General features: G+C 52.2%; 5 protein-coding genes across 7 annotated transcripts; 3 read left to right on the top strand and 2 right to left on the bottom strand.

Moving 5' to 3' along the window:
• Window positions 1-14711: 14711 nt before the first annotated feature.
• On the top strand, window positions 14712-18394 carry BAX (BCL2 associated X, apoptosis regulator). The gene is made up of 6 exons (XM_059151377.1): window positions 14712-14835; window positions 15411-15462; window positions 15553-15699; window positions 16099-16234; window positions 17717-17821; window positions 18213-18394. The coding sequence occupies exons 1-6, from the start codon at window positions 14802-14804 to the stop codon at window positions 18315-18317; spliced, it is 579 nt and encodes a 192-aa protein (XP_059007360.1). The 5' UTR covers window positions 14712-14801; the 3' UTR covers window positions 18318-18394.
• Window positions 18395-21138: 2744 nt separating this feature from the next.
• On the top strand, window positions 21139-22589 carry FTL (ferritin light chain). The gene is made up of 4 exons (XM_059151378.1): window positions 21139-21474; window positions 21626-21772; window positions 22045-22170; window positions 22282-22589. Exons 1-4 carry the CDS (start codon window positions 21373-21375, stop codon window positions 22432-22434), a joined length of 528 nt encoding a protein of 175 aa, XP_059007361.1. The 5' UTR covers window positions 21139-21372; the 3' UTR covers window positions 22435-22589.
• Window positions 22590-24163: 1574 nt separating this feature from the next.
• Window positions 24164-39852, bottom strand: GYS1 (glycogen synthase 1). Of its 2 annotated transcripts, none has more exons than XM_059151358.1 (16): window positions 39513-39852; window positions 37894-37980; window positions 35682-35873; window positions 34556-34741; window positions 34193-34337; window positions 33212-33329; window positions 32799-32919; window positions 32411-32517; window positions 31003-31062; window positions 30832-30910; window positions 28837-28950; window positions 28435-28561; window positions 26558-26653; window positions 26262-26425; window positions 25825-25905; window positions 24164-25667 (listed from the first exon to the last, which is right to left on the bottom strand). In XM_059151358.1, the coding sequence occupies exons 1-16, from the start codon at window positions 39570-39572 to the stop codon at window positions 25344-25346; spliced, it is 2061 nt and encodes a 686-aa protein (XP_059007341.1). In that variant the 5' UTR covers window positions 39573-39852; the 3' UTR covers window positions 24164-25343. The 2 variants fall into 2 exon arrangements, with proteins under 2 accessions (XP_059007341.1, XP_059007340.1); XM_059151357.1 differs by having other exon boundaries at window positions 37894-38075; window positions 39513-39851.
• Window positions 39853-40056: 204 nt separating this feature from the next.
• RUVBL2 (RuvB like AAA ATPase 2) lies at window positions 40057-55664 on the top strand. Of its 2 annotated transcripts, none has more exons than XM_059152714.1 (15): window positions 40057-40429; window positions 42997-43051; window positions 44322-44377; window positions 44664-44805; window positions 46228-46357; window positions 46516-46582; window positions 50611-50717; window positions 50813-50906; window positions 51294-51417; window positions 51762-51856; window positions 51959-52077; window positions 54283-54402; window positions 54826-54955; window positions 55304-55418; window positions 55544-55664. In XM_059152714.1, exons 1-15 carry the CDS (start codon window positions 40418-40420, stop codon window positions 55567-55569), a joined length of 1392 nt encoding a protein of 463 aa, XP_059008697.1. In that variant the 5' UTR covers window positions 40057-40417; the 3' UTR covers window positions 55570-55664. The 2 variants fall into 2 exon arrangements, with proteins under 2 accessions (XP_059008697.1, XP_059008698.1); XM_059152715.1 differs by having other exon boundaries at window positions 42975-43051.
• A 507-nt stretch (window positions 55665-56171) lies between these two features.
• On the bottom strand, window positions 56172-57363 carry LHB (luteinizing hormone subunit beta). The gene is made up of 3 exons (XM_059152745.1): window positions 57229-57363; window positions 56733-56900; window positions 56172-56492 (listed from the first exon to the last, which is right to left on the bottom strand). The coding sequence occupies exons 1-3, from the start codon at window positions 57241-57243 to the stop codon at window positions 56250-56252; spliced, it is 426 nt and encodes a 141-aa protein (XP_059008728.1). The 5' UTR covers window positions 57244-57363; the 3' UTR covers window positions 56172-56249.
• Window positions 57364-57639: the final 276 nt, after the last annotated feature.

Here is a 57639-nt window from a genome sequence, read left to right as displayed (position 1 = left end):
TAGTCAGGCCTTCTCCTGATTGGATGGTCTCACCCACAGGAAGGAACTTTTAGTTTGCTTTACTAAGTCACCAATGTAAATGTTATGTCACCCAAAATACCCTCACAGAAACACCCCAAAAATATAAGGCCATATTTCTGGATATTCTGTGGCCCAGCCAAGCAGATAGAAAGTTAAACACACACTCCCTGACCTTGGAACTTCCCTCCTTATGTTCATATCACATGGGATGGCATCTTCTTGGACTTCCCATGAGAGGTCAATAAGCTTCATTGATGTTTAAGTCACTGTCACATTAGCTTTTCCTAAAGCTGAATTAGTGGGCTGCCTTGCATTTTCCTGAGATCTCTCCTGTCCCACTCACTTCCCCTCTCACTGGAGTTCCTCTTGTTCCTCTTCCCTTGAAACTGAATGTGCTCATGACTCAGCCATAGTCACTGCAACATGGCAGAAAGTCAACCCCCACGACTTGTGCAGTTGTCAGGAAAGGCCATGCAACGTCTTCCTTGCAAGCTGAAATACTCTTGAAACCTTCAGCCATAATGCCCGAAGCCCAGCCATCCTGAAGCCACCAAGCCACGACAAAGCCCGAACTAACCCACACAGAAACCATGCGGAAAGCCTGGAGACTCCGTGAGGAAGGAGATTCTCAGCCAGTGGGTTCCAGCTGCCACAGACTCTACTGTTCCAGCCCCACTGCTGTCTGACTAAAAACACTGAGTGGCCCCAAGCTGGAACTGCCCAGCTAAGCCTTTCCTGATTCCATCACCCACGGGCCTATGAAAAATAATAAGATGATTCCTGTGGTCTGAAGCTGCGAATCTCTGGGATGATTTGTTATGCAGCAGTAGCTGACTGGAACACCTGATACCACAGCTTTTAGAACATGAGAGATGGATTCATTTTCAGTACGTTGAAGCAAAACAGAACCCCCAGATCCTACCTAGTAGTCCCCACCCTGCAAAATTTCCTAGGTCAGCCACCAGGGCCCACTGCTCCTGAATAACTTTGCACCCACAACATAAAGGGCTCCTCATCTCCCGGTGCTGGTTTCTATGGTGGATTTCAGTGACCTCTACTTCCTGGTCTTCATGTCCTTGTGTCTCCCCCTCCTGTGGGTGTGCTGGATCTAGTGATTTGCTAAAGGCCCGGGGGGTTGGGATGTCCCTTCTGAGACTAAGTGATAGTAGCGGACGTCAGCCCTCCTTACACTCCTGTTTGCTCACTGTGATGCCGTGTTGTGAAGAGGTCCCACGACAAGGAAATAAGGATAGCCTGTGGCCAGCAGCCAGCAAGGAATGGAGGCCTCAACCCAACCTATCTCCAGGAACTGAGTCTTCCCAATAACCATGCAAGCATGGTTGGAAATGGGGGTGCCTGGGTGGCTTAATTGGTTGGGCATCTGCCTTTGGCTCGGATCATGATCCTGAGACTCTGGAATTGAGCCCCACATTAGGCTCCCTGCTCAGAGAGGAGTCTGCTTCTGCTTCTCCCTCTCCCACTCCCCTTGCTCATATTCTCTCTCTCTCTTAAATAAGTCCATACAATCTTTAAAAAAAAAAAAAATGGTTGGAAATGGATCCTTCCCCAGCTGAAACTTTGGATGAGACCAGAACCCCAGCTGACCCCTTTTTGATAGCCTTGGGAGAGAATGTGAAGCAGGGACCCCAGGGAAGCCACACCCAGATTCCACCTATCATTTACATCTTGTAATATAAGTCTATAACTTTAAAATATCTGTACATTATATTTTTCTTTGTTAGAAAAGTCTTAAAATACCAGTTTCTCTCCTCTTTGGATGTACTGTAAGTAGCAGATCCTATTAGCTTCATTGTCCTTTTTTTTGTTTTATTAATTTACTTGAGAAAGAACAGGGGTGGGAGAGGCAGAAGGAGAGGGAGAAACAGACACCCCGCTGAGCAGGGAGCCCCCACCCAGGGCTCAATCCCAGGACCCCAGAATAATGACCCAAGCCAAAGGCAGATATTTAAACCACTGAACCACCCAGGCGCCCCACCTTCATTGTCTTGTAATAACGTGTAAGAGAGGGGCACCTGGGTGGCTCAGTCAGTTAAGCAACTAACTCTTAGTTTCAACTCAGGTCATGATATCAGGGTTCTGGGATGGAGCCCTGTGTTGGATTCCCTGCTCAGTGGGGCATCTGCTGGAAGATTCTCCCTCTCCCTCCCTCTGCCTATGCTATTTCTCTCTCCCCCCTCTCTGAAATAAATAAATAAATAAATATTTTTTTAAAAACATGTAAGAGATTTTTCATTACCAGGGAGCCATGGGAGGGCTGCGAGCAGGGGAAGGCCATGGTCAGCTCTGGGTATATAGTAAGACCCTTCTAAGTCCGTGTGGGGGGATGCACTAGAGGGGAGGGACTGGAGGCTGGGAGGACATGGAAGAGGCTGGGACCTATGAGTGGGGCTGAGTAAGAAAGCTCTTGTCCGAATGACACAGCTGTCAAGCTGAACACCTGAGAGCATCCAGGAGAACTCCTGTGCAACTCTAGAAAGTTCAGCTCCTGGGGCGCCTGGGTGGCTCAGTGGGTTAAGCTGCTGCCTTCGGCTCGGGTCGTGATCCCAGGGTCCTGGGATCGAGTCCCACATCGGGCTCTCTGCTGGGCAGGGAGCCTGCTTCTTCCTCTCTCTCTTTCAGCCTGCCTCTCCATCTACTTGTGATTTCTCTCTGTCAAATAAATAAATAAAATCTTAAAAAAAAAAAAAAAAAAAGTTCAGCTCCTTCTCTGGGCCTCAGTGTCCTCATCTGTAAATAGGCCTTTGTTGTCCGGGATGACTAAGTCAGCTATCGCTGTGAAATGAATCACTCCCAAACGTTCAGGCTTAAAACAGCAATAAATATTATCTCACACCGTTCCTGGAGGTTGGAAATCCACACGTGCCTTAGCTGGGTGCTTCAGGTTCAGGGCCTCAATCAGGACACTGGTAAGGGGAGAGAAGGGAACAGAAGAACACTGGCTGAGTGCAAAGCACAAGCCAACACCCTGTAACCCCGCCACCCCTCCCACCCTCCACTCCCCCCCACCCCCTACTTCTCCACCCCTTACAATCCCACCTCACCCTCACCTCTACCCCCTCCCACACCCCCTTCCCGCCCCGCCCTAGGACAAGTGTGACACTCTTCCAGGAATCTCCCAACTATCTGAATGTTAACACCTTGTTAGATGGGAAAAACAACCTGAACTTGACAATGGCAAGGGCTCAGGTATCTTGTAGATCCTCTTTAGCATATGAAAGTTCTTTTGAAAACTCCTTTTTTCCTACTTCCCCCTCCCAACTTGTAGTTTTATAACGGGCCACCCCTCGTGACTCTAGTGGAGTACTTTCTCCCCAGGGGTGTTCTCCGCTTGCTGGTGATCTTTTTGCACCAAAGATGTCTCAAGAACTCTTTTTGGGGGACGCCTGGGTGGCTCAGTTGGTTAAGCAGCTGCCTTCGGCTCAGGTCATGATCCCAGCGTCCTGGGATCGAGTCCCACATCGGCCTCCTTGCTCAGCAGGGAGCCTGCTTCTCCCTCTGCCTCTGCCCGCCATTCTGTCTGCCTGTGCTCACTCTCTCTCCCTCTCTCTCTCTGATAAATAAAAAATCTAAAAAAAAAAAAAAAAAAAAAAAAAAAAAGAACTCTTTTTGGGCCATTGGCTTCCAGCCCTAACCCTAAGGTATTTCTAACAACATCCAGCAACCATGAAGGGACTTCGAGCTTCAGTGCAAACTTGGTGAGTACTTTCTCTCCTCTTCCTTCAATCTCATTTCAGGGGTCTTTCAGGGAGTACGGTCTTACTGGAACGTTTCCCTGCCAGTTGCTCAGGTCGCTGTCCTCTAGCCTGTGGCTTCTGTACGGGGAGGAGAAAGTCTGCCTTTTGGCTGGAAGTTAGTCCCCTGGCCGGGATGGTAATAAGACCCAGCAACTTGATGCCCTCTCTTCATTCCTGTCCTTAATACAAAGTCGTCTGTCCTGGGCATGGGACAGCCACCTGAGTCATCAGGACAGCTGCCAGTGTTAAGACTCCCACGTGAGGTTTCCTCCCGACTGATCTAATGCGATCCCTTCCATGTCCCTGGTCCAGCGGCTTCTGGCGGAGCGATGGTCACTGGAATCCTGCCAAAACCAGTATCCGATGGAATTAAAACCCAACCAGGGACCATTTCCTAGGGAAGTTGGCTGAAAGGACAGCGTATGTTGCACTGTCGCTTAGACCATGGTGGATGTCCGTCTTTACTGTTCTCCGTCAATGTTCTCAACTAACTACTTAAAACTACTAAATTGGGTCATTTCCCCTTGTAAAACGTTTCTAGTATTTTCCATGGGTTAAAATGGCAGGGCAGTACGCAGCCTCCAGGGACACACGATAGCAGTGCACGGGTGTTTATGTCCCTTCACCAGGCACCCATCAGCAGCCTGGGTTACCGGCATCCCTCCTATGGGCCTTTTAGGGCGGAATGCCTTCATGGGAAAGCCAGATTGCGATTAATAGTGATGTCTTGTTTGAGGGATGCCTCAGGTCGCTTTTGACACACGGGAACTTCTGACGTAACCCTGCGTGGGACACTATCTAGGAGGGGGGTGGGGGGAATGTGGTAATGGACATTCTTTATTTTTCTGGAAGCATGGTCTCTGTAGGCTTCCCAAGAACTTTCCCTTGGGGAGTCTTTAACGCACTGGAAACAATTTGGATTGCAAAACTAAGGAAAGGACAGGGCTCCCGTAACACCCCATGGTCTCAGTGGGATCTGTCAGAGAGATCTCTTTTGTAGGAAATAGGGCAGAACGGGTGGGCTAGTAAACTCCCTCCTGACATATCGGGTGGTAATTATCCAACCTCTTCCGAATAAACCCAGGCTGCTGGAGGGAGAGTGGGAGAGGGAGAAGCAGGCTCCCGGCTGAGCAAGGAGCCTGATGTGGGGCTCAATGTGGGGCTTGATCCCAGGACCCCGGAATCATGACCCGAGCTGAAGGAAGATGCTTAACTGAGCCACCCGGGCGTCCCCGGGTTGCTGGAGGGAAACGCAGACCCTCTCTAGCAAAGGGGACCCTGACTCTCCTCCTCTCTGTTCCTCCTAACAGATGTGGGGGCTTCTCCCTCACTCATTCCCTGGTTAATGGTGATAACAGGAGCCAGGTATGTTTAGTCTCCCTCAGGACGGGGACTTCAAGGAATATTCCCAGGCAGCTTCTGAAACTCCCTTCGTTTTGGGAAATTCCCTGTGTTCTCTGGCCGGACATGGACTGCCTGTTCCCCACTTGTTGGCAGCGAAACATGGCATCTGCTTCTCTGTTGGAGCTGAGGAGCTCTAGGACGGGAACGCTTCTCTCTCTGCCTTCTGCCAGCACTTTGCCTCTTCTCCCCCTGTTTCTGTACCACCTTGGGTGTGGCCTGTAAACCTGGGTTCACGACCATCCTCCATGCTTCCAGAACTGTTGGCTCCTCCTCTTACCCTCACTGTCCAGGAGTGAGAAGAGCACTTCCTGGACTTAACATGGCCTAGTCCAGATTTCCCCACCCACGTCTCAGCTAAAAACTGACAACAGGGAGGATAATTCAATATTTAAACTAAGTTAAGTTGGTTGTTTTAATTAAGATAGCAATGTCTCGGGTCACCTGGGTGGCTCAGTGGGTTAAGCCTCTGCCTTTGGCTCAGGTCATGATCCCAGGGTCCTGGGATCGAGCCGGAATCAGGCTCTCTGCTCAGCGGGGAGCATGCCCCCCACCCCCCTGCCTGCCTCTCTGCCCGCTTGTGATCTCTGTCAAATAAATACATAAAATCTTAAAAAAAAAAAAAAAAAGACGACGTCTCAGGTTACCACCAGTAAACGTGAAACTCTTATACTCTGTCAAGGTTTACTGAAGGTCAGAGTGTTATCTCTGTTGCCAGTTGTTAGTAAAACGATGACTTGAAATGATGAATTGTCTGTCTCATCATAGTTTTCATGATTAATTGCTACAATATATTTCAAAGGCTTTGGTATCCTGAAACTTGAAAGTTTTGCTTGGATGATAAATGGGATGAAACTCTTTGGACATCTGGGTCTTTTCCAAATCAGATAAAGTGCTAAATCATTGATACCTGGACATAGGTTTTGTGCTTTTGACTTCTTACGGCAAAGAAACTGAGGATGTTTAAATCTGTTGGTAAACATGTTTTGTGCTTAATTTTGCCATCCAAAGAACACTGTTTTAACAGGTCACAACTGGTTACTACTTGGTCATCATTGGGGACTACCGTGTTTGTAAGAGTGCAAAATTCTGCTAAGTGTGATTAAGACTTATGGAAATAAGGGAAAAAACTCTAGAAAAGTAGAAGATATGTAAGAAAGATTTAAGGAATGGGAATGCATTTTTGTTGATGGTAAAAGAAGGTACTTTTGTCCTAAACGAGATTGGTTGTTTGGAAATAAATGACGTTGGACAAAATTTGATTGCAAAGGAAAGTTGTAGGACATTTAGGAAAGGAAAACTCCAGAATAGAATTTTAGGTGTGGTCAGGACAAAGATTGAAATGAATGGATTTTAAAAGTACACTGGTATAACACTGAAAAGTCTGCTTTCTCTTGGTTCAAATAGTTTTTTCTCCAATTGTTGGTCCGCTCTTGATTAAGAAAATGTAAATAGTTGTTTCCTTTTTGCCAGCCCAGAAAAACACAGTTTCTGTGTTTTTCCTTTATCAGATCTTTAACATCCTGAATCCCATTTAGGCATGTGCTTTTAAAGTTTCTGAGGGTTTTGTTTAAAGATTTTATTTATTTCAGGCAGAGAGAAAGAAAGAGAGGGCAAGGGAGAGGGGTAGAGAAACAGGCTCTCCACTGGGCAGGGGCCAATCCCAGGACTCTGGGATCACGACCCGCGCCAAGGCAGACGCTCAACCGACTGAACCTCCCAGGTGTCCCACAAAGTTCTAAGGTTTCAGCAAACTTCCCCAAGATTTAAATCATGAACAGTCTTGTTGACTGATGAGGCTTATTTGTGTGATATGTTACCTTCTCGTTCTGGTTATTGAGTGTTAAGTGTCAGAATAACTTGAGTTTCCTTGTCAGTCATATCATAGTGAACTCTGATATCAGAATCATTAACACTGTCCGTTTGGGGGATTTTTTGGTTTTGTTTCATCATTTGTAATTGTTCTTACTATCTTGCAAAATGAGTTCATCTTCAAGGAGGTTCATATAAAAGACTTACAAGACAATACAAGCATTCCGTATCTTTAAGATCAGAACTGAAATGAGTAAGAATTTCCAGAACTAACCAAAAGCTGCATTCGAACTGAACAAAAATCAGTGACATTAGACTAAATGAACTAAAAAGATTACAATTCTTGTGGCTCTTGTCTGAAACATTGCTGGTTTTCTAATGTTCACTCTTCCAGATTAAGAATTCTTTTTCTTAAGATAACTGTGACTCATAAAAACGTGTTAAAGTATTCATTTGTAAACAGATCTCTACCTGTACCCTCTAAGATTCAAAAGGTCTCAGTAAGTATTCTTTCCTCCATGGCAGTCATATTCATTTCTTAAGTTCCGTAAGAATCTGTTCTCCTTGTAAGAGGACACTATTGGAAACAATTGGTTATTTTACCAAGACTTTGGCTGGAATGTCATATTTGAGAAGGACGTCCATAGACTCCGAAAGGACCAGACAGCTTAAGGTGGAGCCGTAAAGCCCCTTGGAAACATTGGCCTGGTACTTTGCTTACATAGTTCCCAGCAGCCCGAATGTCCCTTCCTGGCAGGTACAGGACCCTCAAGACACCTTAGGGACCTCGTGAAGAGGAATTCATCCAAATCTACAGATAACTGCCAACATGCCTGGTGGTAAGCTCTTGGCTTGGCTTCTAGGCCTGGAGAGGCTACTAAAAGTTCAACCTAGAGATTCCTTTTAAAAAATTCTGACAGGGGCGCCTGGGTGGCTCAGTGGTTAAGCCTCTGTCTTTGGCTCAGGTCATGATCCCAGCGTCCTGGGATCGAGCCCCACATCGGGCTCTCTGTTTGGTGGGGAGCCTGCTTCCCTCTCTCTGTCTGCCTACCTCTCTGCCTACTTGTAATATCTCTCTGTCAAATAAATAAATAAAATTTAAAAAAAATTTCCAGCAAATCAGATGCTAAAAGAGCTATATGATCACTCACTGTTCTTGCTGAGTGTATGTAAATAATTAGGCCAAGTTTGCTAAAATTGGACTCGTTTTGTAAACAAATCAGTCCTAATTCGGCTATCTCTGGAAATGAAGGTTATTTTAGAGAAAGGAATTATGTTTATCTTTTTTTTTTTTTAAGATTTATTTATTTATTTATTTGACAGAGAGAGATCACAAGTAGACAGAGAGGCAGGCAGAGAGAGAGAGAGAGAGAGAGAGAAGCAGGCTCCCTGCTGAGCAGAGAGCCCAATGCGGGACTCGATCCCAAGACCCCGAGACCATGACCTGAGCCGAAGGCAGCGGCTTAACCCACTGAGCCACCCAGGTGCCCAGGAATTATGTTTAAATAACCCACTTTGTGGATGTTAAATTCTAGACCTTGACTGTCTTCAAATGTTTGTCATTTGCCTAAGCTAGACAGCTTGAGGGAAACTTCAGAGAAAAGCACAATAGCTCGTTTATAATCTTCCTGCTTTTTATTCTGTGGGGATAATAACAGCCCCTCATGGGCACACGATTACTTAAACAACTGGAGAATGGAATAGATTTCCCACCAATTGTACAACTCAGCTATCACTTTGGCCAGTTCCCCATGGCTGGGATGACAATAATCCTTTCCTAAAAGCCAGAGCATGCCCCACTCCAGGGTTAACTGTGGACTTACTGGAGATAACGGATGACCTCACTTTCTTTATGATCGGATTGCATAATGTGCTTGGGAATGTCCTTATTTCTTAGTTAAGTCTTCCCCCACTTGCCAGTGATTCCTTGTAATTAGGATATTAACACTTGACCCCAAAGAGGTCTTCTTAATTGTTTCATCCCTCACAGTCCTATTTATCCCAGAAGCCACCTCTCTTGCAAGAGTTGCAAGCAAAGGCGTTAGCAAAGTACATACAAAAGAGCCTCAAAGCTCACTATTGGACAGTCCCTGACTGTAATGACTTCACATCAGGCCCAGAGTGTCTTTGAAACCAAAGGCCACCAACGGATGATGGAGGCAGATTTATGCATTTTTTTAAGGTTTTACTTATTTGATACAGAGAGAGAGATCACAAGCAGGCAGATGGGGGGGGGGGAGCAGGCTCCATGCCAAGCAGAGAGCCCGATGCGGGGCTCAATCCCAGGACTCTGAGATCATGACCTGAGCCAAAGGCAGAGGCTTTAACCCACTGATCCACCCAGGCACCCCCAGACTTATGCTTTATATAGATCCCTCTGAAATAATCCTTGACCCGTCAGACTTTAAACCCAGCTACCCATGGTTGGACCTGACCATCGTCCAGCTACCCATGCTTGGACCTGACCATCGTCCTTCTGTAGAGCATAACTGTTAAGAGGTTATTCATCTTGCTGATGCTAGTCAGCCAGATTTTAAAGATGCCCACATTGAAAAGACAGATGACCCTTGGTTTACTGATGTCAGTAGTTTATGGAAAAGAGACTAAGAAAAACTGCGTATGTGTGCTGCCCACTTTATGGTTTTAGGGTATGTGTGGTGCTTTGCAATTGCCAAAGCCTTAAAAATTAATATTGATACTGACTCTAGATGTGCTTTCCTAGTCCTACATGTCTGTGGAGCAGTTTGGAAGAAAGGGGGGTTATTATCAAGCTGTAACTCCCCAGTCAAATAGGGGCTGGAAATATTACTCTTCTTAAGGCTGGTACACACCTGCCTAAGGAGATAGCTGTAATTCACTGCAAAGGACATCAAAGGATATGACCTTGGGGCGCCTGGGTGGCTCAGTAGGTTAAGCCTCTGCCTTTGGTTCAGGTCATGATCTCAGGGTCCTATGATCGAGTCCCGCATTGGGCTCTCTGCTTGGCAGGGAGCCCGATTCCTCCTCTCTCTCTCTCTCTCTCTGCCTGCCTCTCTGCCTACTTGTGATCTCTGTCAAAAAAATAAAATGTTTAAAAAAAAAAAAGGATATGACCTTAGGAACCAGTAGAAAGGAATACAGGGTTTTACACCAGGCCATTGATATGGATAAAAGGCCTTAGAGGTGACAGAAACTTTGCAAAGAAAAACTGTCCCTATATTTGGACTCCCTTCATCCGTACAAAGTAACAGCAGACTGCCTTTTATTATACATTCAAAAGATGGCTCTCCAAAACTCAACAGTCCTAGATGTCTTGGCTGTAGTTACAGAAACCCAGAACTACAGGACTGTCTTCTAACAGGACCCAGTGGCTCTGTAGCCCTAACTTGTGTCCATAGCTTTCCCCAAGCTAGACAGGCCACTGTACTCTGGGTTTTGCCTGGATGCACAGATGCATTATTAAAACCATCACCAACCCAGCCAGCCTTGCAAATATAAAACAATGGTGGACACGGTTTGTATTACGTTAGTATAGTATCCGAGCGGCCATCTTTGTTCCCTCTTTGAGACCTGAAGATGTTGCTTGGTTCATGGAAGTTCTTAAGTACATAGGAAAGGCCCTGAACGATCCCCACGATAGCATCTGTTTGCTACACGCTGAGATGACACAAATGCGTAAAGCTAGTTCTGCAAAATAGAATGGCATTAGATGTTTCAACTGTTACACAAGGTGAAACTTGGGCTAGCATAAAATGGGGGCGCCTGGGTGGCTCTCATTGGGTTATAGCCTCCGCCTTCGGCTCAGGTTGTGATGCCAGAGTCCTGGGATCAAGGTGCTTCCTCCTCTCTCTCTGCCTGCCTTTCTGCCTACTTGTGATCTCTGCCTGTCAAATAAATAAAATCTTAAAAAAAAAAAATGCTGTGTATTCAGTCCAGATAACCACAAAATACTTCTGGGTTTCTCCCTGATGTAAATACTAAAATTGGCACTTTAAATAATCCCTCTCTTTCCTTTAATGGTTGATTAAATACCTGGACTGGGAAGGATTTTTGTCAACTACCAAAGAACTCTTATTTGAGCATCTTTTTTTATTTTTTAAAGATTTTTATTTATTTATTTGACAGAGATTACAAGTAGGCAGAGAGGCAGGCAGGGGTGTGGGGGTAAGCAGTCCTCCTGCTGAGCAGAGAGCCTGATGTGGGGCTAATCCCAGGACCCTGGGACCATGACCTGAGGCAGAGGCTTTAATCCACTAAGCCACCCAGGTGCCCCTTAGTTGAGCATCTTTTTCTTTTTGTTTCGCTAACCACGTTTTGCGATTTTCTCCCATGTCTTTCCACTGGGTATTGACTGCTTTGCTGCCATAACTTCACGTCAACGGATGAGCCTTTCCACTCGGGAAGATTCCTTGAGCAGTTTCCCCTGGACTCAGCTGCCTCTGCCTTTTGCAGCTCCTCTGTACATTCCCCAGCTAACCAGTATTGATGCATAGGGAGGGACTTCTCTAGGCCCCTATTCAGCAGGAAGAAATTACAGAAGATGAGACCTTCCACCTTCAACAAACTTAAAGGTTGAAGGATCAAAATTTTCAGGGGGGAGATAATGAGGGAACAGAAGGCTGGCTGAAGACAAAGCAGAAGTTCACACCACGTGATCTCATCCTGCTACTGGGTGGGCCCCGGGTGACACTCTTCAGGAATCTCCCAACTATCTATCTTCTTCCTTTTTAAATTTTTATTTATTTATTTATTTAAAAATATTTTTATTTATTTATTTGGCAGAGATCACAAGCAGCAGAGAGAGAGGCAGAGAGAGAGAAGAAAGCAGGCTCCCTGCTGAGCAGAGAGCCCGATGCAGGGCTCCATTCCAAGACCCTGGGATCATGACCTGAGCCGAAGGCAGAGGTTTTAACCCACTGAGCCACCCAGGTGCCCCATCTTCTTCTTCTTCTTTTTTAAAATTAACATATAATGTGTTATTGCCCCGGGGTACAGGTCTGCAAATCATCAGGCTTACACATTTCACAGCACTCACCATATCCCATACCCTTCCGAGTGTCCATAACCCCACCACCCTCTCCCTACCTCCCTCCCCCCAGCAACCCTCAGTTTGTTTTGTGAGATTGAGTCTCTTACAGTTTGTCTTTCTCCTGATCCCATCTTATTTTTTCCTTCCTTACCCCCCCACAGCCACCTGCCTGCCTCTCAAATTCCTCCTACCAGAGAGATTATATGATAATTGTCTTTCTGTGATTGACTAATTTTGCTCAGCACAATACCCTCTAGTTCCATCTGCATTGTTGCAAAGGGCAAGATTTCATTTCTTCTGATGGCTGCATAGTATTCCATTGTATATATATACCACACCTTCTTTATCCATTCATCTGTGGATGGACATGTAGGTTCTTTCCATAATTTGGCTCTTGTGGACATTGCTGCTATGAACATTCAGGTGCATGTGTCCCTTTGGATCACTATATTTTTATCTTTAGGGTAAATACTGAGTAGTGTGATTGCTGGGTCGGAGGGTAGCTCTATTTTCAGCTTTTTGAGGAAACTCCATGCTGTTTTCCAGAGTGGCTGCACCAGCTTGCATTCCCACCAACACTGTAGGAGGGTTCCCCTTTGTCCGCATCCTCCCCAACATCTGTCGTTTGCTGACTGGTTAATTTTAACCATTCTGACTGCTGTGAGGTGGTATCTCAGTGTGAGTTTGATTTGTATTTCCAAGATGCCAAGAGATGTAGGAATCTCCCAACTATCTTAACGTTAATGCCTTGCTAGAGGGGAAACACAACCTCGACTTGACAGTGGCAAGGCCTCAGTATCTTGTAGGTCCTCTTTAGCATATGAAAGTTCTTTTGAAACCTTCATTTTTCCTTACCCCCCCCCCCAACTTGTAGGAGCCCCTATCAGGCTCCCTGCTCGACAGGAAGCCTGATTCTCAAACTAACACTCCCCCTGCTTGTGTTCCCTCTCTGTCAGGTAAAATCTTTAAAAAATAATAATAATAAATTGAGTGATCTGAGAGAGAGCACGACAGAAGTTGCAGTAACTTTTATGACCTAACTTTGGAAGTCACACTCTGTTATTTCCACAGTATCATACTGATCACGTTGCTCAGCCCTATTCAGTGTGGGAGGGGACCGAATCGGACGTGAATGCCTGGGGAGTAAAATCATCAGGAGCTTTCTTGGAGGTGGGTTTCAAGGTTCCAGTGTCTGGAAAGCATCTTCATTGTTACTTCAGAACTAAGAAGTTTTCTCCCCACTACTCAATGGCTGTACTGTTCAGTGGTCTGTAGCTACTTTAAAAGCCCTCTCTAGGGGCGCCTGGGTGGCTCAGTGGGTTAAGCCACTGCCTTCGGCTCAGGTCATGATCTCAGGGTCCTGGGATCGAGTCCCACATCGGGCTTTCTGCTCGGCAGGGAGCCTGTTTCCTCCTCCTCTCTCTCTCTGCCTGCCTTTCTACCTACTTGTGATTTCTCTCTGTCAAATAAATAAATAAAATCTTAAAAAAAAAAAAATAAAAGCCCTCTCTAGTTAAGGAAAAGGAAAGGCTAATTTACTGGGCTGGAATAATAGGCACAGATAACATTAGCTTCAAATAGGAAACACTGTTTCCTCCAAGTATATGCTGTCTTTCAGGAGACTTTGTTCCCTAAAATCATAAAGTATTGAAATTTTTATCAGTAAAAATGAAACATCCCACTTTTCCCTGTAGTCATTTGAAAACAAAGTAGCAGCCTAGATTTCCAGTCTAGGTGCAGAGCTTCACATAAAGGGTTTCTGGACCCAGTACTCCACATCTGGATTGACCTTGTAGTTTCCAGGGGATAGAAGACTTTGGTTCCATTTCACAGTCTGTGCCTGATGTTGACCCTGCCTTAAGCCCATCATTTAGTTGTCACCTAAGTTCTACCCTTCTGGCAGGTCCTATAGTAACTCTACCATTTCCTTTGTCAAGATGCTCCATGGTTTCTCTCTGTGTGATCTCTATCATCACAGTGGGTCAGTAAACTTGACTTTGTCAGGCTGTGTTCTGGTGGTGGTGGTAGGCTGATGTATTAGGATTCTTACGATCTTACTGCTACGGCTCCCACCCACCTTAGGACCTAGATACCTTCCCTTATATGCTCCAACGTTCATTATCTGACTCCAGTCTATTTTCTAATCTTTTTATTCTTTGTCAAAGGAGATACAGTTTCCATGTGGTAAAGTGCACATTTCGTATGTGCAGCTCCATGAATTTTTCAGCATGTTTACCCAAGTAATCATCACCTAGATCAAGATAAAGCTCATTTCAGGTCCCCCCAGGTGCCTGACTTGGGTCCTTCCCCTTTCATACCTTTCCAGTCCCTCTGCATAGATTAGTTTTGCCACTTTTTGAACCTCACATTCCTTTTGTTTTCACAAAAACAACTCAAAATCATCTGAAACGTCCTGCTTCAGAGGATGATAACTTTGGCCTTCCGTGTTCCTTCTGTTCTGGCGAGAGCTCAGATCCCACCTGAAACTTCCAAAAATACTGCACAGAGGAATGAATGAAAGTTCACAGCTGCCTAGGAACAGGCAGCCGGTAGAAGAGCGCCACCGGCAGTTCCTACAGGGAAGTGCGGATTTCACGGTCACGTGATCGGGGCCAGAGGTTCCCCCAGCAGGTGAGGCCGGTGTGTTCACGTGATCGGACGGGCCTGCGGGGCGACAGCGCGTGGCCGCCATTTTGCGGGGCGATCACGTGAAGAGGCACGCTCAGCGGGGCGGTCACGTGACCAGGGGCGTGCTGCGGCCGCCCGGGCGGACCCGGCGAGAGGCGGCGGCGGGAGCGGCGGTGATGGACGGGTCCGGGGAGCAACCCAGAGGCGGGGGTGAGGCAGGAGGCAGACGGGCGGGAGGAGGGCAAGCCCCCTCGCTGGCTGGCCCCACGATCCCTCCTGCCGGTCTGGGGCCGTGCGATCTCCAAGCACTCCGGGGCAGAAACTCCCGGATCGGGCGCTGCCAGCTTCCAACCCCCTCCCTTCCCGGGGGTTCCCGGCTCTCTGGCCTCTGTGCCCCGATTCCTTCCTGCCTGGTGCTCTCGGACTCCCGAGAAGCTGGAGACCCCAAAATCCAAGCCCCTGGGGCAGGCCCGGGCTTGTCGCCGGCACCACTTCCTGGTGGGAGGGGCGGGTTTCTCCTCTGCCCCTTCAGGCCAGGGGTCTGGATGCATGAAGCGTTCCCTCAGCCGCCTCCACCGGAAGAACGTAGGATACAGGCCTAGGCTCCCTGCCTTTTTCTCCATCAGGGACTCAGTTGTCCGGGCCCCTAAGTACTGTATCTACTAGGAACCCAGAAGTGCAGGACCTCCTAGTGTTGTCCTCCCTCAGAGATCATGAGCTACCCTAGTCCCTGGATCCCCTAGAATCCAACAGTCCAGGCACCTCTTCCCTCCTTTCTCCTCTAGGGCCCACCAGCTCTGAGCAGATCATGAAGACAGGGGCCCTTTTGCTTCAGGGGTGAGTTTGAGGTGTGATTATTGCTGAGCGGATTTGAGGAGTGATGCCCCATTCTGATTTTGCACCCCCCAAACTCCATTCCCACTCTAGTTTCATCCAAGATCGAGCAGGGCGAATGGGGGGAGAGACACCCGAGCTGGCCCTTGAGCAGGCGCCACAGGATGCATCCACCAAGAAGCTGAGCGAGTGTCTCAAGCGCATCGGAGATGAACTGGACAGTAACATGGAGTTACAGAGGTGTGGCCCCGGGGGCCCCAGGAGTCCAGCCACTGGTCCTCTTCTCCCTCAGAACCCTGGAGTCCTGGCTCTCAGGCCCCCCTTCTCCTAGGAGTCTGGAGTTCAGACCGGCAGCCTCCTATTCTCTTAGACCCAGGGGTCCAGGTCCCCTCCCCACACCTTCTAGCACCCTGGACACTCAGCCATTCCCTCCTTCAGAATATTGAAACCCTCCCTCAGTCATTTTCCCCACAGTCCTAAGTGTCTGTCTCATTCCTTTCCCCCATGTTGGCCCCTTCTTTTTCACATTAGCTTGGCTTGAGCCTCAGTGTCTTTGTCTTTGGTACAAGGTGGATGTCAGGGTCTCTACACTATGCCTGATCTTTTCTCCCCAGCTCTGGCTTTCCTTCTTCCCTGCAGGATGATCGCAGCTGTGGACACAGACTCCCCCCGCGAGGTCTTTTTCCGAGTGGCAGCTGAAATGTTTTCTGATGGCAACTTCAACTGGGGTCGGGTCGTTGCCCTCTTCTACTTTGCCAGCAAACTGGTGCTCAAGGTGGGCGGCTGCAGGGCATGAGCCCCGGGAAGCTCCGCTCAGACCTGGGAGGACCTGGGGGTTCTGAGGGCAACAAGCCCTGGGAAGCCCGTTTACCAGAGGGAATGGAGAGAGCTAAGGGCTGGTTGTTTGCACCTTCATTTATTCATGGAGCAAACATTTCTTGGGCCTACTATGTGCCTGACCTGTACTCGGCACCCGAGATGCAGTGCCAAACAGAACAGGCTAGGTCCCTGCTCTCTTGGAGCTCACATTGTCCAATGGGGCCAAAAGAAGTAAGCGAGGATGATGTAATGCAAAGTGGTTGGAACATTCTAAGAGCGAGTGACATTAAAACCAAAGTTGTGGTGATCTAAGAAGATCAGGGGCGGGGGAGGCATCCTGGGGCCACAGCAAGTGCAAAGGTCGTGTGAGGCAGGCCAAGGGGCTGATGCATTGAGGGAAGACTTGAAGGGGTCTTGTGAGGGCCCCCATAGTCGATGTTAAATATGTTAACTTTGCTGTAAGCAAAAGGGGAGTGACTGGCTGGTTTTGAAACAGGAGAGTGAGGTGACCTGATTTGTAAATTTCAAGGATTGTTCTAGCAAGCAAAATGGTAATTGTACAATCTCAGCTGCAGGCATATGGCTGTTCACTGTGAAATCCTTTTAACTTCAAGATATATCGGGAGTGGAAGCCCAACAATTTTGGGGGGCTGTTTTGGGTAGAAGAGAGTATGAGGTAAAAACTGGAAAGCTGTGAGGGGGGTACCTGTAGTAATTCTGGTTGATGACTGACTGACCTGGCATCCACTGGTAGCAGTGGAGGTGGGGAGTAGATTTCTTAATGTGTTTGCCAGATTCAGCTGGTAGGGCTTGAATGTTGGAGGTGAGGGAGAGAGCGTTCAAAATGTTGATGGAGCTAAGGTATTGGGGACAATAGGGAGGAAGCAGCCAGATACATAAAGGGTGGGAAGGGGAAAGTTCAGGGAGATGGAAAGTCATTGGCAGGTATGTCTGGTCCTACCTAGTTTGAAGGTCAGGAAAGCTCTCTCTAGAGAAGTGACATTAGACCTAACATGAGAGCTTTGAGGGAGGAGTAAAAATTTGCTTGGTTGAAGCCTATTTAGATAGAAGAATCAGCATGTGCAAAGGTCCTGAGGCAGGGAAGAGTTGGTGGGAACGAAGATCCGGGAGAAGGTAAATGACACACAGAAAAGAAGTGGAAAATTGGAATGCAGTCAGGTCAGAGCCTTCATACAGGGCCATGTGGGCTGAGAGAGGCCTTTTGGTCTTTACTGCCTGGGAAGCCACGGAAGGTATGTGAACAGGCAACTGATAACAAGATCCAGTTGACAATTCAGGAGGCTCATTCTGAGTAGGAGTGGAAGTAGACTGCAGCAGGGTACGAGGGGAGGCAGAGGTGAGAAAGGAGGCTTGGGGCCATTGTCCCCAGACAGTGGGGACAAGGCTCAGTCCCTAAGGCCCACCCTACTTCCTGTAGGCCCTGTGTACCAAGGTGCCCGAGCTGATCAGGACCATCATGGGCTGGACACTGGACTTCCTTCGAGAGCGACTGCTGGGCTGGATCCAGGACCAGGGTGGTTGGGTGAGGCCCCCTAACCCCCTCCCCCACTCCTCAGGTCTTCCCAAGCCCACTAGTGTTGCTCTCTCTGACTCTGGGTCATCAAACGGGGTCTGTAATGCCTTTCCTCACAGGTCTGAACAACTCCTCTAATTTGTCTGGTATCCACTGACCTGTTGGTGATCCCTGACCTCCCTATGACCTCTGACCTCTCAGTGACCTCTGACCCCACCAGTACCTTCTGTCCTTCCTGGTGCCTCCGCTTCCTATGGCTTCCCTCTAGTTTTTTGATGATCCTTTGACCCCATTATCCATTCATCTTAGGGTTTTGCCCCCCCCACTCATGCCCTATGACCACCTCCCTCCCTGATTCCTATGTGCTGGCTGCTGAAGTGACTGATGTCCCTGTCCACAGGACGGCCTCCTCTCCTACTTTGGGACACCCACGTGGCAGACAGTGACCATCTTTGTGGCTGGAGTGCTCACTGCATCACTCACCATCTGGAAAAAGATGGGCTGAGGCCACCAGCTGCCTTGGACTGTGTCTTTTCTGCATAAATTATGGCATTTTTCCGGGAGGGGTGGGATTGGGGGTCATGGGCATTTTTCTTACTTTTGTAATTATTGGGGTGGGGGGCACGGGGAGGAGTGGTCTTGGGGGGGCAATAAACCTCTTTCAGACCACACTTCGGAGTCTGAATCACTGAGCCCACTTGCTGGCTGTCTAAGGAGACCTGTGTGCTGACAAACCTTCTTTGAAGGAGCCTGGTGCCCTCTGGGTTAGTGATGAGTTAGTCTCAGCTCTGCCTCCAGCAGCTTGGGGTCCTGAGGGAATTGAAGATCACTTGTGTGGAAGCCTGAGGTATTGTGCTGGAGGCAGCAGTGGGCAAGGCCAAGCCAGGCAGTGGAGCCTGAGGCTTTAGGAAAAGAGAAGAGGCCCTGGAGAACTAGGGCATGGAAGCTTCTGCCATATGGATGGGAGGAAGTTGCGCTTAACTGAGGTGGAGAATTGGGGCGGGGGTGGGGGGGGTCGGTGGAGAGACCTTGGGAGGAGGACTTACTGGACCAGGAGAGGGCTCTAGAGCCCTGTGGAGAAGCTAACTGGTTGGAATGCTGGAATCAGGTTCTGAGAGAGAGGACAAGGCCTGCACCTGTGCTGTGTGCTCCAAGGGGACAGGCTGGCCCAGTACCTGGGTGGGGCCCTCCAGGAGAGCTGGCCCTCATGAAGACACCGGAAAGCTGCCTTGCAGATTAGACACGGAAAAAGATACCAGAGATAAAGATCACTTGGTCATAGGGTCTGTTGTACCTTCTGCGTGGGTCTCTTCTCCAATCTCTCGGTCTTCCCTCTGTCTCTCTGGGCCTCTTGTTTTCCCCCCTCCAATGATCTACCCCTCACCCCACCCTCAAGATCTCAGTCCTTCAGATCATCTTTGTCTCCCCACTTCCTCTCCCTCCACCAGTGAGCACTTCTGAAGCCAGCTCACGGCAGGTGGGGGCCTGCTGGAGGCTAAAGGTCTTTAGGCTGAGGTATGAAATTTGGTGAATGAGTAACTCAGGCCCCATTGTGACTGTGTGCCTGGGGCAACTGCCCCTCCCCCAGAGACTGCCCAGAGACACCAGGTCAGGGGAGAGCTGTAGGATGAGACAGCTATGAGGGGAGACTGAGTCAACTGCCCATAAAGAGGGGACACTATGACCACAGGCAGGAGCCCAGGAAAAACATCAAGGCAGCTAAAAAGACTGTAAGATTCGGAGACCAAGCACACTCGCCTCTTGGGAGAGTGGGCCAGACCTGGTTCCCAGCCAGGCCTAGTTCTCAGGGTCCCAGCCGCTTTGCAGTCTGCCGCGGACATGAGGTCAGTCAGTGGCCCCACCCCGCCTCTGCCCGAGACCCTTCCCGCTGAGTTCAGCATGACTCAGCACTGCTGCTTCCCTGGCCACTGGCCCAGGCACCCCTTGACGACCCCAGATAACAGCCTGGTCCAGCATCCCCTAGGTCAGGAAACACCCCCTCTGCCTGGGCTGTTTGGGGTCCCCCCCACCACCTGCAAAGCAGGCCTCAGGGGCTTCAGCTCCCCTGCCCAACCTGCTGGCTACCCCTTAGGGCACTGAAAACAGGGTCAAGTTCCTGTCTGTCCCCTTTCCCCCCTCTAGGATATGGGGAGTTTCTTGAGGGCAGGGTCCTGGTTTGAGCCAGCTTTGCTTCCAAGACACCAGCCCGCAACTGATAGACTTAAAAAAATGTACACTGGTTAGAGACCCATCCCATCCACAGGTCCCTAGACCTTGTTTCCCCAGGACCCAGGGCTTCTCTTTGAGACCTTCGAGAAGCATGTGTTAAGGCAAGACAGAGACTGCTTCAGAGCCAAAGAGAATTCCAAGTCTCGCTGCCCTCAGAATAGTGTCCAGGAAAAGTAGCAAAGTAGCCTCAGAGAGACCGTAAAGCTTGAGTGTCATTTCACCCTACATGTGGCAGCTTCCAGAAAAACAACATGCCCCTGAAATAGCCCCAGGGTATTCCAAATGCCCCAATCTTTCAAAGGCTCCAAAGACCTACCACTTAGAAAAGCCGCTAGAAGGCTTCCAGAAATATCCCTGTCCCCTATGGGGGGGGGGGGCACAGGAGGACCCCCATGGCTCTAGAACTGTTCCTTTTAATCTTGAAGATCACTTCATGAGTCTAAAGACACACACCACCACCACCCCTCTCCCAGGGGAAGATTCCAGAAAATAAGGACTTCATCGTGAACTTGAGTGCTACAGAAATTCCCAATCTTTGAGTGAACCCCAGGGCTCCAGGTCCCCCCTTTCAATCGATCTATCAGATCCCAAAGATTGCAGAAATACCTCACCGCACTGCCTTCCAAACTTCTTAATGATCCAGGGACCCCTTATCTTCCAGAGCAAACCCCAGTCATCTGGAGGTCTCCGCACCTCTGAGAAACTTACAGGGCGCCAGAAAGGTCCATGCACTAAGAGACAACCCAGAATCCAACCTACTTTCCTGAGATACCCCCAAAACCCCAAAGTCATAATTTTCCAGGGCTCCCAGTGTCCCCACTAACCTTTCACCTACCAGGGAGATCCCCACAATTCCCTGAGGTCCCAGAATCAGCCCCAGGACCCTTGAACCCCGCAACCCACCCCCACCTCCGCTTCCCCATTTCACAACAGCCTCGCGCTACTGGCGCGTGACTTCCCCACTTCTGGGCGGGGGGCCTGGGATTGCTATCAGCTCAGATTGGTCAATAGGGGTCCCAAGCTCCGCCTCCCAGCACCGCGGATTGGCCGATCGCTTTCCCTGAACGCCCCACCTCCCAGGGCCCGCGCGCTATAAAAGAAGCCGCCTTGGCCACAGCCTCTCGCAGTGCGCCCGGCGGTCCTGCGGATCTGTCTCTTGCTTCAACAGTGTTTGGACGGAACAGACCCAGGGACGCCCCTGCAACCAGCCAACGACCACCCTCCAACCTCTTTTCCAGTCGCACCTTTGGGAGCCATCTTCTTGGCCGCCCGCTGCCTCCGGGACCAGCCCACAGCCAATTTCGGGCTTACCTCCTGATCTTCAATCAACCATGAGCTCCCAGATTCGTCAGAATTATTCCACCGAGGTGGAGGCCGCCGTCAACCGTCTGGTCAACATGCATCTGCGGGCCTCCTACACCTACCTCTCTCTGGTGAGGGTCCCTAGGACGCCCCCAGTCCAAGTTTCCCCCAAGTGCGCACGCGCTGGCTGCCTTTGTCCCGTAGGGTAGTCGGAGGGTGGAGTCCGGGCTTCTGGCCGGCCTTTCTTCCCGCTAACCACTTTTCGCGCCTCCCTTCCCGCAGGGCTTCTATTTCGACCGTGACGATGTGGCTCTGGAAGGTGTGGGGCACTTCTTCCGCGAGTTGGCTGAGGAGAAGCGCGAGGGTGCCGAGCGTCTCTTGAAGATGCAAAACCAGCGCGGCGGCCGCGCCCTCTTCCAGGACGTCCAGGTAAATAGTGTGTGGGCAGCGGACTACATGTCCCAGTAGCCCTTGCGCGCGCCGAGCGCCTTGATTGTAGCGCTGTAGGCCCCGCGCGGGCATCTGGACGATTGTGTTCACTCTTGTGCGGCGCAAAATGGAGGCTCGCGCCCTTCCCCGAAGACACTGCAACGGGGTCTCCTGAGACGGGTGGTTGTAGGAGCCTGGAGGTGATAGATGCAAGCTCTTAGACGTTTTAGCGGACGATGTAGCTAGTCCTGAGCGCTCTGCCCTCTCTACAGAAGCCGTCCCAAGATGAGTGGGGGAAAACCCTGGACGCCATGGAAGCTGCCCTGGTTCTGGAGAAGAGCCTGAACCAGGCTCTTCTGGATCTGCACGCCCTGGGTTCTGCCCGCACAGACCCCCATGTAAGTATCCCCTTCAGCCGCATTTAATTGGGCACATTTCCCTTTGAGCCGGGTTTCCCCATCTGTCACACTGTCGATGGGTAAGTGGCAATGTGGTCTCCTGTCGCTCAGCTCTGTGACTTCCTGGAGAACCACTTCCTGGACGAGGAGGTGAAGCTCATCAAGAAGATGGGCGACCACCTGACGAACCTCCGCAGGCTGGCCGGCCCCCAGGCTGGGCTGGGCGAGTATCTCTTCGAGAGGCTCACCCTCAAGCACGACTAGGAGCTCCGGAGACCAGCAGCATCCTTTGAGGGGGCCTCGCTGACATCCGTGCCTCACCCTCTCCCTGCAGCCAGAGGCAGCTTTGTAACCACCCTGGAGCCCTCTCCCAAGCCCTGGACCAAATGGAAACAATAAAGCTTTTTGCAGCAGTTGGCGCTTTGGGTTGTGTTGGTGTTGCGTTTGTGTGTATGGTGTGGGAACTGAGGCGGGGGATTCACTTCCACAAGGCTTACAGCTGGACTGCCCTGGCGGGGAGACAGGTATTGGCCCCGCAGACGATCTCTGGGGTTCTCTAAACCTTTAGTCTTAATTTAGGAGTGGGGTGGGGTGGAGTAGCAGATTCCCTGCTGGGCCAGGCTGTTCAGCTGCCCCCTTGCAAGGCGGAGACGAAACTCCCAAGGAGAGTCCAGTAGGACCTAGCTTGGTGGCTGGAAGCAGGCACTGTTAGAAATAACAAACTGTAACCAGAAATGGGCTCTGATGAGTAACTTTGTAAAGCAAGAGCGTGTGATAAGAGACGCTGAGCTAGGGGTTTGGGACGCAGCACAGAAACAGGATGTGAAACTTGGGAACTAGGTTCTCCAAATGGGAACTGAAGGGTTAGCAGGCAGCTGCTGGGCCCAGACTATGAAACTGAACTCTGACCCCCTGCACCCTCTGGTTTTGGTCAAAGAATCTAGGAGGAAGTGGTTCCTGGACACCCAGGAACTTTGGTGGCCACTCAGGGTTCTGGAGGGGAGGTGTGTCCATCACCAACAGTTAACGGGGATGGTCACACATGCAAATCCAGTTTTCTATTCCTCTGAAACATTACTGGTTCGGGGGGACGCACTCTAGACTAGAACTGAAAAGAAGAGGCGCCTGGGTGGCTCAGTTAAGCATCTACCTTCAGCTCAGCTCATGGTCCCAGGTTCCTGAGCTCGAGCCTTGCATCAGGCTGACTGCTTCTCCCTCTCCCCCTGCTTGTGTTCCCTCTCTTGCTGTGTCTCTGTCAAAATCTTTAAAAAAAAAAAAAAAAAGGTTCCCTGGAAAATAGCTATTCAGGACACACAGTAGGGCTAAAGTCCAGAGGCCAGTGTCCTCGAAACATGTTCTAAGCTAGTGTTGTCCAATAGAACTTTTTGCAATGATGAAAATATTCCCGGGGCTCAGCCAGTTAAGCTTCTGCCCACTGCTCAGGCCATGGTCCCAGGGTCCTGGGGTCCAGTCCCCGCTGCTGGCTTCCCGCTCAACAGGGAGTCTGCTTCACCCTCTGCCCCTCCCCCTCATGCGCTTTCTCAAATAACATCTTAAGAAAATAAATATTCTGTATTTGCGCTGTTAGTTGTGTACCTATAAGCTTCATGTGGCTACAAGTGGCTATTGGTCGTTTGCTTATATCTAGAGCTACTGAGGAATCTGGTTCATTTAAATTTAAATAGCCTCACCCAGCTGTGGCTTAAGGTTTTGTTTTGTTTTCAGGTGACAAAGCCCCTTTCTGCCAAAGAGGCCGAGCCCACTCTTTTGCCTGCTTGCAAGTCCCAACTAAACAGGGGTGCGCCTTCCCTTGAAACAAAACTAGAATCGAGAACAGCAATCCAAGTCGCTCGGAGACATCAGGCTATCAGGGACTCCAGGGTAGGCAGAGGAGAGGGGGAAGAATACAGGAGGTAAAGAAGTAGAGAAGCCAAGGGGAGTGAGGGGCCAGGAGCAAGGCCCAGCAAGCCCTCACAGTGGACCAATCCTGAGATTCTTAAATATAGATGTATTTTTCATCTCTGGACACACATCAATCACACCCCTTTCTCCCTTCCCCCTCCCAACTGCAAACTGAGTGGATCAGACACAGCACAGCACACACAGAGGGGCCCCTCCCTTTCACCAAAGCTGGGGGCAGGGCAGTTTAAGGATGGAAGAGCCTCGAGGTAAATATGAAAAGTTCTAGAACCTAGTGGGTTCAGTTCTAGACCAGGGGAAAGGGACCAGGAAGCGGCACAGTGGTAAGGTTCTGGATTCAGTAGCCAAGACCTAGAACCCAGTGGTTTCGTGGTGGGCCTAGGGCTTGGGGCTTGTGGCAGGGGAAGACAGTCAGGTCCAAGACAGTCAGGTCCTCTGCAGGGGGAGTCCCTGGAGGGAACAGGAATCTCAACATAGGGAGGAGAGATCAGACTCAGGGAACCAAAGGACGTTCTGGTTCAGAAATGGCCAGAAAAGCATCTAGACCAAGACTGCATATTCTCCAACAGGAATGAGAAGCCAAGTGGTTCTGCACCACCACCACCACCACCACCCCCCATTGGCCAAAGGAGGGAGAAAGAGAACACCAGGGGTGGAAGGGCCCTCCAGGCAGAGCCAAACACCCCAGGAAGGGCCAGATCAGAGTAAACAGGGGAGAGCCCTGGTCTGGAGCCTGAGTCCTGGAGTTGAAATGGAGGACGTTCTGCGTTCAGTTAAGTCCCTGAAAGTGCCCCAGCTTTGGACTTGATTGTCCCATTAGCAGGGAAACCACAAGGTTTCCAGAGCCTGCTGGCCCTCAGGCCAGGTCTGAGCATGGCATAGCCTGTGGGCTATAAAAAGGGCTCTAGGAGCCCCCGCCTGGAAGGCAACAGACCAGGTTTCCTAGAACCTCCTGCACCACTGCAGGGAAATGGCAGGTTCCTGGCCCCTGGCCCCCAGGCCAGGTCCGAAGGATTCCAGGGCACAAAGTATGCATTCTGGAACCCAGGAAAGGCACGGCGTTGTGGATTCTGGAGTGTTGGGGATTCCAAGAGCAGAGCTAGAAGGGCTGGAGTGTATGGCGGAGGGGGCAGGGCTGTGGACCCCCAAGAGGATTAGGGATCTGGAGTGGGGTCTAGGAACAGCGCCATTCTGGCCTCGTCCACCCTCTAGACAAGGGCTGCAGGATGGACCGAGAATGTGGGGCACGGGACTTAGTTGCGCTCCTCGCCCAGGGAGCTGGCAGGGCTGAGGGGCTCGCTGGGAGTGCTGAGCGAGCTGGAGGGCGCTGTGTCCACGGAGCTGCGCTTGCTCCCACTGGTGGAAGAGGCGCAGGAGGCGCGGCGCGGCCAATCAGGGGCGCGGATGTTGCGCCGGTCCTTGGCTGCCTCCTCGTCCTCGTCGTAGCGCTCCCCGTCTACATCCGGCAGCCCGTCCCGGGGCTCGTCCTCGTCCTCACTCTGGTGCGGGCTCGAGTGTCGCGACAGTGAGGGCGATGGTGGCACCGAGGCCGGCCGTGGGTAGCGGTAGCCCTGAGCCTGCGTTCCGGGGTGTGTGGGCACAAACTCGAGAGTGAGCAGAGGCCCCTACGGTCGTCCCCTCACCCCCCGGCCCCCGCCTGGCCCTTCCCACTCCAGACGCGCCCCTACCCCAGCCCTCTAGCTCCAAGCCCATCAGAGATCAGAGTCCACTCACCGCATCAGCCTCGTGGGGCTCATAGGTGAAATGCTCTGGAAAGGCCTTGGCCAGCGCCATGTGGCGTGCAGACATATAGTACTTGGGGAAAAGAACGGGACCGGGTGTCAGGGGACGGGAGTCAGACCCCGCCCCCCGGCAGAGGTAGAAGGGGGCGGACCCCAACCACGCTCCTTATGCTGATGAGCACACCCCGGCGCCTTCCAGACGGCCCCTGCGCCAATCATCCATCTTTCTGGCTCCACTCCCTAAATAGATAGTTACCTCTTTCGCCACACTGCGGTCTACCTGCAAAAGCTGGTTAATTTCTTAAAGGGACCGCGGCTGTTTACAAGTGGAAAGCTGCTGTCTTCCGCACCAGCCTTGGAGGCTGAGGAATCAGACCCCGGGCCAGAAACGGCCGATTTACCAGCAGAGGACATGGGAGGGAGTCCTACCCGGCCTAGGTATTTCCAGTCCAGAAGGTCTGAGAGGCGCTCCGTGCGGTTTCGCTGGATGATGCGCTGCCGCCGGCTCTGCTGGCAGAAGCTGTAGAGGAAGGAGGTGAGCTGCGAGCAGGAATCATCCAGACTGCGGAACCGCCGGTCCAGAATGTAGATGCCTGTGGAGGCCAGGACAGGGGCTCAGAAATCAGACTAAGGAAACTTTCATTCTTCCAGGGACTCTCCGGCGCCAGGACGCCGCCGCCTCCTCCCCCGGGGACCCAGGAGCCCACCCCTTCCTGGGCACCGACCGTAAGCTGAGGGGTCTGCAATGTGTTCCTCCATGAAGCAGCCGAAGCCGGAGAGGTTGGTGGAGATACTGGGGATGCCCATAACCGTGCACTCAGCTGCAGGAAGGCGTGAGAAGGGCGGGCCACTTAGCTTTTGCCTTTGCAGCTTCTTACATCGCAATAAAGCCCCAACAGCGCCCTCTACTGACACCTTGAGCAAATCACTGAGCCTACAAAACCAGGCTGTCCATTAGACTCTCATAGTGTCTCAAAGGGGAAGCTAGGAGGCTAGGAAAAGGAAATTCACTTCTCCCAAGGCTTCAGGATGACGAAGAGTCTAGAGTCAGGCAATAGGATGCTGAACTATTAAGTACGGACTCTGTGCCAATGTCTACCATTTTACTTAATCCACACAACCTGGAAGATAGTTTCTCTTCCCAGAGTATGCTGGTTAATCATACCTTTGGTCTGTTTTTTTTTTTTTTTCTTAAGATTTTATTTATTTATTTGACAGACAGAGATCATAAGCAGGCAGAGAGGCGGACAGAGAGAGAGGAAGGGAAGCAGGCTCCCTGCCGAGCAGAGTCCAAGGCCAGGCTAGATCCCAGGACCCTGGGATTATGACCTGAGCCGAAGGCAGAGCTTTAACCCACTGAGCCACCCAAGTGCCCCTGGTCTGTTTTGTATTTTTTTTGTTTAAAATTTATATATTTACTTAGGGGGCTGCAGTGGTGAGGGATAGTGGAAGAGGGAGAAAGAGTCCCACACAGACTGTGCACTAGGTGCAAAGCCTGGTGCCAGGCTTGATCTCACGACCCTGCGATCAGGGCTGGAGATGAAACCAAGTCGGTCACGTACCCGACTCAGCCATCCAGGTGCCCCAGCTTCAGTCTATTTTGATAGAAGGTAAGAGAAGGGCTCTCACTACTGCCTCGTTTGATACCCTAAATAAGCCTGAGAAATGCTTCAAGCAGTTTGTTATAATTCAAATATAAGTGTTCCTAAAAACCCACATAACCTGCAAACACAGGCTCCAGAGGTAACAGGGCTTATGGGGAAAAACAGGGTTGGGGCCAAGCACACAAAACCTCAGCATCACTGAAACCACGACAGAAATAAAGCTAGTAAAATCATCATCCTAATTCTCATGCAAGCATGGTTTGAGAGATTTGTTAAATTACTCATAAATTAAGAAATACTACAGCAAATGTGATTATTTCCTTAGCTTGAAAAACATAAAGGTAGCTTGATTGAAAAGTTACGAGGCAGGGTTGAGTTTGGGGCTACACCAGAATGTCCAGAAGTGAGGGAGAACTGCAAATAAGGTCTAAGTTCAAGACCGTGTCTCTAGGGGTTCCTGGGTGGCTCAGGGTGTTAAAGCTTCTGCTTTCAGCTCAGGTCATGATCCCAGGGTCCTGGGATTGAGCCCCGCATCGGGCTCTCTGCTTGGTGGGGAGCCTGCTTCCCCCACCCCCCCGCCTGCCTCTCTGCCTACTTGTGATCTCTGTCTGTCAAATAAATAAATAAATAATCTTAAAAAAACAAAAAAACAAAAAAAACACCATGTCTCTAAACGGAGCCAACCCCTACCTCAAAGTGGAAGGTGAAGCGGACCGGCCCTGGAGTCAGGGCCTCTTCCTCTCTCAGGGAGAGCCCTGACCACATTCCATGGGTGAACTATGCATTCAGCTGTTGCTTTCTGGGGGGCCAAACATCAGCCAATGTGAGGAAATCATGTGTGACCTCTAATTACATATCACATGAGCTACCGTGTCCCCAAAACACATTCTGTAGCTTAAGAGACTGTTACCATTGTCCCTGTTTTGCACAGAATGGGGCAAGTACCTCCATCATTCATGCCTGATCAGACCAGAAGCCCACCACCATGCCGCACTCACCCGGCGTGTAGCCCCAAGGCTCATAGTAGGAGGGGAAGACCCCAAGATGGCAGCCACGGACAAATTCCTCATAATCGACGGGGAGCAGGGGGCTCGTGGAGGAGAGGAACTCTGGGTGGAAAATCACCTACCAGCGAGAAAAGAAGAGCTCAGCCCAAACGCCTTATTTGGCTGCTTCCTGGGATGCTGGAGTGGCCCGGAGAGTGAAAAACTTGTCTAAAGTCACACAAGTCAGTGGGATGACAAAGCTCTGAATCTAAGTGTGTCTGCTTAAAGAGCTAAGGTCCTTTCTAAATACAGCAATCCTTGGACAAACTAGGGGAAAGGGGGAATGGGAGGCCCAGGCTCCCCTCCCCCCGCCCCACCCCACCATGCTTAACCCACCCTGACCGTTGCCCTTACCTTGACCCTGTCGGCACTACTATTGAAGAGCCCGATTCGGCGGATGGTGGTCAGGATAGGGTCCGAGGAGTCGTCCAGCATGTTGTGGGTGCACACGGGGGGGAAAGACTGCCGCTGCAGGGGCCACAAGTGGGATGGGGGTCAGAGAAGGGACGGGGGCTCCCGAGTTCCCTACGAGCCATGCTGACCCTGGGGAGACCACAGTTCCCGCCAGGCTGTGAGAACCACAAGGCCAAGGAATGAGGAGTCGTAGATTTCCTATCTGGCCCTATCTGCAAAGGTCTGCTTTTCCCTTTAATCACCATGGGCTGGAAATAAACTAAAACTACCAGCTGCCTTTGGGGCGAAGTCAGCGTTCACACACCTCACGGACTCTGGGAGTTGTAGTTACTCTGTCCTGCACTGTCATCAAAAGAAACCCAAAGAAACCCAAACTCCCAAGACTTTGCCAATATGGTAGCAAGCTCCAGGGGCTGCTGAAAGTTGCAGGGGTTTTTTGTTTTGGTTTTGTTTGTTTTGAGAGAGAGAAAGAGGGAGAGAGTGTGTGTCTCAAGCAGGCTCCATGCCCACCACAGAGCCGGACGCAGGGCTCGATCTCACAACCCTGAGATCATGACCTGAGCTGGAATCAAGACACCCGCAACTGACTGAGGCATCCAGGCACCTTTTGTTGTAGTTTTGTTGTGAAAATCTGGCTCACTTTCTCTCCAAGTTCTCTTTACTCTCTATCCTGTACTTCCCTCCATCCCCACTCCCAACCGAGGCCCAGAAAAACCACAATTCCAGAGTCACTGGGAGAGGCCAGAGCGAGGAACTTCCATGGGGTGCTGGGACAGATAGTTATGGGTCTCTCTTCCATCTCATGAAAAGTTCTACTCACCTTCAGTTGTCGTCCAGGGGCTGCAAGAAACTACGACTCCCAGCAGCCCCATGGCATATACATCCTCAGGGAGGCCAACTGCCTTAGGACTATTGGAAACTGTAGTCTGGCCAAAAGCACATGACACCGTATTTTGGCTTACCTAGGTTTTCATTCCCCAGAAAATGGTTCACCAACCCTGAGCGCAGGTACCAAAGATTCTTGACTCCAGAGAAGAAAAGAACTCTACCTCCCCAAAGCCTCTGGGGCTAGGGAAGACTCCATGAAGAAGGGGCTGCTGGGAGTTGTAGTTCTCATTCCTGGTACCTTCTACTACTGTTTCACATTTGCCTAATTGCATTAAGCTCAGGAATCTAAAGAAGAAAGAACTCCCAGGCACTTCTGGGGACAAAGACACAGCCAGTGGGATGAGAAAAGCAGGGGGTGCTGAGAGCTTTCAGTGTTCTCCCAGTAATGACAAGCATTTTAGCGGACTATCGGGCTCTAATGGGTATGCCACTGGAGTCCCCAAGACCCGGGGACGGCAGGAACTTGTAGTTCTCCTTCTGTGGCTGGGTTGGCTTATCCTTTGACCCCAGGGACTCAAAGAAAGTAAAACTCAAAAAAAGAAAGCAAAACAAAATACAAAACCAAAACAAACAAACAAACAAACAAAAAAAACAAAACAACCCCCCCCCCCAAAAAAAAAGGAGAGAGAGAGAAAGAAAGAAAGGAAAGAAGGATGGAAAGAAGGAAGAGGGGCATCTGGGTGGCTCAGTGGGTTAAACCTCTGCCTTCGGCTCAGGTCATGATCTCAGGGTCCTGGGATCAAGCCCCACATCAGGCTCGCTGTTCGGCAGGGAGCCTGCTTCCCCCTCTCTCTCTGCCCGCCTCTCTGCCTACTTGTGATCTCTCTCTCTGTCAAGTAAATAAATAAAATAAAATAAAATAAAATAAATAAATAAAAAGAAAGAAAGAAAACTTCAAATCCCAGAACTGTAGCAGAGTAAGCCCCGGGAAAACAGGCTGCCCTCAGTAAACTGAAGCCCTACCAGTTAGCTCCCACCTTCAATGGACTTGAGAATGGATTCCCCCAACAGGGCTGCCAGCTCTGGGTTGAGGGGTCCCAACCGTACCTGCGTGGCAAAGATGGCTCTCTTCATCATGGTGAAGTCCTCCTTGTCCAGCATCTTGTTCATGTCTGGGAGGCTCCCCCTGCAAGGTGAGCAGCGCATGCATCTGGGAATCAGGGCTAAGGAGGGCAGTTGAGAGCCCAGAGGATGCAGGGCTGGGGGTGGGGCACTCACACCAGCAAGGATTCGTAAAGCTTCCTTCCAAACTTCTCTTTCACGGTGTTGGCCGTATCCCTGGAAGGAGCAAAGCCACAGCGTCACATGCACACACATCAGCTGCTGTATGTTGTTAGGTCCCTGGGGCAGCTGCAAAACCGAGGTCTGAGCAGAGAGGCCCTGGGGATTCTGAGCTGGAGGATGTGGGGCTGGGAAACGGGCCCTGGATGGCTTGAATCCCTTGTGCCTTGCATCAGCTGTGTGGCCAGGGACAGGTGGCCTTCCCTCTCTGACTTTAGTGACTCAGATGGGGATAAAAATAGAACCAACCTCATAGGTTTGCAGTGAAAACTTGATGAACTCATGACAAAAAGTGCACAGTGCCTGGCACATGGTGAGCCTTCCAGAAATGTCAGCTATTTTTAGGACTTGCACTAGTCCAGGCAGTGGTAATGCTAAGCCCCATTTTTATAAAGTGGGAAAATTATGTTCTGAGAGAGGAAACCTGAGGTACACAAGGGAAGCTAGCAATTAGTGACACCTTACAGCCTCATCGACATTCCTCAGCTCCTAATCCTCTCATAGCTCAGGCCTCATTTCCTACCCTATCTCCCTATAGCACACTGCTCCAGCGCCACTGGTCTCCTTGTGGTTTCTCAAATACACCACAGGGCCTTTGCATCTGCTGTTCCTCTGCCTGAAATGCTATTCCCCAAACACACGCAGGACTCCCTCCCTCATTTCCTATTGGTCTCTACCCAATGGCACTTTGTCAGTGTGGCCTGTCCTGACAACTCCGTGTGCTGTCTCATATTCCAGTCCTGCTTTATTTTCTTGCCAGAGTACTTTTTTTTTACTCCCACTTTTCTTTTTGAAAGATTTTAAGTTATCTCTATACCTCAAATGGGGTTTGAACTCACAACCCCAAGATCGAGTCACATGCTCTAGTGACTGAGCCAGCCAGGTACCCCAGAGCACTTTCTATCAAACTTTCTAGAATGTGAGCTTGGTGGCGAGGACAGTCATTTGTATCTTTCATATTCTTCTCTTTCTCCTCCAAGCTGTGTCCCCAGGGCCTGGAACAGTGCCTGGTACGTGGTAGGTGTGCAACGAATATCTGATGGCCGATGAATGGGTTTTGCACTTCAGGAAACTGAGGCTGGGAGAGGCAGAATTATTTGCCTAAAGTCACAAGGCCAGCAAAGGGCAGTGGCACAAGGGGGACCTTGCCAGAGCCCTGGTTGTGTGGTCACACTCGTCCTCCCTCAAACTCCTTACTGGCCCTGAACTGGGGGCCTCTCAAGCAAGTGGCTTTCCTAAGAACTGGTGAGGTGAGCTGCTCGTGCTCCAAAGAACAAAACTGAGCTTCCTGAAGCACAAAATTGGGAGTGGGAACAGCAAGGCTCCTGGGCCCAGGGCTGCTGACCAGAGCTGCTTGCGCACAGCCTGGCCCTTGAGGGTTTCCACGTTGAAATTGTTGGTCCGAGCCGGCATGATGAAGAAGGCGACCACTGTCTGCTCGCTGCCATTCACCTGGGCAGAGTAAAAAACATGGGGGTAGGGGAAGGGGATCAGGATCACCTGGGAGAAGGCTGAGGCCACCTATCCTTTACCTACCCCATCAAGACCACTCTGGCCCCACCATGCCCCTTCCTGTCCAGGAAACTGAAGTTACCATCCCCAAGGGGACTCCAGTCTGCCCTCTGGGTCTTGACACTTCCCCTCCATACATGGGTTTCTCCCATCCCCCCACCCAGTTATGTCCTGATTTCCTCGTCCTCTTTCCGTGTCCTCACACACAGCCCAGGCCTTACTCTGAGCAGATAGTTGAGTCGGGCCAAGGCCTCTAGGAAGATGTCGGCCCCCTTATTAGAGAATTCATAGCGGCCAGCAATAAAGAAATACAAGGTCTTGTCCAAGTTGAAGTCCAGGTGCCTAAAAAAGCCACAAGGCAGGGTGAAGCCAAAGGTGGGGACCCTCTAGCCCTGACCTTAAAACTACAAACCCCAGCAGCTACAGCGGCAAAGAGCCTCTTAGTCAGAACAGAGGCATCATGCGGATTCCTGAGAATTGTGGTTCTCCTCTGCTTGGATGGGGGTCAATCCCTCAATACTTAGCCACTGTTCTGGAGCTCAGGAGCTCAAGAGGCTGATCCGCCAGCTGTACACTCAGGACATGGGCTCCCAACCCTCTCCTCTCTCAAGACCTGGGTATCTGGTCCACATACCCATAAAAATGGCCCCGCACAAACTCCTGGATCCGAGCCTTGCTCTGAGCATGGAGGTTCTGGAACTCATGCATGGCGGAGAACTTCTTCACATTCAGCCCATTGGGCGTCACAATATCTGGGGTGAGGGGAGAAGGTCCACGTTTTAGATCTTCATTTATTCATTCTGATCAGCTGGCTGAATGAATAAACAAAGGAAAGACTCCTTTTCCTGAACAATGTCTCTGCTTTAGTAGCTCCTCTGGGAGCTCCCTTGGTGACCCAGCTGCCCTGCCACTCGGGATGGCTTCTTGCCCAAAGATACTTGCATAGGTTCACAAGCACAACTACAAATCCCAGCAATCCCCTGCAAATGGCTAAGCCCCCACAGAGAAATGATCCACCTTGGGGTCTCTGGGAGTTGTAGTAATTTTGTTGCCCCTAGTCCACCCTGCTCTGAGAATGATTTAAACATCCCCATTCCTGCTTCTCCAGAACATATCTTCAACCTTCAAGCCTTTCTTAAGGTCCCAACCATTTCCTATCCTCGTAGAAATTAAAGCATGTCAATGAAAAATTATAACCTCTACCTGCTCCTGGTGCAAAATTTCAGAAGGCTCAGGAGTTGACTAGCCTAGTGCCTTCTGGGAATTGTAGTTCTCACAATACACCCATTGAGAATGGGTACCATAACTCAGGAAGATTAACTGGTCCCAACACTGCTATTCTCAAAATCCAAACCCAGTGAAACCCCCTTCCCTGTCAGAAGACCAATATCTACATTAGCCAATAAAACAACTTTACCATTTTGAAATTCATGTCAAAGAAACAACACCTCCCATTAATCTCTAGGGCGTTGGGTGAGGCAGCTTCATATTCAGGTCACCAATTTAGTGTTCTCTGGGGGGTGTAGTTCTTTGCTCTCTACAGTTAAGAAAAATTGGTCCAGGCCTTAGCACAGACCACCTCATTCATGTCTAGGGACCCCAGCCTATACCCTACCTGGTTTCCTCTTGAGTAGGTGCTGAGCCTCGATGGCGGTAATCTGGGACACAGTAGTAAAGACGTGGGCACAGTGGGCTGCTGCCCGCTCCATGCAGTAGCGGTGATAGATCTGCCTCTCACCTGCTTCCTTGTCCACATTGAACTAGATGGGAAGGGAGGGCAGTCAGGGCACAAGAACTGGGGAGAAGACTGAAGGTCTAGACTCTGGGGTAGTTGAGGCCAGAAGGTGAACTCCTCCTGGGTCTGAGGGGGGTTGGAGCTGAGGACTTGGACTCCAGAGAGGAGTTCCCCTGGACTCCTTGATCCCCCTGGGCCGTCCTGAAACACTGGGAGCCCCCTTGTGCCACAGTCCCAGCTCACGTTCTCCAGGTTGTTGTAGAAGTCCACAGCACCCGCACACAGGTATCGTCCCAGGAGCGTGGCATGGGTGGTGAAGATTGTCGCCACAGGCAGCCGCCGGGCCCGGCACAGGCAGAGTCCGATGCCTGCCAGCCACTCGTGGAAGTGTGCAACCACATGTGGCTTCTCCTCGTTCTGGGCCAGGAACTATGGGGCAACAGGAACGGGGCCACTGTGTCTCCATATGTGTCGTGTAGGCAATTGACAATCCCCCAAGGTAGACGAGGAAGCAGGGGAGAGCTATCACCACTCCTGCACAGGATGGATGGTCACCCACTGCCATCCCCCTAGAATAAGGAACTATAAATCCTTGAGACAGACCAGCTGACCCCATCCCCAAAGGCTGATGGGAGTTTGGGGTGGGGGGTGGCCAACCTTCTAAGTCCCCGCAGGGCTGAATTGGAAAGCAGCCCCAAGTCCTGGATGCAATTCCTGGACTCTTTATCTCAGTCAAGAGTAGAACTGTACCCAGTATGGGCTAAAGGACTACAACTCCCAGAATCCCAGAATGCCCTAGGAGTAACCAGTTCCTAGACTTTTTACCCTGGGGCATGAGAAGTGAAGTTTCTGGAGCCTTTTAAAACCTAAAACGGGTGGCGCCTGGGTGGCTCAGTGGGTTAAAGCCTCTGCCTTCGGCTCAGGTCATGGTCCCGGGGTCCTGGGATCAAGCCCCGAGTTGGGTTCTCTGCTCAGCGGGGAGCCTGCTTCCTCCTCTCTCTGACTGCCTCTCTGCCTACTTGTGATGTCTGTGTGTCAAATAAATAAATAAAAATCTTAAAAAAAAAAAAAAACCTAAAACAGGGTCAGAACCAGCATTCCTGGTTCTCATATAGGCTGGAGATCCCCCAAAACATCCAGGGTCCCATCTGAGAGCTAAGTGCAGCCACTAACAGACTAGAACTACAACTCCCAGAATTCCCTGGTACAAACCCTCCAGAGGGACCCAACCGGGACCCCCTAAAGCTGACAGCTCAAAAAAATCCCCCCCCCCGCCACCCCCCCCCCCCCCCCGGTCAAGGACTGATGACCATTGTAGTCTGGGGCCAGAGTCAGAAGGAGTGACTTGGGGACAGGAAATGGGACCTACCTCACCCAGGAACCAGGTGGTGAGGAAGCCAAAAAGGACAGCATCGTTGGCCTCCCGGTCGTACCAGGGCACCCCAATGTTGCAGGTGTCCCAGAGCTCCCCCTTCCAGCGCTCCAGGGCCCAGGCTGAGGCCCCCACATCCAGGAGCACCACCAGGGGGCTCCCCTCGATCAGCCAGCGACCGAAGTACACCTGGGGGTGGGGTGGGGGGTGGGGTAGGGGTCAAGGGAAGGCTCAGGGCTGCGGCCAGAGGTCACTGGGCTCAGCACCTGCGGCTCTCCCATCCGCAGCTCCTCCACCCTGTCTCTGTATCTGCTGCTGATTTCTAACCCGCTGCCTCATTTCTCTATGTGCTTAGTTACTCCCACCATGATTTTCCATCTGTTACACTTACCCTGTCCCTTGCTTAGTTTCTATAACCACTATCCTGCTCCTATCCACTGCCATCTTTCTCTACCTACAACCGTGCATTTTACACCTCCTTCCTCTGTGCCTCCACTGCCTTGTTTTTCCACTTTTATTATGTCTCCAACCTGCTGCCTTGTTTCCATGTTCCCTGCCACTTCTCTCTTGACTCCCCTCACATTGCTCTCTCCCGTGATCTTTTCCTTCGGCTGCAAATTCCTTCCACTGGATGCTTCTTTTCCTGTCCTCCCCGCCCTCTTTCTTCCACCCGCTGCCTGGCGTCTGAGCCTGTCACCCTAAGCTTGTCACCTGCTGCCTCCTTACTCTGCCCTGAGGCCTGTTTCATACTCTGCCAGCCGCCCTTTCTAACATCAGGTGCCCTCTTTCCTCCCCCAGGGGCTGCATTTTTCTACCCACTGCCTTGTTTCCAAACTATGCCATCAGTTTTGTTCTGCCCCTGCCAGGCTGCTCAGGTCGGCGGCTGCTTTTCCTCCCGAGATGACGGCCTAGGTTCTGGGCCTGCTGCCATGGCCCTGTGCAGGCCAGCAAGCAGTCAGATACCTCCCCAACCTGGCTTTTCCCAGACTGGTGAGCCGGACTCTGATGCCCTGCCCCTCCCCCTGCCAGCTGTTGCCTGCCCTTTCACTGGGATGGGGGGGGGGCTATTCTTAGGCCCCCAGCACGTGGGGAGCAGCTGCCATGGGGGATGGCTAGGCTGTTCTAGGGTTCCTTAGGGACACGGCCCGGCCTGACTGGACTCCAGACCCCACCCCAAGCCAGAGGCTGCGAATGAATGCAGGCACCACTGTACTTCTTCCCTCCCACACTCCAACCTGTCATGAGATTGAGACCGGCTATGTCTTGGGCATCTCTGCAGACGGCGGCCCTCTCCCTGTGCTCATTCTTCAGTCCTCATCCGGGATGCTGGGACGAGATCTCCCCTCCTAGCTTTAATTCCTGGCTTTGCCCCTCTGTATTGGCTGCCCCGCCTCTACCCCCCTGGGTCTGCTCACCTAGCTCTCTTTTCTCTTTGCTAGTATTCCATCTTCTTCTCCCTTCCAAGTCCTTCTCCCTGAAATGTCCACGGGCTGTTTTTCTTCTTCTCTCTCCTTATTGCTCTAGCCCCTGGCGCTATCACCACCTTTTGGGACGCTCAGTCTCTCTCCCTTGGTCCACCTCTCCACCTCATAGCAAGCTCAACTGTTTATAGTAATAAAGACGATGACAACGATCGCCTTGATCACAGTATCTCATAACACAAAAGCCAGGAACTGGCCGGAAGACTTTATTAACTACTGTATCCTCCCCAAAACTGTACAAGGTAGGTGCTATTACCATGTTTATTAGCCAAGGTCACGGAGGCAGAGGGTAGAGAACGTGACTTTGAACTTCAGGCTCCCCTACTCTGGCCCTCCTGCCTCACCCCATGCCCACCTGCCCTGGGTTCTGCCTGGCCAGCTGTCTTTCTACCTAGCTCTTTTTCTCTCTGTGGGTCTGATGATCTTGGCCTCTAGGAACTGTCTCTCAGTCTATCTTGTACCTGCTGTCTGTCTGTCCATTCACCAATGTCTTATAGCTTGGAGCTCACCGACCCATTTCACAGCATCCTGCATCTGTCTGAGTGTCTGTTAACCTTCCTTCCTTTATGTCTGCCTGAGAAAGTACTGGGTCATCCTTGTTTCTGTCCATGCCTCTCTCTCCCCCCATCAGGGGCGATCCTCCCTCCCCAGCCATCCCTTCACCATCCACGGTGACTGCCCTAACTCTGGGTGCCCACCTCCCTACCCTTAGCCAGGCCATGTCCTACCTTGCAGCCCTTGCTGTTCATGGAGTCCAGTGTCCTCTTCAGGGCCAGGGTTGGGGGGTCAAGCAGCTCCACCTGGGTCCTCACGCCCTGCTCCGTGTAAGGTCCCACCAGGTAGTAGTTGTCACCCCACTCGTCCCCCGTCACCTTCGCCTTCGTCTGCAGCACCGTGTAGATGCCACCCACTGTGGGCCCAAGTGTGTGAAGACCCAGCCGAGGTCCACAAGTCTGGGACCTGGGGTGGGGGCATGGGACGTGCTGGGGCCCTGGACTTCCTTAGAGGTTTAGAGGGAGGAAGGGACTAGAAGCCCATATTTCTGAGTCAGAGAGAATGTGATAGGAGTTCGAGGGCAGTACTCCCGGGCTGAAGGGAGAACAGGGCTCAGGCTATACTTCTGAGTCAGACAGGAAAGGGCTAGGGACCCGGGCTCTTGGGTCCTGAGGTAATTAGGTGCTGGGGTCCCAAGGATGACAGGAGCTGACAAGGATTAGCAAGACCCAGGTTCCCAAGTTCCCAGCTTACAGGAACTGGATTTAAATTCTCAAGTCAGGCTCTAGGTCACAGCAGGGGAGACTCTCTCTTCATGACCCTCTTCAGATTCCCACAGTTGCCTAAAAGAAGGCTGAATTGTCATTCCGTGCCCCCCAGGGGCTCTGCTGACCTGTCCCCCAGTCTTCTCTCCCCAACTGAGGGCACACATGCAGGGCCCTGCGCGTCCCATGACCACTCCAGACCCAAGAGTCTGGGCTCTTGGGCTCCTTAACTGCGGGAGCCTGGGCCCTGGTGATACATGGCTCCCAGTTTGAGGGCTGCCTGCCATGGTGTAAGACCAGGTCCCATTCTCTCCCAAGACGGGACAAAGCCAAACCCTAGCTCCCTCCAGCCCAGCTGGTTTTCCAAACTCAGAACTTCAGGCCCCGCAGAAATGTAGGCCCCCAGCCACTCCCATCCTTGGGCCCAGCCCCTGACCAACTAAGGACTTCCCAGCCTTCCCTCATTCCAGTACGCATGTGTCTGAGGCCCCAGGCTCCTCTACTCACACCCTACACCTCACACCCTCCCCTCCCTTCAGAGCCTAGGCATTCAGACCCCAACTCTCTCCCACCCTAAAACCTAATAATTAGAGTCTGTAGCCCCTCTCATCTTTACTCTCAAGTGCCACCAGGCCTCCTGCATCCTATCTGCCAGTTGGCTCTCTCTCAAATCCAGAGTTATACCCCCAGACTCCTCTCCCCTGGGACGCGGGTCTGAAACCCAGCCACTTCCCCGGTTTGCACTAGGAAGCGCCAACCAGCACCCCGCCCCCCCCCCCCCGCGCCCATCTCCTTCCCTGTTCAGGACCCAGATCTCTGGTCCCTCAGAAATTTCCCTCCAGGATCTAGGAATCTTTCATTTTAGCCCCCTCTTCCCTAGGACCCTTTCGTTTTAACAGTGAGGCGGCACATCCCTACCCCGCCAGGGTCCAGAAGACATATCCCAGCCTCTCCCCAAGGGCACAGGAGTCATAGGCTCCAGAACCCAAGAGTCATGCCATGTAGTCTTGTTCCCCTATTACTCAAGAGTTTCAGCCCCCATCCCCGACTGCCCTCCTCGTCCGCGACCCACCGCCTGGCGTGCTCACCCTTGTTGGCCACCTCCCAGGCCACCTCGAAGAGCACTGTGTTCTCCAGGTCGAATTCATCTTCCCAATCTTCCAGTCCTGGCAGGGAGGACATGGACAAAGTGCGACTTAGAGGCATGGCTGACGCGTGAAGGGGGCTCCAGGGGCCACAGGTGGGGGCTCCAGAGGTGTCTGGGGAATGCAAAGGGCAGGGCGCGGGGCCAGGTAGCTGCTGCCCAACGGGAAGATTGCAACGCCCTCGGCTTCCTATTGCACGACCGCACCCCCGCCCGGGAGCTCACTGCCCTAGGCAGGAGGCGGCCGCAGCGTCACTGAGGCTGATGGGGCCCCTGCAGTGAAATCTTGCGGCCGCGAGGAGGCGGGGCCTGCCCCCGGGCCAGAGCCATTGGCCCGTGTCTAGGGGAGGGGGCTTCCGCGTCTCCTCATTGGTGAACAAGGCAGGGTTTGCTCTGCCCCGCCACCTTAGCGGCCAATGAGAGCCTTGGGGGGCGTGGCTGCCCGCCGCGCTTGCCGACTGGCCCTCAACTCTGTCAATCCTAATCTTGAGGCCCCAGAGTTAGCAGGGAGGAAAGAGGGTGGAAGAGGGAGCAAAAGGAGCGTGGGGGACGTGTGGTGGCCCAAAGAAGTCTTAAGAATTTTGCAGTCAGCCTCAGCAAAGAGGCCTGGGTAAAGGGAGGGGCCAGGAGGCGTTGGGAACCGACCCAGGAGTTCCGGGAAACCCTTTACCATCTCAGTCTGCAGAGGAGCGGGGCCTAAAAAGTGACGCCACACCCCCACAAGGAGAGTTTGCATATTTATGAGGAAACGTCGAGATCTTTGGAGGACCTAGCCATCTAGAAGGACCAGAACGCCTCGTTTCTAGCGCGTTTCCGTTTCCGCTAGGATATTGGCGGTTGGTGAGCATCATGGCAACCGTGGTAAGTGCCGGCGTGGGGATTGCTGAGGAGCGAACCCTCACTCCTGAGTCTGAGCGGGAACGGTGCTGGGGACCCGGGCCCCTGGGTCTGAGGGAGAAGGCCTAAGGTCCAGGGTTCCCAGTTATGAGGGAGGAGAAGGTCTGGGGGCCAGGACTCCCGGGTCTGGAAGAGGAGAGGGCATGGGAGTCAGCACACCCTTGTGTGAGGAAGAAGGTGGCTGGAGGTCTGGACTCCTGGGTCTGAGGGAGGAGGGGGCTGGGGGCCTGGGCTCCTGCATCTGAGGGAGGAGGAGTCTGGGGCCTGCACCCCTGGGTCTGAGGGAGGTGGAGGAGCTGTGGGCAGGACTTCTGAGTCTGAGGGAGAAGGCTGCTGGGGCCTGGGCTCCTGTGTCTGAGGGAGGAGGAGGCTGGGGCCAGGACTCCCAGGTCTGGGGAAGGAGAGGGCCTGGGAGCCAGCACTCTCTTGTCTGAGGAAGAAGGTGACTGCGGGTCTGGACTCCTGGGTCTGAGGGAGGAGGAGGAGCTGGGGTCAGGACTCCTGGATCTGAGGGAGGTGGAGGAGCTGTGGGCAGGACTTCTGAGTCTGAGGGAGAAGGCTGCTGGGGCCTGGGCTCCCGTGTCTGAGGTAAGAGGAGTCTGGGGGCCAGGACTCCTGGTCTGAGGAGGAGTAAGGGGGTGGTATCCTGGAATCCTGGATTCAAGTGTTATTCAAGGTCTCAGTGGTCCGATCTGTTATCATGTTATGGGAACTCCCAACTTCTAGTCCTCTGGGTGCAATCAGCAGATAGTTCTGCAAACTTTGCCCTAAAGTTTGATGAGGGTTGTAGTATCTTGGGCTTCAAGCCATTCGGGAGCCTTGGGTTGTTGATGGTATGAATGCCACCTGAGTACAGGAGGAGGCTCAGGTGGGGACTTGTCCTGTGTGCTTAAGAGTGAGGAGTTGCGGGGCGCCTGGGTGGCTCAGTGGGTTAGGCCTCTGTCTTCGCCTCAGGTCATGATCCCAGAGTCCTGGGATCGAGCCCCGCATCGGGCTCTCTGCTCAGCAGGGAGCCTGCTTCCTCCTCTCTCTGACTGCTTCTCTGCCTACTTGTGATCTCTCCCTCTCTGTCAAATAAATAAATAAAATCTTTAAAAAAAAAAAAAAAAAGAGTGAGGAGTTGCTTAACCTTGAGCCACAAGAGTGTTGAGGACCTGGGGGGTATCCGTGGGGAAGGGGACACAGCTGGGGGTGCAGAGGCTGGGGATCTTGTCATGGAATTGTTTGGGCCATTTTCATATTTTGGCACCTCATACTTGGGGCTTATGCTCAGTAGGTTATCACTTGAATTTTTTTTTTTTTAATTTTTATTTATTTGACAGAGAGAGGGAGAGATGGAACACAAGCAGGGGGAGTGGGAGAGGGAGAAGCAGGCTTCCTGCAAAGCAGGGAGCCCGATGCGGGCTCGACCCCAGGACCCCAAGATCATGACCCGAGCCAAAGGCAGAGGCCTAACGACTGAGCCACCCAGGCGCCCCTCACTTGAATTTTTTAAAAGATTTTATTTATTCATTTGCGAGAGAGCCAAAAAGGACACAGTCAGGGGGCGAGGGAAAAGGAGAAGCAGACTCCCGGCTGAGCTGGAATCCTGAGGCAGGGCTTGATCCCAGGACCTGGAGATCATGACCTGAGCCGAAGGCAGGTGCTTAACTATCTGAGTCACCCAGGTGCCCCTCCAGGGGCTCTTGAATTGTCCCAGGGGGCACTTACTCATCTCTCTCCCCTATAGAGAAGGAATGGTGACTGGGGGCTCTTTGCAGAGAGCTGGAGACACCAGAGGACCCAATACCTGCTTGTCAAGTCAGCTCAGACTTTAGTACATCATTCATCCAAACCCTAAGGGTTGAACCCCAAGTGAACAAGCAAGATGTGGGCTGTGCCCTTCATGGGACTCCCATCCGCTGGAGCCGAGAACATTGATTGGACAGTCTCCCCCCTAAATGTGAGATTATACAGGGAGATTGGGCTCCCAAGGGAGACCTCACATTCTGCCCAGACATCCGGAGACCCTGGAACAAGTTAGGCTGGGGCAGCGGTCGGGGAGGGCCTCCTTTCGTTCACTTCATCTAATTCAGTGGGGGAGCTGGGGAGAGCAGGCTGGACCCTGGGACTTGTGCATGCAAAGGCCTGGTGACAGATTTGGGCAGCAAGGTACAAAGGGACTGGGCGATCGACCTAGCTTGCTACTCCATTTGGTGTCTGTCCTTCTGGTTGTGGGAGTGGAGAAAACTTCTTCCTTCACCATAACATTCCAGGACACCACGTACTGTGCCAGGTCCTGGGGACAGAGCTGTGAATGAGACAGACACGGTCCTTATTGTTCTGGGACTTGGTGTACTGGGGTCAACCAACCAGCATTTGTTGGTGACAGACGAGAAGGGTGGGAGTGACAGATGTTGGGGCTGTTGGCCTGCCCTACGTAGGGAAGAGGAATGAAAAGGACTGCCTCCTGGAAGCGGGCGGGAGGGACGGAGGAGGTAGTGAAAACTGGGATCATCTGACTCTTCAGACGTGTCTTCCTCTGCTCCCAGACGGCCACAACCAAGGTCCCAGAGATCCGAGATGTGACGAGGATTGAGCGTATCGGTGAGTGAGCATAGCCACCCCTGCATGCCCCCTGAGACAGAGCCAGACTGCCCAGGGACCCTGAGAGGGAAGTGGGCTGAGTGCCAGAGTGGACTCAGATGGCACAGGGGGACCGTGCTGGGAACCACTTCCGTTGCAAGAGGCTGATTGCTCTCGGCCTCAGTGTCCTTCTCCTCAGAGTGGAGCAGAGGGGGACGCCTGGGTGGCTCAGTTGGTTAAGCAGCTGCCTTCGGCTCAGGTCATGATCCCAGAGTCCTGGGATGGAGTCCCACATCGGGCTCCTTGCTCAGCGGGGAGCCTGCTTCTCCCTCTGCCTCTGCCTGCCATTCTGTCTGCCTGTGCTCGCTCTCTCCCACTCTCTCTCTGATAAATAAATAAAATCTTTAAAAAAAAAAAAAAAAGAATGGAGCAGAGGTAGTTCCCCTCTTCAATGGATAGAAGATTCCATAAGGTCAGGCACATAGAGCCCTTAACGTGCAGGGGCCAACATGGTTTCAGCTCTTAGAGGGCCAGGTGCTGTTGGAGCAGAAGACCCGGTACCTTCTCCACAGGGTGCTTACAATCTGGGGCTGGGGTCAGCAAATCTTTTCTTAAAGAGCCAGATATAACTCTCTTCTCTTTGGCAAATATTTCAGTTCTCCTGCTGCAGTGCAAAAGCAGCCACAGGCCCTATGTAAGGGAACGGTCGTGGTGCTGTGCCAATAAAATTTTATTTACAAAAACAAGAAGCCTGGCCCACAGGCTCTAGATTGTGCAGCCTTGGTCCAGTGTGAAACATTGAAATCCCACATCTGTGTCTCTCACTGGGCTGTGTGGTCTTGGCCAAGGGGCCTAACCTCTCTGGGCTCCTTCCTTAACTTCATGGTGGTGAGGGCCTGAGGAGGTTGTTGAACCCCAGAAGCACTCTGGGGTGGTAATAGCTGCGACTCTGTTTCTCAGGGTTCTATGGAATGAGATAAGAATCTGTAGGGCCACTTAGGCTATAAATGTAAAGTAATTGTGATCGTCAGCTGTTCCAGTTAGAGTCTGATCTGATGGTGCGGTAAGCCAGGTCTTGGTCATTCTGGCCCACTGTGCTGTAGCTTAAGGGCAGTTCTAGTTTATTAAGCCTTTACCCCGACCAGCCCTCCTCCCCGTGAGGTAGAGACTCAGACCTCCCTATCTGACCAAGGAGGAAACTAGGGCTCAGAGACAAAGCCCCTTTTCTCAGGCCACACATTATCCAGAGCTGACTGGTGACTGTGTCTTTTGGTTCTTTCCCCTCATGCAGGTGCACACTCGCACATCCGGGGGTTGGGGCTGGACGATGCCTTGGAGCCACGGCAGGTAGAGCTGAGGGCGGTGAGGTGGGGAGGCTGATCCCTGGAGGTCCCAGGCACAGGGGGTCTCCCTGTTAGGGTCTCCCAGACCTCTGGCCACCTATCTATAAAATGTAGCCACGTGTAGAGTTTTATTAATTTTTAAAAATTGGGGTGGAAAAGGTTTTTTCAGCTTTTTTCCCTAAGTCCTAGCCAACAGCATGCCCTTTTGTCTCCCTGGCCTGGAGGTAGTGGAAATGGGGTGGCAGCCCAGTGGGTAGTCACCTGGTGTGCTCTTGCCTTCCACCCCATAGGCTTCCCAGGGCATGGTGGGGCAACTGGCAGCCCGGCGGGCGGCTGGCGTTGTGCTGGAGATGATCCGGGAAGGGAAGATCGCCGGGCGGGCAGTGCTCCTCGCTGGCCAGCCAGGCACTGGGAAGACAGCCATTGCCATGGGTAAGAGTGCTCTTGGGGCAGGAGCTCTTCGGCTCTCTGCCAGATAACCCTTACTGTATAAATCCGGCTTGGCTTCAGCCACTTTTAACAGGCCGCCCAAAATGGCAGGAACATAAACACTCTGGCTCATTCTCTCACGTAGAAGAATCTGCCTTCCCACCTCAACATCCTCTGTACTTGCTTCCATGTCAGGGTCACCTCCTGTTCCAAGAGGGTTGCCTAAGCTCCAGCCTTCCCATCCATACTTCCACATAGGAGGAAGAAGAAAGAGATCTTGCAGTGATTATGTACCTCCCTCCCTTTAAAGGTAGCTCCCTTTAAGCAGTTGTCTTGCGACTCCCACACGGTTTTACTTAACATCTCTTTGACCAGAACTTAAGCATATCATCACATTTACTGCGACATCATGAGACATGAGCACATCTCTTGTTTTAATGTGGACCATTGCTTCCTTAGTAAAGTGGGGGTCCTGGGCCAGACACTGAGGACACTTAAATGAGGAAGGGCAAAGCCTTGACTTTAGGGAGTTTCTGGTCTTGGGGACACAGTTCCTTCCAGGCTGATGGATGCTGTAACAGACAGAGGCAAATCCTGACCCTAATGAGGGAGCAGGGAAGGATGCGGTGGCAGTTACCAGGAGAGCCTTCCCAGAGAAGTCAGGCCCTGAGCCAAGACTTGCAGAGTATCTGAACAGTAAAGAACAGGGTAGCCAGGCACAGAGTGTGGCATATCTCTGAAAAGTGGACCAGGAAGAGTCCCCACCTCCCACTGGTGAGAAGGGTTCAGGAAGTCACTTTGGGACTCAGCGTGGTGCTTGGAGTGACTGCAAGATCAGCCCCACTGGCCACCAGCCAACCCCAGGCCAGAGAGAAGATCTGTTCCCTGGCTTGTCCCCGGTCATGTGACGGGTTCATGGTTGGACACCAGTGCCCACCTGTCGCCCCCAGGTCGCTTCTCTGCAGGGTGCCTCCCCTACTAGTGGTCCCTGTTCTACAGAGAGGCAAACAGGCTCGAAGCAGACAAGACTTCTCAGGATCACGTGGTGCTAAGCGGTCGGGCCAGGATTCAACCTAGGCAGTCTGGCTCCAGAGCCATTACCCTTAACTGTTTCAGCCCTCTTTTGGCCTCTACTCCTGTGCATTGCCCGTGAGCCCAGAGGCTAAACAGCTCCTAGAGGTTGAGAGATGGGCTTAGCAAGAAGATCAGGTCATGAAGTTGGCCCTCTAGTTAGCATCGGGTTCAAACCATGCCTCCGTGTGCAGCCTGCCGTCCCTGGCTTTCTCCATGTCTCCCTGTCTGCCCCCGGCGCTGAGCCCGTCTCAACTATGCTCCTTCCTGAGCAGGGAGAGAGCTGGTTTGACACAGTGTAGGTGGTGCCTGCTGTTAGGCTGCTCCCCCCTACCCAGACCACCTCTTCCTTAGGCATGGCACAGGCCCTGGGCCCTGACACCCCGTTCACAGCCATTGCGGGCAGCGAGATCTTCTCCCTGGAAATGAGCAAGACAGAGGCGCTGACGCAGGCCTTCCGGCGGTCTATTGGTGTTCGCATCAAGTAAGCACAGGACCCAGGGCTGGGGATGGAGCCAGCTCACAGAGCCTCGGAATGACCCTGTCCTGTTCGACTTGTTCTGTGCCCAAGGACTCGTGGGAGTTAGCCATTCCCAAGGGCCCAGGCATTGGGCTCTCTGCTCATACCTATTCTCTGCCTAGGGAAGAGACCGAGATCATTGAAGGGGAGGTGGTGGAGATCCAGATTGACCGGCCAGCGACAGGGACGGTGAGTCTGCTATCAGCCTAGGCCACCTCCAGGGCTGGAGGGTGGAGCGACGGAATCTGTGGAATGTTTGATCTGCAGGTTGGAGCCCTCTCTGGGTGCCTACGGTTGGGGGTCAGTTTATCCCCTGGTGAGCAGCACCGTGAGCAGTTAATACCAAATAGTGTCATGACAGAGAAAGTCTGGAAGTTTCTCATAGTTAATTTTTTTTTTTAAAGTTTTATTTATTTAAGTAATCTCTACCCCCCAACATGGGACTCAAACTCAAGAGTTGCATGCTCTTTTGACTGAACCAGCTGGGGGGCCTTCTCATAGTTAATCTTTGTGTGTGTGTGTGTGTGTGTGTGCGCGCAAAATGGTGGTTTTCTCAAAGGACGGGGACAGGACCTGTGGGCAGGAGCTGCTGCACTCTCTCATGACTGATTCATTCATTCTTTCTTTCTTTCTTTCTTTCTTTCTTTCTTTCTTTGACAGGCAGAGATTACAAGTAGGCTGAGAGGCAGGCAGAGAGAGAGAAAAGGAAGAAGCAGGCTCCCTGCTGAGCAGAGAGCCTGATGCGGGGCTCAATCCCAGGACCCTGGGATCATGACCTGAGCTGAAGGCAGAGGCTTTAACCCACTGAGCCATCCAGGCGCCCCTCTCATGACTGATTCTTAATAGTCAGGCTTAAGAACATTTTCTTTGAGATTTTATGCAGCTTAGCACTTAAAAGCATTTCCTATCCAGGTTGTTGTGATTCCCTCCCTTTTTTTTTTTTTTTTTTTTTTATATATATAAAGTTGAGAATGATAACGTTCTTGTTGTAAAATGAAACACTTAAGGAAGCACATAAAGTAATCATGTGGTTAGTAAGTTATTATAAAGCAAATCCCCTTAGGACCACCAGCAAGATAAAAAACTAGAACTTCAGGGCGCCTGGGTGGCTCAGTGGTTTAAGCCTCTGCCTTTGCCTTGGGTCATGATCTCAGAGTCTTGGGATCAAGCCCTGCATCAGGCTCTCTGCTCAGTGGGGAGCCTGCTTCCCCCTCTCTACCTGCCTCTCTGTCTACTTGTGATCTCTCTCTCTATCAAATAAATAAATAACATCTTTAAAGAAAAAAAACCTAGAACTTTGCTGGCTCCCGATCCCTGGGAGCCATGGATCCACTTCTGGTCTCTGTGGATTTGCCAGTTTGGGGCCATTCTTACACACAGGGTCCTGTGGCAGGTGACTTGCCATGGCTGGCTTCTCTTCCTCTGTCTGTAATTCTCTCGTACATGTTCAGTTGTAGTTGCTGGTAACATGCCAAATGATGGAAAGTTTAGGGGCGCCTGGGTGGCTCAGTGGGTTAAAGCCTCTGCCTTCGGCTCAGGTCATGATCCCAGGGTCCTGGGATTGAGCCCCGCATCGGGCTCTCTGCTCAGCGGGGAGCCTGCTTCCTCCTCTCTCTCTACCTGCCTCTCTGCCTACTTGTGATCTCTGTCAAATAAATAAATAAAATCTTTTAAAAAAAGAAAAATGATGGAAAGTTTAGACATGCTGCAGGCCTCTTGACCTCGCACCGAGTCACCTTCCGTTCCTGTGTCTTGTCCCGTGGACACTGTACTCTTCTTTCATTTGCTCGTCGTTCTCAGTGGAAACAGGTTTCAGAAGCACAATTCCATTGACTTGCAATTTCTTTTTTTTTTTTCTTTTTTTAAAGATTTTGTTTATTTGACAGAGAGAGAGAAAGCAAGAGAGGGAACATAAGCAAGGGTAGTGGGAGAGGGAGAAGCAGGCTCCCTGCTGAGCAGGGAGCCCAATGTAGGACTGGATCCCAGGACCCTGGAATCATGACCTGAGCTGAAGGCAGATACCTAATGACTGAGACACCCAGGCACCCTGCAGTTTCTTTTTTTAAAAAGATTTTATTCCTTTATTTGAGAGAGAGAATGAGCAAGGGGAGCGACAGAGGGAGAGGGAGAAGCAGACACTCCGTAGAGAAGGGAGCCCGACACCAGGCTTGATCCCAGGACCCTAGGATCATGACCTGAGTGGGAGGTAGATACCCAACTAACTGAGCCCCTCAGGTGCCCCTCAACTTGCATTTTTAACCCCTGTCTCTAACTCCTTAGTTAGTCTTATCCATTGGCAATTACCTTTTAAATTTTAAAGATTTTATTTATTTATTTGACAGAGATCACAAGGCAGAGAGGCAGGCAGAGAGAGGGGGAAGCAGGCTCTCCACTGAGCAGAGAACCCATGGTGGGGCTCCATCCCAGGACCCTGAGATCATGACCTGAGCTGAAGGCAGAGGCTCAACCCACTGAGCCATCCAGGTGCCCCTACCTTTTGAATTTTTAAAATGTGGTAGGAGAATATTTAAACATAGAGAAAGCCATCCCCAAGATAGTTCTTCTGATTAGTTATTAATTTTTTTAATCTTTTATTTTTTTAAAAGATTTTATTTATTGTTTATTTGACAGAGGGAGACACAGTGAGAGAAAAAGCACAAGCAGGGGGAGTGGGAGAAAGAGAAGCAGGCTTCCTGCCGAACAGGGAGGCTGATGCAAGGCTCAATCCCAGAATCTGGGATCATCACCTGAGCCAAAGGCAAACAATTAACCAGCTGAGCCACCCATGCACCCCTTGTTTTTATTTATTTTTTTAATTTTAAAGTAAACTCTACCCTCAATGTGGGGCTGGAACTCAACAGCCCTCAGATCAGGAGTCTCATGCTCCCCCGACTGAGTCAGTCAGGTGTCCACCCCCAACAAAATGTTTTTATTTTATTTTTATTTATCTTTTGATTAGTAAGGATTTACGCCCAACCTGGAGCCCAGTGTGGTACTTGAACTCACAACCCTGAAATCAAGACCTGAGCTGAGATCAAAAGTCAGACACGTAACTGACTGAGCCACCCAGGTGCCCCACAAGTTAGTTCTTTAAGTTAGATTTTTGTCACAGAAGACATTCATGGATGCACCCTCCCTTTAAAAATGTAAAACTGGAGGCGCCTGGCTGACTCAGGCAGTAGAGTGTGTGACTTGCTTTCTACGATCATGAGTTCGAGCTTCATGGTGGGTATAGAGATGCTTAAATAAATATTTTGGGGCTCCTGGGTGGCTCAGTGTGTTAAGCCTCTGCCTTCGGCTCGAGTCGTGATCTCAGGGTCCTGGGATCGAGCCCCACATTGAGTCCCACATCGGGCTCTCTGCTCAGCAGGGAGCCTGCTTCCCCCTCTCTCTCTGCCTGCCTCTCTGCCTACTTGTGATCTTTGTCTGTCAAATAAATAAATAAAATCTTAAAAAAAAAAATGTAAAGCCAAAACCATCTTTCTCTCCCTTCCAAATCTTGGCTCTTTCTTTCCGCCACCTGTCCCTACAGAAAGGACCGCTCCCTAGAAACAAGACCGACAGCTATGCACTGATTGTGCTTACCTTATGGGAGGGAGAGTGGCATTTTTGTTTTCTTAGCTGTGTTTAGCTTAGCTCTGGGTCATCTGGGTTTGTGAACGGTAAAAAAGTTACCTGGATAGAAAATGAAGAATGTGGGATTGTGATCCCCGCCCCTCCCATGTCATGGACTGCTAGTCCGTGTTGCTGTTCTTAAAAACTTAACCTTTGGGGCACCTGGGTGGCTCAGTGGGTTAAAGCTCTGCCTTCAGCTCTGGTTCATGATCCCAGGGTCCTGGGATTGAGCCCCACATCGGGCTTTCTGCTCCACGGCGAGCCTGCTTCCCTTCCTCTCTCTGCCTGCCTCTCTGCCTACTTGCGATCTCTGTTAAATAAATAATAAATTCAAACAAACAAACAAACAAAACTTAACCTTTTAGGCAAGTTGTTTGCTTGCTGTGGTTTTAGTAATCGGTTAGTTAAGAAGTTGACAAACAATAAGCTGTATATGTTGAAGGTTGACATATGTGTGTACCCATGAGGCCGTCACCATGGTCGTGACAGTGAATATGTCCATGAGCCCCTAAGGCATCCCTGTGTCATGCCCATTTCAAAGCCATGTTGGGGAGATAGCAGGCCCGCTCTGAACTGCTTGCCTGGCATGTCACCCCTCTCAGGGCTCTAAGGTAGGCAAGCTGACCCTCAAGACCACAGAGATGGAGACCATCTACGACCTGGGCACCAAGATGATTGAGTCCCTGACCAAAGACAAGGTCCAGGCCGGGTGAGTGGTAGGGGGCCACACTGGGTGGCCAGGGTGGGGGATCTTGGGCCCTTTTTTGTCCTCACTCCCGCCCTCCTTCCCCCACTCCCCCACAGGGATGTGATCACCATTGACAAGGCCACGGGAAAGATCTCCAAGCTGGGCCGCTCCTTCACACGCGCTCGTGACTATGACGCTATGGGCTCCCAGGTGGGCCAGGGCTCTGGTGGTCCCCTTGCTCCAGACACCAGGATGTTTGTGTCTCCACCAACACCTGCATGGCCCAGAGGGCCTGGGTCCTCCAGTCACCCCAGCCCTGTGGCCCTGGCACTCTTGGTTTTTCTCTGTAACCTCTAGGGCAGCCAAGACCTTTTATCTTGGCTCTTGCTGGTGGTTTCCAAGGTCCTCTGGGAACTCCCCATCCTTCAGTGCTCTTGAATCCCCTAGTGGTAACTACTCTTGGACCTGGGTTTTCCAGATTCTCAGCTCCATTCCGAGGAGTCTGGAGTCCGAACTCCCCCTGCACAGGCCCCTCTGAGCCTCCTTTCATGCTCTTCTCTGCCGATGTCTCTCCCTCCCCTTCCCCGGACCCTATAGACCAAGTTCGTGCAGTGTCCAGACGGGGAGCTCCAGAAACGCAAGGAGGTAGTCCACACCGTGTCCCTGCATGAAATTGACGTCATCAACTCCCGCACCCAGGGCTTCCTGGCTCTCTTCTCAGGTGGGGCCCCTTAGACTGGCCCTGCTCTGTGCAACCCCCCTTCCCCACCCTCCAGTGTATCCCCCTGGTTTGTCCATCCCACCCTGTTGCCGTCTGTCCCTCTCTTGGGTGGTCCAATGGGAGCTTGCGTGTCCTGCCCTCTCTTCTTCGCAGGTTCTCTGTCTCCGGTCCTCCTCCTCTCTGGGACGTTTAGAACTCCCACCCCTTCTGTCCCTTTGCCACTCCAGTTTTGGTCTGTCTTCCCTCTGTCCCTGGTGTCCCATCCTTCTCTGTCTTCATCCACCCTCCGGCTCTGGGTCCCTGTCTCCTCTCTGACCCTCCGCGCACTACCCCTGCCTCCCTAGGTGACACAGGGGAGATCAAGTCAGAAGTCCGAGAACAGATCAATGCCAAGGTAGCTGAGTGGCGTGAGGAGGGCAAGGCAGAGATCATCCCCGGGGTGAGTATCGGGGCCCGGCCAGGGCAGACGGCTTGCGGTGGTGGGAAATGGGAGGAGAGAGGCTTGGGTGGTGGATTTGACATACCCCCCAATGGCTCCCAGGTGCTGTTTATCGACGAGGTCCACATGCTGGACATTGAAAGCTTCTCCTTTCTTAATCGGGCCCTGGAGAGTGACATGGCGCCAGTCCTCATCATGGCCACCAACCGCGGCATCACCCGGTGAGCCAGCTGCTGGCCCCCTCAAAGGCCTCTGGGAGAAGGGGATGCTCCAGGCAGTGGGTATAGGCCCAGGGTAAGCAGATCACGTTTGCTGAGATTGGAACGAGACCCCACAAGTACCAGGTCCCAGATGGAAAGATGTGCTTCCCTCAGACAAGGGAGGCAGGTACTCTGCTCTGCTTCACAAGGAAGCTGAGGGACCACGTTCTTTCTGTCTTTGTTCCTGTAGCCCTTGAGGCTGCAGTTCTCAAACTGTGCCGAGGCATCCCAGGGTGCTACAGAACACACACACAGAGGGCTGTGGGATGGTTTAAGTCTCTGACGGGTGCATAGAGGTGTGTGTTGGAAACTGCGTAAATCACTATGCTTAGCTCACTTTGCCCTAACCACCTTACAGAACAGAGCTGGATATTACTTTTGGCCTGGGAAACCTTCCTGAGCCATGAATACCCCAGGTTCTGGAAAAGCTTGAGAACCTCTGCCCTAGGGTGTTGCCTGCACCGCTCACTCTGTCGTCCCAGCTGGCCGCCTTCTCTGCCTCATCTGTATTGGCGGACAGGGAGGTGGAAGCCGGGGGTAAATGGCCCCCAGGAAGCTGGGGCCCCGTCATTGCTGCCGGGGACAAATGGGCATATTGTCCCTGGCTTGTGTCCCTGGTGAACTGCTTGGACCCTAAAGCTGGGGAGGAAGGGAGTGCCTGGGTGGCTCGTGGGTTAAGCCTCTGCCTTCAGCTCAGGTCATGATTTCGGGGTCCTGGGATTGAGCCCCGTGTCGGGCTTTCTGCTCGGCAGGGAGGCTGCTTCCCCCTCTCTCTCTGCCTGCCTCTCTGTGTCTGTCTATTAGATAGATAAGATCTTTAAACAAACAAACAAAAAAAAGCTCGGGAGGTGGATATTGTCTCAGCCCCACATTACAGGTGAGGACAGCAAGGCCCCGTGACGGATCCTGAGGTCACAGGGAGAAGGGGTCAGGGCCAGAGCCAATCTCTGAACAGGGATGGGAGGAGACTGGCCAAGAGCAGGGCGCCAACCCAAGTCCCTCATTATCTGCACATTGTGTATTTGGGTGTCCGCATCCTCTCACTAACATTGATTTGTCCCCACCCCCAACACCAGTACCTGTGACACTCCAGTGCCCTGGGGCAGATGTGCGTAGAGAGGCCACACATTTGAGTCGCCCTCTAGGGATGCTCCAAACCAAGCTCCAGCAGGGTGCCACCCTGCCCGCCTTCTGGTTTCGGCTCACCCGCCCCAAAAGCATGTCCTTTTCCTGATTGGCTCAGCGCCGCATTTGCTGCATTTTATGCTTTTTATTGGGGATTTCACGTCTAAAGGGGCCTGTCACTTCCCAGTATCCCCAACCACAAGGCTGGAGTGGATGCGTCTCGTAGAGAGAGTGTGTGTGTGTTAGGTGAGCTCCATTCGGGCCTGATGGAAAGTGTTAGCCGTTAGCCGTGAGTTCAAGGGCAGTGGGGCGATGACATATGTTACAAAAGATGTCTTTAAACAGAAGCACACAGAACCAGGTTATATGTCAGTCGGTTGACAGCAATATTGTGACCAGAGGTTCACAAGAACCTAACCATGTGCGTCCCCAAGAAGCAGCAGTGTGACACTTGCCAGTTAGCCGTTAGCCGTGAGTTCAAGGGCAGTGGGGCGATGACATATGTTACAAAAGATGTCTTTAAACAGAAGCACACAGAACCAGGTTATATGTCAGTCGGTTGACAGCAATATTGTGACCAGAGGTTCACAAGAACCTAACCATGTGCGTCCCCAAGAAGCAGCAGTGTGACACTTGCCACTGAGCATTTGCCCCATTTTACAGAATGTAGCTCCCGTGAGAAATGGGAACCCACAGTGTCTCCTGGGCCCTATGCTGGGCCTGGTGCAGCAGGGAGTAGGACTGGCCATCTCTTCCCTGTGGAGCTCTACCTCACGCAGAGGAGTGGGACCTTGACTCAGTAATCCCGGATAAAGATACCTAGCTAAAATCAGCCCATCCCTGAGGAGGGGGGGACGCAGCTGGGGGCCAGCTGCACCGTCGGTGGCGACAGCAGCCAGGAGCTGAAGGTTAAGTGGTATTTGCCCAGTGAGTGGGCTGTAGTGGCGTTGGGGAAGTGGGGGGGGTATTCCAAGGAGAGGAAACGGAGAGCCGGGTCCTAGGAGCGTAGCCCTGACAGCTCTCCCTTCCCCTCCTCCCCAGGATCCGGGGTACCAGCTACCAGAGCCCCCACGGCATCCCCATCGACCTACTGGACCGACTGCTCATCGTCTCCACCTCTCCCTACAGTGAGAAGGACACGAAGCAGATCCTCCGCATCCGGTATGGGCCAGGCCACCTGCTGTCCCGGGTTGGGGCCAGGCTGTAAGCTTGAACAGCATGGCAGCACCCATCATGCTTGGCAAGTGGGGGCAGGGAGGTTTGAGGGGGAAGGTCCCTGGGCCTGCAGGAGGTAGGGCAAGGCTGGGCTGGGCATCCAAGTAGTGGCCTCCGATCTGAGGGTAGGGAAGGAGCGGAAGGGCAGGACTTGATTGGGGGGTCGAGGTGGGGATCCCAGGCTGCAGGCCCAGCCATGCCTCTGAGGCTCTTCTTGCTACACGTTCTGTGGTTCTGAGGAGATCAACTCTGCACATCCCCCAGGATGTCCCACAGCGCCCGTGGGGGATGGGCTGGCCAGGGGGCGGGCATTTGCTGCAGTTGGAACCTGGGCCCTGGCTCACCACCCCCACCACCACCTGCCCACAGGTGTGAGGAGGAAGACGTAGAAATGAGTGAGGACGCCTACACGGTGCTGACGCGCATCGGGCTAGAGACCTCGCTGCGCTACGCCATCCAGCTCATCACCGCGGCCAGTCTCGTGTGCCGGAAGCGCAAGGTCAGGCCAACAGTAAGCCCCCAGGGACAGGCCCGAGGGCGTGGGAGGCCCCGCTTGCCTCTCCAAGGGCCTGGTGTGCGTTTTTGGATTTAGTTCTGAACCAGGGTTTTTCAAAGGCCAGAAACATGGGTCTGTGGAGTTCATACCTGTATCTCCCGGCCTGACACAGAGCAGGTGCTCGCGGATGTCTGGGAGCTCCAAGTTAACACCATCAAGTCCATCTTCCAGATGAAGCCACCCAGGAAGGGAGGGTTTGGGCCCACAGCCGGGCAGGATTTGAACCCAGACCCTAGAGTTTTCACCCTGACCTGCCAGGGGCCCCACTGAGGTGTGGCCGTCCCCCGGCAGGGCACGGAAGTGCAAGTAGATGACATCAAACGAGTCTACTCGCTCTTTCTGGACGAGTCGCGTTCCACACAGTACATGAAGGAATACCAGGACGCCTTTCTCTTCAACGAGCTTAGTGAGTGTCCCCTGCTATGCCTGTCCCTGGGGTCACCCGCCAGAGGGCAGGCGGGTATCTGATCTGGAGACCTCAGTCCCCACTCCCAGCCCACACTGACCACCTGGCCTTCCTTCTCCCCACAGAAGGCGAAACCATGGACACCTCCTGAGCTGATCTCACCCTCACCCTTTCCGCCCCAGCCCACCCTGTTTTCTACTAGAGTTCTGACACTGTTACTTTGTATAAAATGGATCTGAAACTGGACCTATTCCCCCCTCTCTTCTTTTTTTTTTTTTTTTAAGAGAGAGCTAATGGGGCAGGGGGTGGCAGTGGGGCAGGTGGTGAGTGAAAGAGAGATTTAAGATTTTGAGTTTTTTTTATTTATTTGACTGAGACATAGTGAGAGAGGGAACACAAGCAGGGGGAGTGGGAGAGGGAAAAGAAGGCCTCCCACCAAGCAGGGAGCACAATGCAGGGCTAGATCCCGGGACCCTGGGATTATGACCTGGGTTGAAGGCAGACGCTTAACCCACTGAGCCACCCAGGCGCCCCCGAGAGAGAGACTCTTAAGCAGACTCCAGGATACCCAGTGTGGAGTCCATTGTGGGGCTCCTTCCCATGACCTTGAGATCATGACCTGAGCTGAAATCAAGAATCAGACGCTCAACCAACAGCCACCCAGCTTCCCTGAAACTGAACCCATTCTGAGTGTGTGTGTGTGTGTGTTTACACACGTACATGCACCCTGAGTCTGACAAAAGACAACCTGAGTGCAGTTTGAGAAGCCTTTATTAGGAGGGGAGGAAAGAAGCATCTGCTGGCTTCAGGAGTTGGGGTAGGGGGGGATCCTTAGAGGAACAGGAGGCCTGGGAGTGAGGGGCGGTCACAGGCCAAGGGCTGGGCTCTGGGACCCCCACAGTCGGAGCTGCTGAGGCGGCAGGGCCCGCAGCGACAGCTGAGGGCCACGGGGAAGGAGACCGTGGGGTCCACTCCAGGCGGGCATCCGGGGAGCTGGATGGAGGCAAAGCGCAGCTCGTGGTAGGTGCACACTGGCTGGGGCATAGGTGGCAGGATGGCTGGCAGCACTCGAACCTGTAGGCCGGGGTAGGGGGTGGGGGCATGGTTCACCTGTAGTCAGACTCTCCCCTGAGCTCCCCTGCTGCCCCCCACAGGTCTCAGACTCAGGTGTCCAGCAGACCCCCTGTGCTGTCACTCCCACGTGCCCAGCTTGCCCTCCCAATTCCCCAGCCCCTGCCCAGGGGGCAAGCCACCCTTCCATCCCCAATCCAGCAGGGCTGGCCCCGGGCACTCCCCCCACCCCTTGCTGCTCACCATGCTGGGGCAGTAGCCGGCACAGATGCTGGTGGTGAAGGTGACGCAGACCGGGCAGGCCTCGTTCTCAGCAGCCAGGGTGGCATTGATGGGCCGGCAGAGAGGCCGTAGTGGCCCCCTGGATGCCCACACCCCACCCACATTCAGCAGCAGCCACAGCAGCAGCCCCTGGGACAAGGCCAGTGTCTCAGGGCCTGCTGGACCCCTCTACCCTGAGCCCTTACCTTCCCATCCACTACCTGGCATCTTCTATTTGGGACCCAACCCTCCCACTGTGATCCCCTGTTCCATACTTGGGAACCCCAGATACTCCCCAACTTTTCATATTCCCCCCCTTCAGGCCGTGGTGCACCTGCTTCCCTCCTGGTGGGAAGCCTGTTGGCCATCCACACCCTTCTAGAAGGAAGCCTCCTTCATCGGGTCACAGAACTCTCCCTCTTTGTGCCAGCTACGGCCAGTTGGACCTGCAAGGTGCCCAGGGGCCCTGCAGTCTTACCTGGAGCGTCTCCATTCTCAGTGCCTTCCCTGTGAGGTTTACCTGGTCTTATACTTGGAGGCTGTGGAGGCGGCAAGGCCACTGGGGGTGGCGGCATGATGGGGTAACCTGGACACTAATCTTTCCGGGGGCGAGAAGCAGAAAAGGTCAGGGAGGTGTGCAGGAGTGGTTCCTTGGAGTGCCCCTTCCCCCCGCTCCCTGAGTGGCGCCCACACCAAGAAGAAGCGGGACACGCCCACAGGGAAGCTGACTTCAGGGCCTCAATCCTCCAGGGCTGGCAAAGTCCTGTAGGGGTCCTAGGTAATAGGCCAGAGGGAGCCCTTGGCCTTGCCGCCGGTGGTGTAGCCTGGCCTGTGCCCATTATGGTGGGCACCAAGGAAGGCTGAAGGTCAGCCCCTTGCAAGGGCCCTC

This window comes from Mustela lutreola, chromosome 16, assembly GCF_030435805.1.
Source record: "Mustela lutreola isolate mMusLut2 chromosome 16, mMusLut2.pri, whole genome shotgun sequence".
NCBI lineage: Eukaryota > Metazoa > Chordata > Mammalia > Carnivora > Mustelidae > Mustela > Mustela lutreola.
Note: the sequence above shows the minus strand (reverse complement) of the source record. Positions and strands in the feature narration are given on the sequence as shown.

What these genes read in the sequence shown, in the direction of transcription:
- FTL (XM_059151378.1), top strand. Translation starts at nt 21,373, where the DNA reads ATGAGCTCCCAGATTCGTCAGAATTATTCCACCGAGGTGGAGGCCGCC. An exon ending in CCTACACCTACCTCTCTCTG is followed by an intron (nt 21,475 to 21,625) that starts GTGAGGGTCCCT and finishes CCCTTCCCGCAG; the next exon opens with GGCTTCTATTTCGACCGTGA. An exon ending in CTGCCCGCACAGACCCCCAT is followed by an intron (nt 22,171 to 22,281) that starts GTAAGTATCCCC and finishes CCTGTCGCTCAG; the next exon opens with CTCTGTGACTTCCTGGAGAA.
- RUVBL2 (XM_059152714.1), top strand. An exon ending in AAGCAGATCCTCCGCATCCG is followed by an intron (nt 54,403 to 54,825) that starts GTATGGGCCAGG and finishes ACCTGCCCACAG; the next exon opens with GTGTGAGGAGGAAGACGTAG. An exon ending in CTTTCTCTTCAACGAGCTTA is followed by an intron (nt 55,419 to 55,543) that starts GTGAGTGTCCCC and finishes TTCTCCCCACAG; the next exon opens with AAGGCGAAACCATGGACACC.
- GYS1 (XM_059151357.1), bottom strand. Translation starts at nt 39,630, where the DNA reads ATGCCTCTAAGTCGCACTTTGTCCATGTCCTCCCTGCCAGGACTGGAA. An exon ending in GTGCGGGGCCATTTTTATGG is followed by an intron (nt 32,920 to 33,211) that starts GTATGTGGACCA and finishes TGGCTTTTTTAG; the next exon opens with GCACCTGGACTTCAACTTGG. An exon ending in GTAGTGCCGACAGGGTCAAG is followed by an intron (nt 28,562 to 28,836) that starts GTAAGGGCAACG and finishes TCTCGCTGGTAG; the next exon opens with GTGATTTTCCACCCAGAGTT.
- BAX (XM_059151377.1), top strand. Translation starts at nt 14,802, where the DNA reads ATGGACGGGTCCGGGGAGCAACCCAGAGGCGGGG. An exon ending in AGTAACATGGAGTTACAGAG is followed by an intron (nt 15,700 to 16,098) that starts GTGTGGCCCCGG and finishes TCTTCCCTGCAG; the next exon opens with GATGATCGCAGCTGTGGACA. An exon ending in CCAGCAAACTGGTGCTCAAG is followed by an intron (nt 16,235 to 17,716) that starts GTGGGCGGCTGC and finishes TACTTCCTGTAG; the next exon opens with GCCCTGTGTACCAAGGTGCC.
- LHB (XM_059152745.1), bottom strand. An exon ending in CCGGCTACTGCCCCAGCATG is followed by an intron (nt 56,493 to 56,732) that starts GTGAGCAGCAAG and finishes CCCGGCCTACAG; the next exon opens with GTTCGAGTGCTGCCAGCCAT.